Here is a 72,089-nt window from a genome sequence, read left to right on the forward strand (position 1 = left end):
GACGAGAGGAAGACATTGGACACGGTCACGCGCGCGGAGGCAACGAGAGGAGGAGGGGCCCAAGCAAGAATCCATCCTGGGCGCAGCCAACGGCAGTAGAGCGCGCGCATAGGCTTGCCATTAACGCAGTCACCGCGTGCACTGGCATGTAGCGGGGGAAATGAGCTGGAGCGTGTTGGCTAGTGGCAAGTCCTTCCAGGGTAGGTTGCAACTGAGGTGCTAGCTCGGTTAAAGACGCTGTGGTTAAATGGTAAGTGAGCTCTGAAGTTTACTACAGTAAACTTGATCATGAAACAGTGATCAACTGAGGTGAGATTAGAGGCAAACGAGTTGTCTGGGGTGATTAGCTTAGGAAGAACTACCATACCGGGGAGTTTGGCAGGAAATGGACCAAGATTTAATGCACTTGCTTTACAACTGCATAATCTGGTCCAGAAACTTGATCAGGAAGGTGCACTCACATGGATTGTCAAATTGAGCTCAAATTGGGCAAGGCAGAGTCATCTGGTCCTATGAAGATGCTCAAAAAGTCTCATACCAATTGGCCAAGCCAAACTGGTACTTGCTTCACAAACATCTCCTCTGGACAGAAACTTGCAAAAATTCTAGAGGAATAATGGCTTGGTGAACCATGCCCAAAATGGGTGGAGGTAGGTTATATAGATAATAGAAGGCCTAGAAAAATTGTCAGCCATAATGTAGCAAGATAAAATATACTTGCTTCACAAGCTGAAATTTTGGACAGAATCAAAGAATTGAAGATGAGCTCACATGGAGCCATGACATGAGCTCTACTTTGGTGGAGGGCTATGATATGATGATATGAGGGATCATGCAAAATTGCAACTCATTTGGATATGCCTAGCTTGCACCTCCTTCACAAAGCTTCTTTCTGGATAGAAACTTTGGAAAATCATAACTAAATAATTACTAGGCAAATGAGGTTGCATTTTGGCATGTGTCAATGATATGGACAGGAAACGGTGCCCAATGAGTTTGAGGTCAATCGGGAAAATGAAAATAGTACTTGCTTCACAATGTGCCATTTAGGGTAGAATAGGAAATGAATTATTTGAGCATGATGATAAAACACATGACAAATGAAATATTTTGCCATATTTGAGGAAGATATGACCCAAACAATTTATGAGAATTATTTGGGAATTTTAGGAGTGATGGAAGTAAAGGTTGCTTCACAACCTAGGGAAATTTGAGTTATTCCTTTAATAGAAAAGGAATATTCCCAAAAGAATATTGGGATTTGGGCTAGGATGAAAATGACAGGGTCTAGGGAAGGATTTGGGAATGACAAGCCACTCTGGAAACAAAGAAGAGGGCATCTTCTTCAGTTTCCAGACCACAAAGCCACGGAAAAAGAAAACCTAAGGCAAAAACCTCAGAAAAACAAAAGAAATAGTAAGGGCTAAAAATCAGGCTGTCACACTTTCATACCCTCCCTCTCCCCTAAGTACATTATGTCATAATTCAAGAGTTGCAGATCATGCGTATGATGTCAATAACACAGTAGAACATATAAGTCGCGATAGAATGATCGGTGCCATGTGATGGGTGTCGTGAACGAAATATGCCCTAGAGGCAATAATAAAGTTGTTATTTTATATTTCCTTATTCATGATAAAGGTTTATTATTCATGCTAAAATTGTATTGTTCGGAAACCTTAATACATGTGTGAATTCATAAACAAACACCGTATCCCTAGTGAGCCTCTACTAGACTAGCTCGTTGATCAAACATGGTTAAGGTTTCCTAACCATTGACATGAGTTGTCGTTTGATAACAGGATCACATCATTAGGAGAATGTTGTGATGGACAAGACCCATCTGTTAGCTTAGCATTATGATCGTTCAGTTTTATTGCTATTGCTTTCTTCATGTCAAATACATATTCCTTCGACTATGAGATTATGCAACTCCCGGATACCGGAGGAATGCCTTGTGTGCTATCAAACATCACAACGTAACTGGGTGATTATAAAGATGCTCTACAGGTATCTCCTAAGGTGTTTGTTGAGTTGGCATAGATTGAGATTAGGATTTGTCACTCCGAGTATTGGAGAGGTATCTCTGGGCCCTCTCGGTAATACACATCATAAGCTTGCAAGCAAACGACTAACGAGTTAGTCATGAGGTGATGTATTACAGAACGAGTAAAGAAATTTGTCGGTAACGAGATTTAACTAGGTATGTAGATACAGGCGATCGAATCTCGGGCAAGTAACATACCGATGGACAAAGGGAATTATGTTTGTTGTCACAACGGTTCGACCGATAAAGATCTTCGTAGAATATGTAGGAGCCAATATGGGCATGCAGGTTCCGCTATTGGTTATTGACCGGAGAGGTGTCTTGGTCATGTCTACATAGTTCTCGAACCCCTAGGGTCCGTACGCTTAACGTTCGATGACGATATAGTATTATATGAGTTATGTGATTTGGTGACCTAATGTTGTTCGGAGTCCTGGTTGAGATCACGGATATGACGAGGAGTCTCTAAATGGTTGAGAGGTAAAGACTGATATATAGGAAGATAGTATTCGGACACTGGAAGTGTTTCGGGGGGTACCGGGTACTTATCGGGTCACAGGAAGGGGTTCCGGGCACCCCCGACAAAAGATATGGGCCTTGTGGGCCAAGAGGGGAAACACACCAGCCACAAGGGGCTGGTGCGCCCCCATATGGGCCGGCCAAACTGGAGAAGGAAAGGGGAAGGAGGAAAGGAAAGAAAGGAAATAGGATTCTCCCTTCCTTCCCCTTTCCCCCTCTTTCCTTCCCCCTCCGATAGATATGGCAGGGGGCGCGCTGCTCGGGAGGAGCCCAAGTAGGATTCGGTCCTACTTGGGGCGCCTCCTGGCCTCTCCCCTCCTCTCCCACCTATATACATGTGGAGGGGGGCGCCTAGCACATACCAAACAATTTCCTAGCCGTGTGCGGCGCCCCCCTCCACCGTTTACACCCTCGGTCATATTTTCGTAGTGCTTAGGCGAAGCCCTGCGAGATTCACTTCACCATCACCGTCACCACGCCGTCGTGCTGACGGAAATCATCTACTACCTTGACGTCTTACTGGATCAAGAAGGCGAGGGACGTCAGCGAGCTGAACGTGTGTAGAACGCGGAGGTGACGTGTGTTTGGTACTTGATCGGTTGAACCGCGAAGAAGTTCGACTACATCATTCGCGTTGAGAAACGCTTCCGCTTACGGTCTACGAGGGTACGTAGACATCTGCCCCTTGTTGCTATGCATCTCCATGGATAGATCATTGCGTGTGCGTAGATTTTTTTTGTTTTCCATGCAACGTTTCCCAACAGTGGTATCAGAGCCAGGTCTATGCGTAGATGATATGCACAAGTAAAACACAAATAGTTGTGGGAGGTGATAGTCATACTGCTTACCACCAATGTCTTATTTTGATTCGGCAGTATTGTGTGATGAAGCGGCCGGGCCAACCTTACATGTCCACGCACATGAGACCGGTTCCACCGACTGACATGCAACTAATTTTGCATAAAGGTGGCTCGCGGGTGTCTGTTTCTCCTACTTTAGTTGAATTGAACTTGATGAAACACCGTTGTGGTTTTTGCGTAGATGAGAACGGTTCTTGCTAGAAGCCCGTAGCAGCCACGTAAAACTTGCAACAACAAAGTAGAGGACGTCTAACTTGTTTTTGCAGGGTATGTTGTGATGTGATATGGTCAAGACATGATGTGATATACGTTATTGTATGAGATGATCATGTTTTGTAAGTTATCGGCAACCAACAGGAGCCTTATGGTTGTCTCTTTATTGTATGAAATGCAAACGCCATGTAATTGCTTTACTTTATCACTATGCGTTAGCTATACCACGATGCAATGATGGAGATCAAGGTGTCAAGTCGGTGACGATGGAGATCATGACGATGCTTTGGAGATGGAGATCAAAAGCATAAGATGATGATGGCCATATCATGTCACATATTTTGATTGCATGTGATGTTTATCTATTATGCATCTTATTTTGCTTAGTACGGCGGTAGCGTTATAAGATGATCCCTTCACTAAATATCAAGGTAAAAGTGTTCTCCTTGAGTATGCACCGTTGCTACAGGTCGTCGTGTTGAGACACTACGTGATGATCGGGTGTGATAGACTCTACGTTCACATACAACGGGTGCAAGACAGTTTTGCACATGCGGAATACTTGGGTTAAACTTGACGAGCCTAGCATGTACAGACATGGCCTCGGAACACTGGAGATTGAAAGGTCGAACGTGAATCATATAGTAGATATGATCAACATAGAGATGTTCACCATTGATGACTACCCCATCTCACTTGATGATCGGACATGGGTTAGTTGATTTGGATCACGTATCACTCAGATGACTTCAGGGATGTCTATTTAAGTGGGAGTGCTTAAGTAATTTGATTAACTGAACTTAATTTATCATGAACTTAGTCTTAATAGTTTTACATATCTATGTTGTAGATCTAGCAATATAGCTCCCCTATTTTGATATGTTCCTAGAGAAAAATAAGTTGAAAGATGATAGTAGCAATGATGCGGACTGGGTCCGTGATCTGAGGATTATCCTCATTGGTGCACAGAAGAATTATGTCCTTGATGCACCGCTGGGTGACTGACCTGTTGCGGGAGCAGATACAGACGTTATGAATGTATGGAAAGCTCGATATGATGACTACTTAATAGTTTAGTGCGCCATTCTCTACGACTTAGAACCGTGACTTCAAAAACGTTCTGAATGCCACGGAGCATATGAGATGTTCCAAGAGCTAAAAATTGGTATTTCAGACTCATGCCCGTGTCGAGAGGTATGAGACCTCTGACAAGTACTTTGCCTACAAGATGGAGGAGAATATCTCAGTCAGTAAGCATGTACTCAGAATGTCTGAGTACTACAATCGCTTGAATCAAGTGGGAGTTAATCTTCCAGATAAGATAGTGATTGACAGAGTTCTCTAGTCACCATCACCAAGCTAATAGAACTTCTTGATGAACTATAATATGCAAGGGATGATGCAAACGATTCCCGAGCTCTTCGCGATGCTGAAATCGGCGAAGGTAGAAATCAAGAAAGATCACCAAGTGTTGATGGTTGGCAAGACCACTAGTTTCAAGTAAAAGGGCAAGGGAAAGAAAGGGAACTTTAAGAAGAATGGCAAGCAAGTTGCCTCTCCCATGAAGAAGCCCAAAGTTAGACCCAAGCCTGAAACTGAGTGCTACTACTGCAAAGGAAATGGTCACTAGAAGTGGAACTGCCCCAAATACTTGGCGGATAAGAAGGATGGCAAAGTGAACAAAAGGTATATTTGATATACATGTTATTGATGTGTACCTTACTAGTGTTCGTAGTAGCCCCTGGGCATTTGATACCGGTTCAGTTGCTAAGATTAGTAACTCAAAATAGGAGTTGCAGAATGAAAAAAGACTAGTTAAGGGCGAGGTGACAATGTGTCTTGGGAGTGGTTCCATGGTTGATACGATCACCATCGCACAGTCCCTCTACCTTGGTAGTTCCATGGTTGATTCGGATTAGTGTTGAACCTAAATAAATGTTATTTGGTGTTTGCGTTGAGCATAAATATGATTAGATCATTTTCATTGCAATGCGGTTATTCATTTAAGTCAGAGAATAATTGTTGTTCTGTTTACATGAATAAACCCTTCTATGGTCATACACCCAATGTGAATGGTTTATTGAATCTCGATCGTAGTGATACACATATTCATAATATTGATGCCAAAAGATGCAAAGTTGATAATGATAGTGCAACATATTTGTGGCACTGCCATTTAGGTCATATTGGTGTAAAGCGCATGAAGAAATTCCATGCGGATGGACTTTTGGAATCACTTGATTATGAATCATTTGATAGTTGTGAACCATGCCTCATGGGCAAGATGACTAAAACTCCGTTCTCCAGAACAATGGAGTGAGCCAATGACTTAATGGAAATAATACATACCGATGTATGTGGTCCGATGAGTGTTGAGGCATGTGGCGGGTATCATTATTTTCTGACCTTCACAGATGATTTGAGCAGATATGGGTATATCTAGTTAATGAAACACAAGTCTGAAATATTTCAAAAGTTCAAAGAATTTCAGAGTGAAGTGGAGAATCATCGTAACAAGAAAATAAAGTTTGTACGATCTGATCGTGGAGGCGAATATTTGAGTTACGAGTTTGGCCTTCATTTAAAACAATGTGGAATAGTTTCACAACTCACGCCACCTAGAACGCCACAGCGAAATGGTTTGTCTGAACGTCATAACCGTACTTTATTAGATATGGTGCGAACTATGATGTCTCTTACCAATTTACCACTATTTTTTTGGGGTTATGCATTGACGTTAAATAGGGCACCGTCTAAATCCGTTGAGATGACACCGTATGAACTATGGTTTGGCAAGAAATCTAAGCTGTCGTTTCTTAAAGTTTGGGGTTGCGACACTTATGTCAAAAGGCTTCAGCCTGGTAAGCTCGAACCCAAATCGGAGAAGTGCGTCTTCATAGGATACCCTAAGGAAACTATTGGGTACACCTTCTACCACAGATCCGAAGGCAAGATATTTGTTGCCAAGAATGGAACCTTTCTAGAGAAGGAGTTTCTCTCGAAAGAAGTGAGTGGGAGGAAAGTAGAACTTGATTTGGTAATTGTACCTTCTCTAAATTTGAAAAGTAGGACATCAGAGAAATTCTTTCCCATGATGCCTACACCAACTAGAGAGGAAGCTAATGATGATGATCATGAAACTTCGAATCAAGTTACTACTAGACCTCGTAGGTCGAACAGAGCACGTTCCGCACCAGAGTGGTACGGTAATCCTGTCCTGGAAGTCATGTTACTAGACCATAACGAACCTATGAATTATGAAGAAGCAATGATGAGCCCAGATTCTGAAAGATGGCTTAAGGCCATGAAATCTGAGATAGGATCTATGTATGAGAACAAAGTATGGACTTTGGTGGACTTGCCCGATGATCGGCAAGCCATTGAGAATGAATGGATCTTCAAGAAGAAGACTGACGCTCATGGTAATGTTACTGTTGATACGTCTCCAACATATCTATAATTTATGAAGTATTCATGCTATTATTTTATCATTATTGGATGTTTTACAACCATTTTGTAGCAACTTTATATCTTTTTTGGGACTAACCTATTGACCCAGTGCCAGTTGCTATTTTTTGCTTGTTTTTAACATCGGAGGAAATCAATATCAAACGGAGTCCAAACACCACGAAACTTTTTGTGGATTTTTATGGACCAGAAGACCACCAATGGGCCAAAGCAGCACCTAGGGGTGCCCGAGGGGGGCACAACCCACGAGGGCGCGCCTGGGGGCCCAGGCGCACCCAGGTGGGTTGTGCCCACCTCGGTGGCCTCCCGCACCCCCTCTTTACCCTATAAATTCACAAATACTCCAAAAACCCTTGGGGTTAACCTAGATCAGAAGTTCCGTCGCCGCAAGGCTCTGTAGCCAACGAAAACCAATCTAGACCCCGTTCTGGCACCCTGCCGGAGGGGGGAATCATCTCCGGTGGCCATCTTCATCATCCCGGCGGCCACCACGATGAGGAGGGAGTAGTCCACCCTCGGGGATGAGGGTTTGTACCAGTAGCTATGTGTTTAATCTCTCTCTCTCTCTCTCGTGTTCTTGAGATGTCACGATCATGATGTATCGCGGGCTTTGTTAATATAGTTGGATCATATGGTGTTTTCCCCTCTCTATTTTGTTGTGACGAATTGAGTTTTTCCCTTTGAGATTTCGTTGTTATGTGTCTTGCAGTTGAATACTCGTGGTGACAATGGGGTATCATATTGCTTCACGTGATATATGTTTTGGCACTCAACTCGCGGATTCCTGATACGTCTCCAACGTATCTATAATTTTTGATTGTCCCATGCTATTATATTATCTGTTTTGGATGTTTAATGGGCTTTACTAACACTTTTATATTATTTTTGGGACTAACCTACTAACCCAAGGCCCAGTGCAAATTGCTGTTTTTTTGCCTATTTCAGTGTTTCGCAGAAAAGGAATATCAAACGGAGTCCAAACGGAATGAAACCTTTGGGAGAGTTATTTTTGGAACAAACGTGATCCAGGAGACTTGGAGTGGATGTCAAGAAAGAAGTGAGGAGACCACGAGGCAGGGAGGCGCGCCTGCCCCCCTGGGCGCGCCGCCCACCCTCGTGGGCCCCTCGCAGCTCCACCGACCTACTTCTTCCTCCTATATATACCCATATACCCCGAAACTATCCAGGAGCACCACGAAACCCTATTTCCACCGCCGCAACCTTCTGTACCCGTGAGATCCCATCTTGGGGCCTTTTCTGGCGCTTCGTCGGAGGGGGAATCGATCACGGAGGGCTTCTACATCAACACCATAGCCTCTCCGATGATGTGTGAGTAGTTTACCACAGACCTTCAGGTCCATTGTTATTAGCTAGATGGCTTCTTCTCTCTCTTTGGATTTCAATACAAAGTTCTCCTCGATCTTGTTGGAGATCTATTCGATGTAACTCTTTTTGTGGTGTGTTGGTCGAGGTCCGATGAATTGTGGGTTTATGATCAAGATTATCTATGGACAATATTTGATTCTCCTCTGAATTCTTTTATGTATGATTTGTTATCTTTGCAAGTCTCTTTGAATTATCAGTTTGGTTTGGCCTACTATATTGATCTTTCTTGCAATGGGAGAAGTGCTTAGCTTTGGGTTGAATCTTGCGTTGCTCGATCCCAGTGACAGTAGGGGAAACGACACATTGTATTGTTGCCATCGAGGATAAAAAGATGGGGTTTATATCATATTGCTTGAGTTTATCCCTCTACATCATGTCATCTTGCCTAATGCGTTACTCTGTTCATATGAACTTAATACTCTAGATGCATGCTGGATAGCGGTCGATGTGTGGAGTAATAGTAGTAGATGCAGAATCATTTCGGTCTACTTGTCGCGGACGTGATGCCTATATACATGATCTTGCCTAGATATTCTCATAATTATGCACTTTTCTATCAATTCCTCGATAGTAATTTGTTCACCCACCATAATACTTACGCTATCTTGAGAGAAGACACTAGTGAAACCTATGGCCCCCGGGTCTATTTTCCATCATATAAGTTTCCAATCTATTTTGTTTTGCAATATTTACTTTCAGTCTTTATCATAAAATACCAAAAATATTATCTTATCATCTCTATCAGATCTCACTTTTGCAAGTGGCCGTGAAGGGATTTACAAACCCTTTATCGCGTTGGTTGCAAGGTTCTTATTTGTTTGTGTAGGTACGAGGGACTTGCGTGTGGCCTCCTACTGGATTGATACCTTGGTTCTCAAAACTGAGGGAAATACTTATGCTACTTTGCTGCATCACCCTTACCTCTTCAAGGGAAAACCAACGCATGCTCAAGAGGTAGCAAGAAGGATTTTTGGCGTCGTTGTCGGGGAGTCTACGCACAAGTTAAGACATACCAAGTACCCATCACAAACTCTTATCCCTCGCATTACATTATTTGCCATTTGCCTCTCGTTTTCCTCTCCCCCACTTCACCCTTGCCGTTTTATTCCCCTCTCTTTTTTCGCCTCTTTCCCGTTGTTTTCCTTGTGCCATGGCCGAATCGAAAAGGGCTAAGGGTTCTCTCCAGGGTTTTACTTTGGATAGTCCCTTTGTCCTCTCTAAGCTCATAAATAATGATGCTATGGAAAGACCTACCGGGGTTATTAATGAGGGTTTGAATAATTTCGATGAAGATGATCCCAGAATTTTTCGTTATTTACTTGATGAGTCTTTGAAAGATGCTTGGGATAGGCGGGCCTTGGAATTTTTTTGAATAAGTAGGGGGAATTCATAGATCCTCCAAACGTAGAGCACGTAGGGCTTTGAAACCAAATACGGCTTTTAAGGATCCGAGCTAGCTATGTGCCCCAATATCAAATTGAGATATACCTAAAAAGCTTTTATGTTGGGTTGCCCGCTTCGTTCAAGCAAGTTTTAGATTCTATTTTTGAAGAGGGTTTTCTTGAAGGGGATCCCATAGATATCTATGAAAAGATGAAAACTATATTTGGGCACCCCATGAGTGAGAGAGTTGAGTCCACCTCTCTTTTGGGTTTTTACCAAAACGAAATTATCAAAGAGATGAAGGCTAGCTTAGATGCAAATTTCTGTAGCGTGCTTAATCTTTCTTCCACCATTAATGGCCACGTGCTTTCTCAAAATAGAAAGATAAATGCTATAGATAAGAAATTTTCTCTGTTCTTTCCCAACTCCAAAGAGGGCAATACCTAGATCTATTCTTGCCTTACGCCTAGCTAGGGGCGTTAAAAGATAGCGCTTGTTGGGGGGCAACCCAATTTTATTTTTGTTTCTTGATTTTTGGTTCTGTTTAGTAATAAATACATCTAGCTTCTGTTTAGATGTGGTTTTATGTTTTAATTAGTGTTTGTGCCAAGTAGAACCTTTGGGAAGACTTGGGTGAAGTCTTTTTGATCTTGCTGTAAAAAAACAGAAACTTTAGCGCTCATGAGATTAGATACAACTTTTTACTGGAGAGTTCTATTTAGTTGATTCTTTTGGCAGATGATTAATAGATAAATTCCTCACGTCCAGAAATTTATTTTAGAATTTTTGGAGTTGCAGAATTATACGTTTGATACAGATTACTACAGACTGTTCTGTTTTTGACAGATTCTGTTTTTCGTGTGTTGTTTGCTTATTTTGATGAATCTATGGCTAGTATCGGAGGTTATAAACCATAGAGAAGTTGGAATACAGTAGGTTTAACACCAATATAAATAAAGAATGAGTTCATTACAGTACATTATGATGGTGATTTGCTTTCTTATACTAACAGAGCTCATGAGATTTTCTGTTAAGTTTTGTGTTGTGAAGTTTTCAAGTTTTGGGTAAAGATTTGATGGATTATGGAACAAGGAGTGGCAAGAGCCTAAGCTTGGGGATTCCCAAGGCACCCCAAGGTAAAATTCAAGGACAACCAAAAGCCTAAGCTTGGGGATGCCCCGGAAGGCATCCCCTCTTTTGTCTTCGTCCATCGGTAACTTTACTTGATGCTATATTTTTATTCACCACATGATATGTGTTTTGCTTGGAGCATCTTGTATGATTTGAGTCTTTTCTTTTTAGTTTACCACAATCATCCTTGCTGTACACACCTTTTGGGAGAGACACACATGAATCAGAATTTATTAGAATACTCTATGTGCTTCACTTATATCTTTTGAGCTAAATAATTTTGCTCTAGTGCTTCACTTATATCTTTTAGAGCACGGTGGTGGTTTTATTTTATAGAAATTATTGATCTCTCATGCTTCACTTATATTATTTTGAGAGTCTTTTAGAATGGCATGGTAATTTGCTTTGGCTATAAAATTAGTCCTATTATGATAAACATCCAAGATAGGTATAATAAAAACTATCATATAGAGTGCATTGAATACTATGAGAAGTTTGATACTTGATAATTGATTTGAGATATGAAGATGGTGATATTAGAGTCATGCTAGTTGAGTAGTTGTGAATTTGAGAAATACTTGTTCTAAAGTTTGTGATTCCCGTAGCATGCACGTATGGTGAACCGTTATGTGATGGAGTCGGAGCATGATTTATTTATTGATTGTCTTCCTTATGAGTGGCGGTCGGGGACGAGTGATAGTCTTTTCCTACCAATATATCCCCCTAGGAGCATGCACGTAGTACTTCGTTTCGATAACTAATAGATTTTTGCAACTAGTATGTGAGTTCTTTATGACTAATGTTGAGTCCATGGATTATACGCACTCTCACCCTTCCACCATTGCTACCTCTCTAATACCGCGCACCTTTCGCCGGTATCATACACCCACCATATACCTTCCTCAAAACAGCCACCATACCTACCTATTATGGCATTTCCATAGCCATTCCGAGATATATTGCCATACAACTTACCACCGTTCCGTTTATGACACGCTTCATCATTGTCATATTGCTTTGCATGATCATGTAGTGGACATCGTATTTGTGGCAAAGCCACCTTCATAATTCTTTCATACATGTCACTCTTGGTTCATTGCATATCCCGATACACCGCCGGAGGCATTCACATAGAGTCATATTTTGTTCTAAGTATTGAGTTGTAAGAAAATAAAAGTGTGATGATCATCATTATTAGAGCATTGTCCCAAGTGAGGAAAGGATGATGGAGACTATGATTTCCCCACAAGTCGGGATGAGACTCCGGACGAAAAGAAAAAAAATAGAAAAAAGAGGCCATAAAAAAAGAGAAAGGCCCAAAAAATGAGAGAAAAAGAGAGAAGGGACAATGTTACTATCCTTTTTCCACACTTGTGCTTCAAAGTAGCACGATGATCTTCATGATAGAGAGTCTCCTATGTTGTCACTTTCATATACTAGTGGGAATTTTACATTATAGAACTTGGCTTGTATATTCCAATGATGGGCTTTGTCGTGGTTTTGTCACGGCAGATGTCCTAATGAAAGGACTTAGTCGTGGAGCCATCGCGACGGGTTAGCTTAAAGGGGTTAAAGCGGACAAAGGACGCAGGGAGGTTATACTGGTTCGGCCCCTTGCGGTGAAGGTAAAGCCCTAATCCAGTTGTTGTGGAATTGCTAGGGTTTCGATGACCAGGGAGCGAATCCGCTATGCCTGGCTCTCGAGGTGTTGTTTCTTGTCCTTCAACCGCCGCCGGGTCGTCCCTTTATATACATAGGTTGACGCCCGGCGGTTCACAGAATCCCGAGGCCGGCTCATAAACGTGTCCCGCTCGGTTTCTACTTTTCCCTATCTTACAACACAAGTTACACCTCATATGGCGGTTTATGTCTATGGGCCCTAATCCGCCTTTGGGCCCTGGGCCTTCATGTTAAATTTCCCCCGTAAAGCGCCACACTCCTTGTCTTCATGGGCTTCAAATATGAATAATTCATTATGGGGATAACCCGGCCTCTCCTGGCCGGTTTATACTCAGTAGTAATATCCCCAACATTAGGCCCCAGATTGATTTGAACCTGTTCATGTTAATGTTCAACACTTAAGAAAATTCCTCCTTCAGCACCGCTGCATAAATCTTGTAAACCGCCATGACGTCATCTTCCAAGATCATAATAAACCGCCATGATGTCACCTGTTATTAAAAATTGTTTATATCTCACCTTCATTAATGAGCCTCCGACAATCGAGGCGACAGCTCTGTCACATATCCAACTTTTGGGCTCCTCGATTTTCGCGCCTGTCACTTATCCCTTCGCCTTATAAATAAGATTGGGGGGGGGGTCCTTTTCATTTCCCCCCGTGCCTCTCTCACTTCTTCTTCCTCCTTGCGCAGACCTGACCCTCTCACGCGGCCGCCGTCGTCAAGCTCCGCCCTCGACCTCATCTCTGGCCGCTGCATCAACCTGAACACACCAGAGAAACGCGGCGCACCTTCGCTGTTCCATCAGCAATAGTAAGTCTCGCTTTTCCTTGTTCTAGATCCGCCATTAGGGTTTCGGCATTCATCAAAGCTCGAAGTAGTTGTTCTCTGTTCATCTCCCTAGTACAAGCAGTGATCTCAGATCTGACATTTCCTTGCGCGGTCGTAGTTGTAATCCCCTTTTTCATCCTTAGAACATCTTCTTCGCATACAAAAACTCATCTGGACCTGATGAACTACTTGAACATCTGTATTTTAAGTCTGGATATATTTTGTTTTACTGATATGCTGCAGATCTGAAATTACCATACCAATCTGTGAAACTTGTTTTTCCCTTACTTAGACTTTTTAGATCTGTACCTTTCATACCAGTGTAGGCGGTTTAACTTTTTAGAAAATGATAATCCTGCAGGTACCATTAGTCCCCTCTTAAACCGCCAATTCATTTATCTTTGTAACCCCTCCAATGTCAGACTCCGGTTTAACAATGTCAGACTCTGGTTTAACAATGTGTATACGCCTCTGTTTCTGCTTCTGATCTTGTGTCGCTTTATGCTTGTCCGTCATAAATCTTAAACGGACATTGATCTTTTTCCAGCTTTCATTGAAATGGCCAAACAATTTTATGCTTGTAACTGGGTCCCTACCCGGGTTATGGAAGAACAACTAGAGGGCTGTGTTGCAACCGGTGCTTTAGCAAAGAAAGAAGTTATCCACTTGAGGGTCCCTGGTCCAGAAAATCCTCCTGGGCCCAAGGATGGAGAAGTAGTCGTGTTTGCTGACCACCTGGGCCAAGGGTTTAGCCCTCCCGGATCAAAATTCTTCCGAGATGTACTTGCTAGCTTCCAACTCCATCCTTAGGACATTGGACCAAACTCTGTGTCCAATGTTTGCAATTTCCAAGTATTTTGCGAGGCTTATCTTCAAGAGGAGCCCATAGTTGAACTGTTTAGGCATTTCTTCTATTTGAACCGTCGCACAGAGTTTACAGACGGACCCAACACTGAACTTGGAGGAATGGCTATTCAAAAGAGGAAAGATGTTAGCTTCCCTCATGCCAAGCTTCATAGTCACCCCAAGGACTGGAATCAGACTTGGTTTTATTACCGAGATACATCTCCAACTGATGAAAATCCTCTGCCGGGTTATCGTCCTCACTGGCTCAGCAACACACATCCATTTCCTCAGAGGCTGACTGCAAAGGAACGGTCCAACTACGCACCACAACTCTCAAAGCTCAGAGCCTTTATGGCGAACGGTTTAACAGGTGTCGACTTTGTTCACTGCTGGATATCCTGGAGCATTCTGCCTTTAAGCCGGCGCCCCGGTTTAATGTGTGAATACACAGGGAGTTTGAAAGATCCTCAACGACATATTGACATTTAGTTAACAGAGGCTGAAGTTACTGAGTCTGTCAAGAAAATACTGAATGAACCGGAGGTTGTCTGTAGCAAGACCGGGTTAAGTCCTTTCTGCACTTCCAATAAGCCGCTAGCTATAAGAATCATATAAATTTTTGTTTTAGCTTGATCCTTTTAAATACTCTTTGAAAATTTTGTCCAACTTTGACAGGGTGATGATCCGTTCTGGAAGAAGAACCACAGGATAAACCGGCCAAGACATCTCACCCCTAGACCAAAGTTACTAAAAAACCTGCCAAGAAGAAAACCACTGAGTCCTCTGAACCAAATGCTGACGATGATCTGGATAATCCGGATTCAGAGGTAGAACTTGACTCTCTTAGTTCGTTTTTCATACACCTCATTGACAATGACTATTATCAGGATGACGCTGAAGGCAGCCATGCCGACGATGTAGAGGTAATTATTCTTTCCTCAGGTTCAGATCCTCTGCCAACATAGAAAATTCATCAAGCAAACCGGAAAGTAAGATTTTCTCACCCCCTAGCTCACTTGGACCCAAACTTTCTTTTGAAGAAGCAGCAACACGAAGCTCGCCGCACAACCCGGCACAACGGCCAGGTAGTTACCTCCGTCGGTTTACCGAACATTCCAGTCCGGAAATGTCGATCAGAGGTCTCTTATATTCCTGATACTTCTTGCCCCAAGGTGGGTTGTTTTCGACAGCCTCTTAATCCGCCTGATTCAAATTATCAGGGCACACCTCATTCATCTTCTGGCGAGTCAATGGCCACACAACTTCCACCCCTCAAGATGGTTCCTGGGCGAGTTACGCTTTAAATTTACCCTTAATACCTTATGCTCACCCGATGTATTGACCTTTATGTTTGTTCTTCTCAGTGCCAAGCCTAGACCCAGCAAGAAGGCTCGGTTAAATAAACCGTCTGATGATAATGTGGTTATTGAACCGGAGAGAGCTCCAGAACTGGAAGAAACAAATGTTGACGCCATGCTCAATGATCCGCCAGCGCCAGATCACGACTTTTTTGTTGAACAAGTAGAAGTTGATACAACGGGCCATGTTGATAAACCGACAAGCCCGGTCCGAACTGATGATAAACCATCAAGTCCAGCTAAGGCTGCTGATAAACCATCAACTCCAATGAAGGCTGCTGATGACAAGGAGGATGACATTATGATTACTGGCTTCGGCCACACCGCCCCTGGCAATCCTGTTGCCTTATCAAAGCATAGTGCCAAGGACGAGCTTTCTGCTATGGGCAAAGGCAAGTGGAATGCCGATTTGTCTAGCTATGCCCACCTTAATGCCCAAGACATTCATTCTGGTTTTTTAAACCGTCTGTACACAAGCCGCGACTTCGAAGTCGGTTTAGTGAATCGGATGAAAGAGCGATATGAGGTAAGCGCATAACTGTTTCTCTCTTATATCCAATTTCAAATATCAACTCCAGTAGCCCCCAAGGGCCGGTTTATGATGTCAATCTAAACCGGGACTTTATAATATCTCAACTTTGCATGCTTAGCTTCCAAGGGCCGATTTATCTTTTGAAGATGAACCGGTACTTTAGAATTGTAATATTGTAACTTTCGCCTGTGTAGTCTCCAAGGGCCGGTTTGTCTTTCCAAGCTGAACCGGGACTTTAGAAGAAATACCCATAATTTTACTTTGAGCAAATATACATTAGCCCCCAAGTGCCAAAAATAATACTTGTATTGTATTTGGGACTTGTAAAAATTTCTGATAACAAGCAAATAGGCATTAGCCCCCAAGTATCAAGTGTATAACTTGTTATATGCTTGGTACTTCAAATATGTGCTGTCAACTCATATTATGTCTTTCTCCTATAGGCTGAGCTGAGCTAAAAGGAAGCCCAAACCGCTGATCTTAAAGAGAATATGAAGTCCCAGCAAGCGGAAACCTCCAAAGCCCAGGATGAGCTGACCAGTGCCTTAGCAGCCATGGAGAAGCTGAAAGAAAATTTCAAGAAGGAGCGGGCGGATTGGGACATAGAAAAACCACATTGCAGAAAAGGGCTGAAGATGTAGAAGCAGCCCTTAAACCGGTGGCAGAAGAGCTGACTGGTTTAAAGCGGCAGATCAATGTTATGACCACTTCTGTGTTTGGTAAGTTTCCTTGCTTTAAGTTTTCCACATATCATCCCATACATTGCCGGTTTACTGATGTTTGTAATGATGCAGGAACTCGCAGTACTCATCTGGGCTCTGACATGCAGAAGAAGCTGAAGGCTGCCTATACTCTGATAGAACAATTATATACCGGCGCGCAACGGATCATCTGCACTGCTTCTCACAACAAGCCACCCCCAACCTTAATCAAGGAACCCTTAGAACGGTTGTCAATGCTGCCTGTCCGGGTTTAAGAGTTAAAAAGATCGGCTGCAAGGGCAGGTGCTCTGACCGCGCTAACCCGGGCTAAAGCATGGGTGCCTGATCTTGATCCGGTGGATGTGGGTAAAGGTATCCAAGCTTAAAGGAAGACGGATCAGATTTTGAAGCTAAGCATACCTATGCCCTTGACATTGAACCATCCACATTTATAAGCGATGAAGCTGTATTCCAAGCCCTAACTAGGATCGATTGGGCAACCATTGACTTCCAGCCACTGGGTATAGAGGAGGAGGATGAACCGGCACAAGATGATCCGCAGCCGTCAAGTCAGCCTGGTGATGAGTCATGATCCGGAGGCCGGTTTAGCCTTCTGCGTACTGCAACACTTGCTGAAAACAATTTATCCTTTTGGGCATTAAAGCACCTTGTAATAGGCTAGTTCAAACACTTGGTCTGCTATGCCATCGTGCATATTTATTTTGCCTGACACTGTTAATCCTCCATGCTTAGGATATATTATGTTCATAATCCATAGCGGTTTATTCAAGCTGTTCCTGCATACAAGAAGTTGAAAGTGTCCTGGCGGTTTACCGCCGGACGGGTCATGATGCCCAAATATACAGCCAGGGTGATAACCCCAATCTTGAGTACTGATAACTCCTTCCATATTGTGCCGGTTTATGATAAAACCGTACCGGGTTGTGATAAACAACGGATTAACCATATATAATACTGGCGACTTATAGTCAAAACCAGACCGGGTTGATAAACACCGGATTATAATTGATCATGTACTGACAACTTCTAGTTCAAAACCAAGCCGGGTCAATAAACGCCGGTCTATCATAAAATATTATAAACCTCATCAAAGGGGAAAAACTTGGCAAATAAAAGCATAGAAGGAACATGCGAGGCTTTTCACGGGCTGCCAGGCCCCAAATCGAGGCTTTTCATGGGCTGCCAGGCCACTGAGTTAAACCATTTTACAAAGCCTTTTAAGATGGACCTCACATTAACCAATCGTCATTTTAACTTTGACAAGTTCAGGGTCTATGAGATTGACTTGTCAAACGTTCGGCGGGTCATACCAGGATTACCTGGACGGAGTGGCTTACTTAAAGAGGCATGATAACTCGGGGTTTTAGGTGAATACACCTGGCTTCCAAGCCTGCCTTGATAGCCCATTACAAGGGTGTAGACTCTTTGTTCTTTGAGAAGCAAAGAGCCCCCAAGCAATGTTCTGAGCTGTGCTCAGTGGGTGCCTATGTTTGAGTTGTGATTTTGCAACACTCTCTTCGGCCCCGAATTTATTTGTTTTTTGGCCTTGAGCCAATCAAGAGGTGTAGCTATGGTTCGAATACGACCAAGCCCCCAAGTGATTTCCCTGGTGGCCTTACGCCAATCAAGAGGTGTAGCTATGAGTCGAATACAACCAAGCCCCCAAGTGATTTTTTATATATATATGGCTTTGTAAGCCGGATCAATGGGTAAACAGAACTCCGCTTTGTAAACAGAAGCCCCCATGTAACCGCACATGATGTAAGAAAAACAACAGATACCCCGCTTTAGCTGAGGCTCCGGCTTATTATATTGATCATAATATATACATTGTCATAACTATGTACATAAGAAGAGCCTGTGGCTTAGGTATAGTAAGGCCGAAGATGAGCGATGTTCCACGGCCGGTGGGTCTCCTCCTCCGATTTACGTGAGTCTTTGTGCTCTCAAACATCGATAAGGTAGTATGACCCGTTATGCAGATTCTTGCTGACCACAAAGGGCCCTTCCCAAGGAGGGGATAACTTGTGCATATCAGTCTGATCCTGGATGAGTCGGAGCACCAAATCGCCTTCTTGAAAAGTTCTGGTTCTAACCCGGCGGCTGTGATAACGACGCAGATCTTGCTGGTAAATCGTCAAACGAGCTGCTGCAATGTCACGCTCCTCATCTAACAGGTCAAGTGCTTCATGTCGTGCCTTCTCATTGTCAGCTTCGACATAGGCCGCCACACGAGGCGAGTAATGACGGATGTCACTAGGGAGAACCGCCTCTGCTCCGTAAACCATGAAAAAAGGCGTGTAACCCATAGATCTGTTGGGGGTGGTATTAATGCTCCATAACACGGAAGGTAACTCTTCCACCCAACAACCTGGCATCCTCTGCAGGGGAACCATAAGCCGGGGCTTGATGCCTCTCAAAATCTCTTGATTGGCTCTCTCCGCTTGACCATTAGATTGGGGGTGGGCCACTGATGACACGTCAAGCCGGATGTGCTCTCGTTGACAAAATTCTTTCATAGCACCCTTGGACAGATTAGTGCCATTATTAGTTATAATGCTTTGTGGAAAGCCAAACCGGAAAATCACCTTCTTGATGAATTGAACCGCCGTAGCTGCATCATACTTATTGACTGGCTCTTCCTCCACCCACTTAGTAAACTTATCAACTGCCACCAGAAGGTGGGTCTTTTTATCCTTAGATCTCCTAAAGGGCCCAACCATATCCAGCCCCCAAGTCGCAAACGGCCAAGTGATTGGAATCATCCTCAGCTCTTGAGCTGGTACATGAGTGCGTCGTGAGAATTTTTGACAGCCATCACACCTTTTGACCAAGTCCTCAGCACCGGCATGAGCCGCCAGCCAATAGAAACCGTGACGAAAAGCCTTGGCTACCAGAGACTTTGAACCGGCGTGGTGACCACAATCTCCTTCATGGATCTCACGCAAAATCTCACGGCCTTCTTCAGGAGATACGCAACGCTGAAACGCCCCTGTCACACTGCAATGATGTAACTCTCCATTGACAATAGTCATGGACTTGGACCGCCAGATTATCTGCCTGGCCAAAGTTTCATCATCCGGTAACTTGCCTCGATTCATATACACCAAATATGGGACCGTCCAATCTGGGATGACATGAAGAGCCGCCACCAACTGAGCCTCCGGATCAGGAACAGCCATATCCTCCTGTGTGGGGAGCTTGACCGACGGATTATGTAGCACATCCAGAAAGACGTTGGGTGGAACCGGTTTACGTTGGGAACCCAAACGACTTAAAGCGTCCGCCACTTCATTCTTTTGCCGGTCCACATGGTCAACCTGATAACCCTTGGAATGACCTGCAACAATAACCACCTCTCGATGATATGCTGCCATGAGCGGGTCCTTGGAATCCCAAGTACCAGACACTTGTTGAGCCACCAGGTCCGAGTCACCGAAGCACTTAACCCAGCTTAAATTCATCTGTTTAGCCATTTGAAGACCATGGTGTAAAGCCTCATATTCAGCTGCATTGTTAGTGCAAGGGAACATTAAACGGAGAACATAACAAAACTTATCACCTCGTGGGGAAGTTAATACGACTCCAGCCCCCGAGCCCTCCAATTGCCTGGACCCATCAAAATGAATAGTCCAATAAGTATGATCCGACTTCTCTTCTGGCGCCTGTAACTCTGTCCAGTCATTGATGAAATCCTCCAATGCTTGGGACTTGATTGCCGTCCGAGGCATATATTTTAACCCATGAGGTCCAATGTAACACCCACGATGCGGCTATATCTCCCACGTGTCGAGGCACGACTTAGAGGCATAAACGCATTGTGGTTTTGTCGCAAGAAGGGCCATCTTCACACAATCCCATGTAATGAACAAGAATGGGATAACGAGAGTTGGCTTACAATCGCCACTTCACACAATAAATAAATTAATTCATACATCAATCAGAGTACACACATAGGTCCGACTACGGAACCAAAATAAAAGAAGACAACCCAACTGCTAGATCCCCCGATCGTCCCAACTGGGCTCCACTACTGATCAACATGAAAAGAAACAACACAACGAACAAGATCTTCATCGAGCTCCCACTTGAGCTCAGTAGCATGGCCCGCACTGGGATCGTCGGCACCTGCAACTGTTTTGGAAGTATCTGTGAGTCACGAGGACTCAGCAATCTCACACCCACGAGATCAAGACTATTTAAGCTTATAGGAGGGAAAGGGTAGTGAGGTGGAGCTGCAGCAAGCACTAGCATGTATGGTGGCTAACATGCGCAAATAAGAGCGAGAAGAGGAGCAACGGAATGGTCGTGAACTAGCAATGATCAAGAAGTGATCCTGAACTCCTACTTACGTCAAACATAACCCAGAAACCGTGTTCACTTCCCGGACTCCGCCGAGAAAAGACCATCATGGCTACACACGCGGTTGATGTATTTTAATTTAAGTCAAGTGTCAAGTTCTCTACAACCAGATATTAACAAATTCCCATCTGCCACATAACCGCGGGCACGGCTCTCGAAAGTTTATACCCTGCAGGGGTGTCCCAACTTAACCCATTATAAGCTCTCACGGTCAACGAAGGATATTCCTTCTCCCGGGAAGACCCGATCAGTCTCGGAATCCCGGTTACAAGACATTTCGACAATGGTAAAACAAGACCAGCAAAGCCGCCCGAATGTGCCGACAAATCCTGATAGGAGCTGCACATATCTCGTTCTCAGGGCACACCGGATTGTCCAAGCTTCCGATAGGCGAGCCCAGAGTTGCCCCTGGTGGCCACCGGCGACTGACGGGTTTGGACCAACACTCAGAGGAGCACTGGCCCGGGGGGTTTAAAATATAGATGACCCTTGAGTCTGCAGAACCCAAGGGAAAAAGGCTTAGGTAGGCAAATGGTAAAACCAAGGTTGGGCCTTGCTGGAGGAGTTTTATTCAAAGCGAACTGTCAAGGGGGTCCCATAAATCACCCGACCGCGTAAGGAATGCAAAATCAAGGAACATAACACCGGTATGACGGAAACTAGGGTGACAAGAGTGGAACAAAACACCAGGCATAAGGCTGAGCCTTCCACCCTTTACCAAGTATATAGATGCATTAATTAAATAAGAGATATTGTGATATCCCAACATAATTATGTTCCACAAGGAGCAATCTTCAACTTCACCTGCAACTAACAACGCTATAAGAGGGGCTGAGCAAAAGCGGTAACATAGCCAAACAACGGTTTGCTAGGAAAGGATGGTTAGGGGCTTAACATGGCAAATATGGAGGCATGATATAGCAAGTGGTAGGTAGCGCAGCATGGCAATAGAACGAACAACTAGCAAAGCAAAGATAGAAGTGATTTTGAGGGTATGGTCATCTTGCCTGCAAGGTACTCAGAGTTGTCGAAAGCTTGATCCTCGTAAAAGTACTCAACAGGTTTCTCGTTCATGAACTCGTCTCCTGGCTCTACCCACAGGAAGAACACAAGCAATGGAACCACAATCAATCACGGGAAATGCACAAGCAACATGATGCAAAACATGTATGATATGCAAGATATGATATGCGTGCTCCGGAAGAAAAATGATGAACAAGGCAGTAACTTGGCAAACCAAGCATGCCACTGGAAAGATGAGATGATTTCGGTCGAAATCGATATAAAGATCACCGGAAACGGATGCACGGTTTGCAAATGGCAAGCAAAACAAGAATGACACGAATCTATGATTAACAGCATGATAGCATTTAGAATACATCAAGTAACTATACTACAGCACTCCAACATAGCAACAAAGCATATGGCAGTAATCTACAGGAGATGCTTGACAAAATATGAACACTGAGCTACGGCTAGATCACCCTACTGCAGGTTCAAACAAGCATGGCAAAAGTGCAAAAGATATCAGGTTCACAGACTTAGTGAAATTACTGAACATGGCTGAAACAGCATCAGGTAGCAATGTTCAGAGCAAGCAAAACACATGCTACAGGAACTTAACATGGCAAAACAAGGCATGGCATGAATATACTAAATGCATAGAACAAAAGTCACTTAGTGACCATAAGACAAAAAAAGGATCAGAAGATATGATGACAACCTTGTAAACATAGCATGTTTCGTTACCAGGTTTCAGACTTGGCAGAAAACAGAGCATGGCAGAAACAATAATATGAAGGCATCTTGGTGAGCTTGATTCACTCACCACAAAGCAATGCATGACAAAACAAGCATACCTACAACAAGATGGCATGTTTATGAAGCTATCCATGGCAAGAGCAGATACATAGCATGTATGAAACAACTACAACAACCTTGGCAAAATTGAATAACACGTAAACAATCTCCTAGGAACATTTATAGGAAAAGTAGAGCAAGATTGAGACATACTATGGCACTCCATAAATGCAAACAGGGGCATGGATGGATAGAGCACAACTATATCTACAAAACATCCTTACTCAACATCACCAAAAGGATCATGGATCTCACTGTAGACACATGGATACATGGCAACAAAATAACAGCAGAAACAGTCTTAGTGAAATTACCAAGTCCCTGAAATCAGAAACATCACGAAGCCTAGTTTGCATGCTTGTGCTAGTCACCACAGAGATCAAAAAAATACATGGCATACACCTCTGTAGAGATGGCATGGCATACATCAAAACACATGTAGAGCTCCTACTCATAAGATGCACACATTAAATGCAACAAAAATAACAAATCACCAAGTTCTGATAAGTAACAGCAGTTAACAGCATATAGCACTCGTGCACCAGAGATGGAGCCGGACACGATTATGAGCCGGCCTCGGAGTCTGTAAACCGACGGGCGTCAACCCATGTATATAAGGGGACGACTCGGCGGCGGTTCAGGACAACAGACAACAACTCGAGACTTAGGCAAAGCGGATTCGCTCCCTGGTCATCGAAACCCCATCAATTCCATCACAACTAGACGTAGGCTTTTACCTTCATCGAAGGGGCCGAACTAGTATAAAACTTTCTTGCGTCCCTTGTCTGCTTTAACCCCTTCAAGCTAACCCGTAGCGATGGCTCCACGACTAAGTCCTTTCTCTAGGAGATCTGCCGTGACAAAACCATGACAGTTGGCGCCCACCGTGGGGCTATCGCACGATGGTTTCAAGTTCTTGGAGGGCAGCTTCGAAGGACTCAAGGGTTATGCTGTGGGCCGGATGACCAAGAGTCGTCGCGGCAAGCTCTACATCGACGATGCAGGCTGGGGCCCCGAGGCCGGCTCAATCGAGTACGGGTACCGGGTCCCCTTTGGTGGCATACACGTTTTCATTGGCAAGATCGGTGAACCGGGCCCTGAGCCGGACATCGGCGCCGACCTCATCGAAACGGCTCAGCGTGCGAGATCTGCCCGGGTCAAGCCTGTCATGAAGCGTGCCTTCGTGGGAGTTATCCATGGAGGTGAATCTGAGGATAGATCGGAATCTGGTGGTGAGACCGTCGTTTATTCCGGCGACGAGTCATCGACTGGAGAGACCGAGTCGTTATATCAGTTACAAGATGGCCGGATAGGGGGCTGTTCCGATGGCGACAGTATTCCGGACCCCTTTGATCTGCCAAACCGAGTGGTGATCTTCATGGCCGGCACGCAACCAGCGCTCCACTCTTCAACCGCAGAGGCGATGATTTCCGGATCAGCAGCGGCGGCAACGGCTGGGGCAGGAGGCCCTGTGCGACCGCCGGCTCAGGTTCTATCCGATTTGTTTGATATGTTGGCAACGCTAATGGCGGAGGTTAACCCGGCGGATCAGGATACACACAATGCGGAAATAGCGAAGGTGAAAGATCAGATCACCCAGGGAAAAGCCGACTTAGCAGCTGAGGATACTAGGATAGCCGCGGAGCGGGCTGCTTTGGATGCACAAGCTTACCGGATTATGCTAGATCAGAGTGCGTCGAACGAAGTCCTGAAGAGGAGGCACCGATCTCGCCTGCCACCGGTTTATGATGCTAGAAATCTCTTTAACACCCTAGGGGCAGGAACCAGTAATCCGCCAGTGGTAAAACGGGCAGAGGCACCCGGAGCAGGGGCGCCGGTTCAGCCACGTTTGGTGGATCCGCCTCGTCAGAACAACGTTGTAGTACCTCATGTCCCCACACCACCGGGTCATTATTCTAACCCAATGGACAACATTGTCGCTGCCGCTTCATGGCTGGCGGCCATCCCGATCGAAGGCGATTCTGCAGCAGCGGTCGAGACGCGTCGGGATAAGGAGCTTCTTCAGACAGCCTTGATTCAACAGGAGGCTTATTCATATAGTCGCGATCGGATTCATTCCACTCCCCGTCCAAGCCGGAGTTACAACAGGCGTATGGATGAACCGGCGGTGTCAAGCAATGCGCGGAACCGTGATCCGCCCCATGGCCATAACCCGGCGGGTGGTGCCGGTGATGCTCAGGATGTGGTGGACCGGGCTCGGGCACGCAGAGAGGCCGAGTTAGCGGCACAGCACGAGGCCCGTCAGCTTACTCCGATTCGTCCAACCACATCGGTGGAACCAGGAGTTACCTCTAGTTCCTTGGGAGTGCCATGTCTTGTCCCGGCGTTGCGCAATGTGCGCCTGCCCAAAGATTTCAAGGGCCCGCGCAAGGTGCCGAATTACACCGCCGATTTATCCCCTGAAACATGGGTTGAAAGCTATGAGATGGCCATGGAGATGCTGGACGTGGATGATGCGGCATGTGCGAAGTACTTCACCATGATGCTAGAAGGAACGACCCGCACTTGGCTAAAGAGTTTACTGGCCAATTCTATCAGGTCATGGGCTGAGTTGAGAGCCCAGTTTGTTCAGAATTTCAAGGATACATGCAAGCAGCCCATGTCAATTGTGGACTTAGCTGCCTGTGTCCAGGAGGAAGGAGAGTCAACAACCCATTGGGTACGCCGGGTTTCGGAGATTTTGCATTCATCAGACCGCATCAACGCTGACACCGCAGTTTTAACATTGGAAGGCAATTGCCGGTTTCAAACATTGAAGTTGAAGTTGGGATGGCTCAAACGTCATTGTAATGACATGGGAACCCTCATGGCTGCACTGGTGAAGTATGCTGACTCTGATAGTACCAAGGATCCCGAGTCTGACGATGATAAGACAGGGAAGGGAAAGAAGAGCGGCAACGCCAAGGGGCAACACCACAACCCGGCGGGTCATGGAAACGGCGGCAAGCGTAAAGTGGACCACAGTTTAGACTTTGTGGCTAACACTAATACGCACAACAAGGGCCAGCGCCGTAAGGGTAAACCGCCCCGGCGGAATGGAATGCCGAATCCTAATCCGGACCGTTTGTTGTATCTGTTGAACCAGCCCTGTCCAGAGCATGGGACGAAGGAGGAACCATCTACACACCTCTGGAAAGATTGTTATATCATGCAAGAGTTCAAAAATTCTGATTCTTTCCGGTATGATCATGGATCAGGAGGCGGTTCGGGCTCTGGCTCTCATGGGCCGGGTTATGGCGGAGGAAATTCCGGTTCGGGATTCCATGGCAATCAGGGTGGACATAACAATCAAAGTAATCAAGGTAACCAAGGTGGCTATAATCATCAGGGTAATCAGCAGCAGCAGCAGTCGGGTTACCAGAGCAACCCGAAGCAGTTGAATAGCGGACAGTATCATGTCTTCACCACTAGCTTGGACAAGCACGATCAGAAGCTTCATAAAAGGATGGTGAATGCCGTTGAACCGGTGGTGCCCCGTTATTTGCGCTAGTCCGAGCAGCCCATTGTGTGGAGTAGAGACGATCATCCACCCCGGGTTGACAATCCGGGTCATCTGGCTCTGGTGGTGGCACCTCAGGTGGGAGGTTATAAGTTCACTAAGGTACTCATGCATGGAGGGAGTAGTATCAATATCCTTTATTATGAAACTTTCCATCGCATGGGGCTAACAGATAAAAATCTTAAACCGTCCAATACGGTGTTCCATGGTGTGGTGCCTGGTAAGTCGGCATATCCTGTTGGTAAGATAGCTCTGGAGGTGGCTTTTGGAGATGAGCATGACTCGAGATCAGAAACCTTGACCTTTGAAGTGGTGAAAATCAGAAGCCCGTATCATGCCCTATTTGGACGGCTAGCTTATGTTAAGTTTATGGCACGCCCTTGTTATGTCTATCTACAGCTCAAGATGCCGGGTCACAAGGGAACTATAACCGTGCATGGAAGCCGCAAGATTGCTCTGGAGTGTGAGGGAGGTGATGCGGCTTATGCTGAGTCGGTTTGTGCAACAAAGGAGTTGAAGTTTTACAAAGACAATGTTGATCCGGCAGATATGACTTCGTTGAAGAAACCAACTACGGAGCATGATCTGGCCCTGAAGTTTAAATCGGCTGATGAGACTAAACTTGTTGACTTCGTGCCTGGCGATTCGTCCAAGCAGTTTAGCATCAACGCTAACTTGGATCCGAAATAGGAAAGCGCGCTCATCGAGTTCATCCGTGAGAATCGGGACATCTTTGCATGGAAGCCTTCTGACATGCCTGGTGTACCGAGAGAACTCGCTGAGCATACTCTCAATGTTGATCCTAAGTATAAACCGGTCAAGCAGTTTCTCTGCCGGTTCAATGAAGAAAGACGCAAAGCTATTGGAGAAGAAGTAGCCAGGCTCTTGGCGGCTGGATTTATCGTTGAAGTATTCCATCCAGAGTGGTTGGCTAATCCGGTGCTGGTCCTCGAGAAGAATGGCACTTGGCGTATGTGTGTGGACTACATAGATCTCAACAAAGCTTGTCCAGCAGATCCTTTTGCCCTCCCCCGTATTGATCAGATTATTGATGCTACGGCGGGTTGTGAGCGGTTAAGTTTTTTGGATGCATATTCTGGTTATCATCGGATCAAAATGGCAGTTAAGGACCAGGAGAAGACGACCTTCATAACTCCCTTTGGAGCCTTCTGCTATGTGTCCATGCCCTTTGGACTCAAGAGTGCACAGGCAACTTATCAACGGTGTGTGCAGAATTGTCTTCATAAACAGATCGGCCGCAATGTTCACGCCTATGTGGATGATATTGTGGTGAAATCAAAGAAAAAGGAGACATTGATTGATGACTTGAAGGAAACCTTTGATAACCTGCGGGTTTATAAAATGATGCTTAATCCGGCCAAGTGCATTTTTGGTGTACCTGCAGGCAAGCTCTTGGGTTTTTTTGTGTCTAACAGGGGCATTGAAGCTAATCCGGAAAAAATCAAAGCCATCACCTCCTTGGCTAAACCGAAGTGTATCAATGATGTTCAACGCCTGGCAGGCCGGATTGCCGCGTTGAGCCGTTTTGTCAGTCGCCTCGGCAAGAAGGCCATCCCTTTGTATCAGATGCTGAAGAAAACGGATAACTTCGTCTGGAGTGACGCCGCTAATGAAGCATTTGAGGACTTAAAGCGACAGCTAGCTAATCCGCCGGTTCTCGCTGCTCCGGTTGACAAAGAACCATTGTTGCTATATGTGGCAGCTAACGCTCGGGCTGTTAGTGTGGCTATTGTAGTGGAGCGCAAGGAGGCAGGAAAGGAATATCCGGTTCAGCGGCCGGTTTACTATATTAGTGAAGTACTCAATGAATCCAAGCAGAGGTACCCGCATTGGCAAAAATTGGTGTATGGGGTTTTCATGGCAAGCCGAAAGCTTAAGCAATATTTCCAAGGTCATCCCATCACGGTGGTCAACTCTGCTCCTTTGGGGGATATAATCTAGAATAGGGAGGCAACTGGTCGGATTGCTAAGTGGGCTATCGAGCTCGGGCCTCACGGTTGAAATACATACCCCGAACGGCGATCAAATCTCAGGCACTTGTGGATTTCATCAATGATTGGACATAATTACAAGCACCAGAAGAGAAGCCGGATCACACTTGTTGGACTATTCATTTTGATGGGTCCAGGCAATTGGAGGGCTCAGGGGCTGGAGTTGTGTTAACTTCCCCGCGAGGTGATAAGTTTTGTTATGTTCTCCGTTTAATGTTCCCTTGCACTAATTATGCAGCTGAATATGAGGCCTTACTCCGTGGTCTTCGGATGGCTAAGGAGATGAATCTCAGCCGAGTTAAATGCTTCGTGACTCGGATCTGGTGGCTCAACAAGTGTTTGGCACTTTGGATTCCAAGGACCCACTAATGGCAGCATATCGTCGTGAGGTCGATATTGTTGCAGGTCACTTCAAAGGTTATCAGGTGGATCATGTGGACCGGCGGAAGAATGAAGCAGCAGACGCTTTAAGACGCCTGGGCTCCCAACGTAAACCGGTTCCACCTAATGTCTTCCTGGATGTTTTGCATAATCCGTCTATCAAGCTCCCTGGTGAAGAGGATTTGGCTATTCCTGATCCGGAGGCTCAGTTGGCGGCGGCTTTACATGTTATCCCGGATTGGACGGTTCCGTATCTGGCGTATATAAACCGGGGCGAGTTACCAGAGGATGAAACTTTGGCCAGGCAGATAACCCGGCGGTCCAAGTCCATGACTATTATCAATGGAGAGTTGCATCATTGCAGTGTGAAAGGGGCGTTTCAACGCTGTCTATCTCCTGATGAAGGCCGTGAAATTTTGTGTGAGATCCACGAAGGAGATTGTGGACACCACGCCAGTTCAAAATCTTTGGTGGCCAAGGTGTTTCGTCACGGTTTCTATTGGTTAACAGCTCATGCTCATGCCAAGGACTTGGTTAAAAGATGTGATGGCTATCAGAAATGCTCACGGCGTGCTCATGTACCAGCTCAAGAATTGAGGACGATTCCAATCACCTGGCCGTTTGCAACTTGGGGGCTGGATATGGTTGGGCCTTTCAAGAGGTCCAAGGATAAGGAGACCCACCTTTTGGTGGCGGTTGATAAGTTCACGAAGTGGGTGGAGGCAGAGCCAGTTAGTAAGTGTGATGCAGCCACGGCAGTTCAATTCATCAAAAAGGTGATCTTCCGGTTTGGCTTTCCACACAGCATTATAACAGACAATGGTACCAATCTATCAAAGGGTGCCATGAAGGAGTTCTGTCAACGTGAGCACATCCGGCTTGACGTGTCATCAGTGGCTCACCCCCAGTCCAATGGTCAAGCGGAGAGGGCCAATCAAGAGATCTTGAGAGGCATCAAACCCCGGCTTATGGTTCCTTTGCAACGGACGCCGGGTTGTTGGGTTGAGGAGTTACCTTCAGTGTTATGGAGCATCAATACCACACCCAACAGATCGACAAGCTACACGCCGTTCTTCATGGTTTATGGAGCGGAAGCGGTTCTTCCTAGTGACATCCGTCATGACTCGCCTCGTGTAGCGGCATATGTTGAAGTGGATAACGAGAAGGCACGGCAGGAAGCTCTTGACCTGTTAGATGAGGAGCGTGACATGGCGGCAGCCCGTTCGGCGATTTATCAGCAAGATCTGCGTCGTTATCATAGCCGCCGGGTTAGAACCAGAACCTTTCAAGAAGGAGATTTGGTGCTTCGACTCATCCAGGATCAGACAGATATGCACAAGCTATCCCCCCCTTGGGAAGGGCCTTTTGGGGTCATTAAGGATTTGCACAATGGGTCGTACTACCTAATCGATGTTCGAGAGCGCAAAGACTCACGTAAATCGGAGGAGGAGACCAACCGGCCGTGGAATATTGCTCATCTTTGGCCCTACTATACTTGAGCTACAGGCTCTGCTTATGTACATATTATGACATTGTATATATTATGATCAATATAATAAACCGGAACCTAAGCTAAAGCGGGGTATCTGTTGTTTTCTTACATCACGTGTGGTTACATGGAGCTTACAAAGCGGCGTCCGGTTTACCCCTTGATTTAGCTTCTTAAAGCTTGATATCAGATCACTTGGGGGCTTGGTCGTATCCGAACCATAGCTACACCTCTTGATCGGCGCAATGCCACAGCATCACTTGGGAGCATGGTCGAACCCGAACCATGGCTACGCCTCTTGATCGGCGTAAAGCCACAGAATCACTTGGGGGCTTGGTTGTATCCCAACCATAGCCACGCCTCTTGATCGGCGTAATGCCACAGCATCACTTGGGAGCATGGTCGAACCCGAACCATGGCTACGCCTCTTGATCGGCGTAAAGCCACAGAATCACTTGGGGGCTTGGTCGAACCCGAACCATAGCAATGCCTTTTGATCGACGTAATGCCACAGCATCACTTGGGGGCTTGGTCGAACCCGAACCATAGCAACACCTCTTGATCAAATTTGGGGCCTGTCAGCCCGTGAAAAGCCTTGACTACAATGGTTTTATTTGCCTTTTGCTAAGTTTCTTTTTCTTTTGCTAAGATTTGTGATGTTTTCAAACTATTGTTTATCAACCCGGTTGGGCTGTCAACTACAAGTTGTCAGTACATGACCAAGTTATAATCCGGAGACTATCATCCCGGTCTGGTTTTGACTCGTAGTCACCAGTATGGAATAAGCCGGTGTTTATCACAACCCGGAACGGTTTTGTTGTAAACCGACATTATATAACAGGAGATACTTTTACTCCGGATTAAGATTATTACCTTCATTGCAAGGTTGGTCAGCCAACACTATGCCTAAAGGTCGCAGGTATCATATATTTCCATACTTGGTTATCTTTTACAACCTTGGTTATAAAACTTGGTCATATATGTAGTTGGGTATCATGACCCGCCCGGTGGTAAACCGCCAGGGCACTTTAAGCTTTTTATCTGCAGGAACAATTGGAATAAATAGCTATGGATTATGAACATCATATCTCAAAGCATGGCAGATTAACATGCATAAGTTGCAGATAAATATGCACGAAGGCATAATAGACCAAGTGTTTTAACTAGCCTATTACAAGGCGTTTCAGTACCCAAAGGAATAATTGTTTCTCAATAAACATTGCAGTATGGAAGGTTAAACCGGCCCCCGGGTTATGATCACTGAGCAGCTTGGCCTGACGGCTGCGGGTCATCTTGCACCGGTTCTTCTTCTTCGTCCCTACCCAGCGGCTTGCAACAATTGTCCAGTCGATCCCAGTTAAAGCTTGGAACACAGCTTCGTCGCTTATAAGGGTGGACGGTTCAATATCAGGGGCATAAGTGTGCTTACGGATTGGAGGGATCAGGCTTTGAGTTTCAGGAGCTGGTGCAGCAACCCGCTTGTTATTGATATCATAACTCGCCTGATAATGTGAAAGATCAGCTTCTTCAGCAAGTTGACAAGCCAGTGGACGTACTTCCCGGTTTATGGCGCGGAGATCTTCAGTGCAAAATTCTGATCCGTCTTCTTTCAAGCTTGGGTAGCCTTTAGCCACGTCCGTCAGATCAAGATCAGGCACCCATGCTTTTGCCCGGGTTAGCGCGGTCAGAGCGCCAGCCCTTGCAGCAGACCTCTTCAGCTCTTCTATCCGGGCAGGCAGCATAGATAGCCTGTCTAAGGTATCCTTGATCAACGTCGGGGGTGGCTTATTGTGCGAAGCGGTGCAGATAATTCGTTGTGCGCCGGTATACAGTTGCTCTATCAGCGTGTAGGTAGATTTCAACTTCTTCTGCACATCAGAGCCCAGATGGCTAATGCGGGTTCCTGTATCATTACAAACATCAGTAAACCGGCAACACATGAGAGGATATGTTGAACGCATAAAGGAAGGATGTTTACCAAACACAGCAGCGGTCATAGCATGCACTTGCCGCTTTACACCAGTCAGCTCGTCAACCACCGGTTTAAGAGCGGCTTCTGCGTTTTCAGCCCTTTTTATCAAAGCGGCTTTTTCAGTCTCCCAATCCGCCCGCTCTTTGTTGAAGCCCTCTTTCAGTTTCTCCATAGCGCCTAGAGCGCGGGTCAACTCTTCCTTCGCTTTGGAGGCTTCAGCTTGCTGGGTTTTGATGTTCTCTTGCAGATCAGCGGTTTGGCATTCCTTCTTGCTCAGCTCCGCCTGTAAAGAGACAGATACATAATGAGTTGACAGTACATATTTGAAGTACCAAGCACATAACAAGTTATGCCCTTAGTACTTGGGGGCTAATGCATATTTGCTTTTACTCAGAAATTTTTACAAGTCCCAAGCACACTACAAGTATTAAGCTTGGCACTTGGGGGCTAATGTGTGTTTGCTCAAAAAGCTGTTGATATGGGAACTCTTCTACAGTCCCGGTTCATCTTTATAAAGTTAAACCGGCCCTTGGGGACTATACCGGCGAAAGAACAGTATGGCAAATTTTAAGGAACCGGTTCATCTTAACAAGGTAATCCGGTCTCTGGAGGCAAAATATGCAAAGATAAGTTGTGACAAAAGTCCCGGTTTAGATCGGTATCATAAACCGTCACTTGGGGGCTACTAGGAATTGATAAACTACAATTGGACAAAAGAGAAAAATGGTAGTTACCTCATATCGCTCCTTCATTAAGTTTACCAAACTAGCTTCATAATCATGGCTGGTATACAGACGGTTCAAGAAGCCAGAGTGAATGTCTTGAGCATTGAGATGGGCGTAGCTTGATAAATCGGCATTCCATTTGCCTTTGCCGATAGCAGAGAGATCATCCTTGGCAGTATGTTTTGACAAAGCTACAGGATTGCCAGGAGTGGTGTGGCCAGTGCCAGTAATCATAATATCATCATCTTCTTCGTCAGCAGCCTTCATCGGAGTTGGCGGTTTATCAGTGTCCTTAACTGGACTGACCGGTTTGTCATCGGTTCGGACAGGGCTGGTTGGCCGGTCTGCATGGCTGGTACTGTCAACTTGCACTTGTTCAGCTTGGAAGTCATGGTCTTGAAGCGGCGGATCGTGAAGCATGGCATCAACATCGGTTTCTTCTGTCTCCGGAGATGTTTCCGGTTCAGCAGCTACATTATCATCAGCCGGTTTGTTTAACCGAGCTTTCTTGCTGGGTCTTGGCTTGGCGCTGCGAAAAGATAGACATAAGGATCAGTACAGTATGTAAAACACATCAAGGATAAAGACATGTGCATAACTCACCCAGGAACTATTTTGAGGGGTGGAAGCTGTGTGGCCGAGGACTCGCCAGAGGATGAGTGAGAAGTACCCTGATAATTTGAATCAGACGGGTTAAGAGGCTGGCAAAAACAACCTGCTTTTGGGCATGAAGTATCAATGGGATAAGAGACCTCTGATCGGTGTTTCCGAACCAGGCTGTTCGATAAACCGGCGGAGGTAACTACCTGGCCGCTGTGCCGGGTTGTACGGCGAGCTTCGTGATGCTGCGTCTTCAAAAGAAAGTTTGGGTCCAAATAAGCAAGAGGGTGAGAAAGTTTTACTTTCCGGTTTGCTTGACGGATTTTTGATGTTGGCAGAGGATCTGAATCGGAGGAAAGAATAGTTACCTCTACGTCCTCAGCGTGACTGCCTTCAGCGTCGTCCTGATAATAATCATTGTCAATGAGATGTACGAAAAATGAACCAAGAAGAGTCATGTTCTACCTCTGATTCCGGATTACGCACATTGTCATCAGCTGGTAGATTGGAGGATGCAGTGGTCCTTCTGTTGGCAGGTTTCTTAACAACCTTGGTCTTTGGACGAACTGGCTTGACCGGTTTATCTTGCGGTTTTGCTGGTTTTATCTTCTGATGGTTTCTTGTTCTAGAACGGATCATGTCGGGTGGTTGGTGCGACATATGCCAACGGATGGCTTATCATTGTGGGTGCCAATAAGACATCGCCGGTGCCTGGAAACGGGATGAGGCGAAGACATGCACGCCGGCGGATCTTACCCAGGTTCGGGGCTCTCCGAGGAGATAACACCCGTAGTCCTGCTCTGCGGGGTCTCCGCATGATCACTAGATCAAGGAAAGGTAGCTACAATCGCTCCTAGAGCTGTTGGGTTCAAGGGAGAAGAAGAACAAGGCTAGCTCTTGCTTCTCTCTATCTCTATGGTGTGTGTGCTGTGTTCAGAAGCTAACCCTTTGCATGGGTGCTCCGGGGGGTTTATATAGGCCTACCCCCGGGGGTACAATGGTAATCCGGCTGGGCACTGGTCCCAGCCGTCAGTGTCTACGCTCGCCGGCTTCTCCGCCGGCTGTTGGGTCCCGCCGACTAGTGGGTCCCGCCGGCTGCCGGCTTATTGGTCGACAGGCCGGCCCCACCGCCTAGGGTCTTGTCGGCGGCTGCTTACTGTAGCCTCGCCTCTGATGACGAGGGCTTGGTCGAGGTAGGCGTGGCTATAGTGGGCCGCCTCAGGGGCTCTCACTGTAGCCTTACCTCGTCTTGTCTCCTTAATGGGGCTCCTGCTTCGAGGAAGGGGGCAGCCGGCTTCTGGGGGCCGGCTACGCCCTCGGCCGACTGGGGGAGGCCGGGCCGCCTCCGCGCTTCTCTCTGGCGGAAGGGGCCCGCCGCCTGCGGGCCGTACAAGAGTCGGTCGTGGATGACGTTGAGGCTGGTATGGCTACAGTGCCGAGCCGAACAGGAGACGGTCATCCCGTACGGCCTCCTGTGGCCATGCCTGCCTCGGGCCTCGGGGGTAGTGGGCCGCACTGTGGCCACACCCCGTCTTGTCACCGTTATGTGGGTGTAGCTTTGGTGGTTGAGGTCTCGGCCGGCTTCTTGGAGTCGGCGCTCTTCTTGGCCGGCTTCTTGGAGTCGGCCACCCCGTAGTCGTCCCGGGGAGGGGTTGTTGAGGCGGGGTCGCCTTCCGGGAGTCGGCTTCAGAGGTAGCCGGCCAGGGAAGGCGGCCCAATGCTTGGAGGCCCGAAGGCCTGATAATTTTTTCATAAGAACCAGGGGCAGTCGGTTAGGCTACCCGTGGCCATTTACTCCGACAGTAGTCCCCGAAGCTGATTGGGCTTCGAGGTGGAGTAGGGGTTGAGAAGCTCGATCAGCTTCCTATCTTGACAAGTCGGCAGCTGGGAGCCGGCTTTAGTTAGGCGTGCCGCCTTGGTCGAAAACTCCGGAGTCGGAGGGCGGGAGCTCGCTAGCGTGTGCTCCGGGCCGCGGGCCGGCCACTTGCCGTCTGCGAACCACGTGGCCTCCCTCGGCCAGAAAGCCTGCCAGCCCACACGCGTGACGGGACGTCGCCGCAGGGCGAGGGCCCGCCACGTCCGCGCTCGGGCCCAGGCGCGGATTCTCTGTATCCCGAAACCGCCCGCACGTCTCGTTGCGGCAGTTTCGGCTCGCCTTTAGGGCGCAATAATCGCAGGGCATGGGGGGAATGGGTGCAGTTAATCCCACGTCCCCCCACGTCCGGCCTCTTCGGCCTCGCCTCGCGAAGCTATAAGTAGGGGGAGGTGGAGGGCGGCAGGCCCTCGCACGCTCCTCCTATTTCCACCATCTTCTTCGCTCGCCGTTTCTTGCAACAGCGCCTCGCCGCTGCGCTCTTCCACCGCACGTTCCCCCGCCGCCGCGCTAGTTTTTGCCATGCCTCCTGCCACGGAGCAGTATGGCGGGGATTGGGACGGCTCCAACATGCACGAAGACCACGTCGAGTTCCTCCGCAATACTCGGCGGCTGCCGGCCGCGGACAAGGTGGAGGTCCGCCTTGTGCCGGCGAAGGAGATTACGCCGGAGCCGCGGGAGGGCGAGCGGGTGGTCTTCCGCTTGCACTTCTTGCGCGGCATCGGCCTGCCAGCGAGCGCCTTCTTCCGCTCCTGGCTCGACTTCTATCAGCTCCAGCCGCACCATCTCACCCCAAACGCGGCGGTGCTGCTGTCCGCCTTCGTCACCCTGTGCGAGGGCTACCTCGGCGTCCTCCCCACCCTTGAGCTCTGGGGGGAGTTCTTCCAGTCGAAGCTGGGCACGCGCATGCGGGGCGTGCCGGCTCAGACTGGCGCCTTCATCGCGTCGCGGAGATCGGTCGCCGACAACCCCTTCCCCGTCATCACGCTGATCCAATCAGTGAAGAAGTGGCAAAAATCGTACTTCTATGTGCGGAACATCGCCCCGCGGGGCGACTACATCAACCTGCCAGCTTACGTAGCCGGCCCACCAGAGGGCAGGCGGCCCCAATGGTCCTTCCGGGCCGTGAATCTGACGCCGGCCGGGTCCGCCGCCGTCGCCCGAGTGCGGGAGCTGACCCAGGCAGAGGGCTTGACGGGGCCCGACCTTCTGGCCGCGTTCGTCACGCGCCGGGTTCGTCCGCTCCAGAGCCGGCCTCATCTGATCTGTCAGATGAGCAGCCAGCTCGATCCGAGCCGAATGTGTACCAAGGAGATGCCGCGTGAGGAGGTGGCCTATATGGTGAACTACCTTGCGAACTGCAAACTCTCCGAAGAGTGGCAGTTCGGCAAGGAACCGTATTGCCGAGCCAATCCGCCGCCTACGGTATGTTCTCCCTGTCTCTTTCTCTCTCTCTTCGCTTTGTTGCCGAGTACCTCTTAGCCGATTCTCACTTAGTCGGTTTGCTTTTCGACAGAGCCCTCTGCTTCGGCCGGCCGACGGGTCAGACTCGGAGCGCCGATTCGTCCCCGACCAGACCGAACACGATCTGGAGGACCCCGACCTGGGGGCGGCCAGCATGGACGACGACGTCGAGCCGGGTGGTGGCCAAGCCGGCGGCGAAGCAGGCGGCTCCGGGCTCGGAGTCACCTTCGACGACTGGCCGGACGACGATGAGGCCGAAGTCGCCCCGCGCCGCCAGCCGGCGTCTGGATGCGGCGCGGGTTCCTCCACTGCACCGCCTGCTCGGGGCGGAGGTCAAAAGCGTCGCGCCGCCCAGGGTTTGTTCGGTAGCCGGACGAAGAAACCCAAGGGCGGGGCGGCAGCCACTAGGCGGGAGGAGGCGGCCGCAAAGGCGGCTCGCTTCCGCAAGACGGTGAAGCAACCGCAGACCGTGTCGGCGTAAGTTCACTTTCTTTCGTATACTCTTTTTCTTTCTTTTCTCTGGTGGTTCCTGAACCCTTGTCTTTTTCTTCAACGATCAAAGCTCCGTTGTCGCTTGAGCGGGCGGCTGCCGCCTCCGTCGTTGAGTCGCCGAGGGGCTCTGGGAGCACCACCCGCCGCGTGGACCCCCGTGCCGACCTTCAGGAGGCGACAGAAAGGAACGCGCGGGAGGCGCGGGCGGAGCGAGAGGCGCGGGAGGCGGAGGCACGGAGGGCGGCCGCCGCCCAGGCGGCACGGGAGGAGGAGGCGGCGAAGGCACTCGCCGATGCTGCAGCCAGGGCCCAAGCAGAGGCTACAGCAGCAGAAGCAGCGGGGGAGGTCTTGATGGTCACCCCTCTGCGCGTTGCGGCGCTGGGGCCCATGGAGCCCTCGCCAGAGGGAGCCAGCGGCGACCAGCCAGGGTTGGGGGGAAGCGACAACGTCATCATCCTGGAGAGGGCGCCGGTGCCGACCCCGCCAACTGGGGCGGCTCAAGGCGGCCGGCCTGATCCGCCGCCTGCACAGTCGGCGGGGGGCGAGCCGGCCGCGAGGGCTGAGATGTCGGTCCGGATTCCGTCGAGCCGGCGCGCGGGGAAGGCCGCGTCGGAGCCGCAGCCGGCCGTGAGCTCCAGCTCGTCGGCCCGGGATGCGGAGGCGGCCAGCGCTACCTCGGGGTGGCCGTGGTGAACGTGGCTGCACAAGACGTCCGGACCCGGCTCCAGGGCCAAGCTGCGGCGCTGAGGCAGTTCACCGACGAGTTCCTCGCGACGCGGGCGGCCATCCGGGTTAGTATTCCCATCTTGCTTCTTCTTGATCTTGATTTCTTCTTGATCTTGATTTCTTCCGTGGGGGCGCGTCAGCGCACCCACTGGGTGTAGTCCCCGAGTTCCGAGTCGGCTGCTGAGCAGGCGGCTTGGAACTTCTTGGTGGATTTCCCTTTGCTATTTTTGTTCTTACTTCGGTCTTCTGTCCATCTTGCAGGACTACCACAACCTTCGAGCGGCCGCCTTCAACTCCCAGGCTCGGGAGCTGACTCAGAAGACCGCCGACCGTACTGAGAGCCGAGGTACGTGCTTTGTTCTTTATCTCATGTGGGGGCGCGTCAGCGCACCCACTGGGTGTAGTCCCCAAGATTCGGGCCGACTGCTGAGCAGTCGGGTCGGATCTTCCTTGACGACTTCTTCTTACTGTTCTTTCTTTTTCTGCCGTCCCTGCAGCGGCCAACGCCAGTCTGAGGGCATAGCTGGGAGAGTCTCAGACTGCCCTTCGTGCCAAGGATGCCGAGCTCGCCGCCTTGGTGCATGAGCGCGACCGCCTGGTCAAGAAGCTGGCCGACCAGGAGGAAAGCCACAAGGCGGCCCTGAAGGTGGTGCAGGACCGCGAAGCCACCCTCCAGGCCGAGTACGAGACGGAGGCGGCTGGCTGGACTGAGGCCAGGCAGACTCTGGTCTCTGGCTATGGCCAGATCGAAGATCTGGTTGACGGTAAGCCGCCTACCTCTTCATCCTTTCTTGCCATCTGCCACTTTGGCTCTTTTTCTGATTTGGTGCTCTTTTCTCCTTTTCTTCTTCTTTCTTGCGCAGAATATTTCCCTGGCTATTCCACTGTCGCCAACCAGACCATCGAGGCCCGTCGCCAAGCGCGAAGGCAGGCTGGCTTTGAGATCTCGCCAACCGTCGGCGGCTCGCTGGAGGAGCAGCTCCTGGCAATCCAAGCCAGCATCCAGCCGGCTCACCGACTGCTCCGCCGTCTTCAACGTGCCGGGGCGCAGGTCTTGGCCGCCCTCTGGCCCGGCCAAGTGGTTCCTCGCACCCCCAGTCGGACTGCCGACTGGCTGGAGGTGGCAGTCGGCCGCTTCGAAGCCTGGAAGGCCTCGGCGGCTCGCTCCGGTGCCAGGCGGGCGCTGGAGTTCGTCAAGGCCTGGTATCCCAGCCTGTGCCTGGATCAGTTGGCTACCTGGCGGCAGCAAGCCGACATAGAGCTGGAGCCGGCGCGGACGGCCATCATCCGGCGGGCTTCGGCGATCGCCGACTACACCGACACCAGCGTCTTCGCCCCCGAGGTGGACGACAATGGTGCCGCCCAGCCGGAGGAGTGGTTTGGTCTGAACCCGGTGGATGGCGAAGACTCGGCGGAGGAGATCGACTCCAGTGACGAGGGTGAAGAAGAGGAGGAGGAGGGTGAAGACGCCGAGCCGGCTGGTGGAGCAGCCGGCCAGCCTCAGCCTGACCGCGCCTCCAGCACTACGTCGCGCGCGAGTGCGTCTCCTGCCGTAGGAGGTGGTCAAGCCGGGACCCGTTAGCCGGCCACTCCTTCAGCCGGCGAGGCCGCCTTCACCGACCAGCTCGGCCTCCGCAGCGTGCCTTAGTCTGCCGTCTTTTGTTTCCCTGTCTAGTTACTTTTGGAACAATGTTTGGTTAAGTCTGCACAATTCCACCCACTGGGTATATTCGAACTTAAGTCTGTTGCCAGCCTGTTGGGGGCTTTATGTGTGTATATAACTTATGCATTCGGCCATTCCTTGTACTTTTGCTTTTTGTCCTTCTGCTGTTTCCTTTGCCGCCCTCCCTTGGTTGCCGCCTCCCCAGTCCAACAGTTGCTCTGCAATCTGTAGCTGGAGGAGTGCTTGGCCAATTGGGAGGGCAAGTACTTTAGCTTTGTTGGACTAGAGCTAAGTGTTTAGGAAGCCGGCCAGCCGGCTGTTCTGGCAGCCGGCAGGCATGTTTGGAGGCCGTCTCTTTGCTATATAGGTTCGTTGTTCCTTAGCTATTTTTCGTGTGGGCGTCCTTTCTGCCTTGCCTCTTGCTAGTCGGACAGTCGGTTCTTCGAGCTGCGACTTTCAACAAGAGAGGACTCGGGAGCCGGCGCACTACTTTTCTGACTTTAGGGAAAACTTTCAATATAGCTCAAGGCGGCCAGTCCCCGGGCCGACTAGTCGAACCCGGTGCCAGACAAGAATTCAAAATGTAATAATACATTCATGGATATGACACTAGTCATTCGCAGATAAGTAAAGGCAGTCCCCGAGTGCTCCTCGGGGGGCCTGATAGTTCATACTTAATACAAAAGGGTAGCATGATACATACTGCTTTCAACTGTAAAATCTTCTCAGGAGATTCGCGTTCCATGGTCGCTCCGACTCCTTGCCGGAGTCGTCTCTCTTGCGTGCTCTTGGTTTTTGCGCGTCGATCAGGTAGTAGGAGTCGTTGCCTAGTGCCTTGCTGATGACGAAGGGGCCTTCCCAAGGGGCCGAGAGCTTGTGCTGGCCGGCTGTTCGTTGGATCAGCCGAAGCATAAGGTCGCCCTCTTGGAATAATCTTGGCTTGACCTTGTGGTTGTGGTAGCGGCGCAACCCTTGCTGGTAGATGGCAGACCGACTGAGTGCCAACAGTCGGCCTTCTTCCAGTAGGTCGACGCCGTCTTCTCTTGCTTCTTTGGCCTCCTCCTCCGTGTACATGGTGATCCGAGGCGAGTCGAACTCGATGTCTGTTGGGATGACAGCCTCGGCACCGTACACGAGGAAAAATGGAGTGAAGCCGGTTGACTTGTTGGGTGTAGTGCGCAGACTCCAGAGGACAGCCGGCAGCTCTTCGAGCCAGCAGCCGGCCGATCGCTCCAGTGGTACAACCAGTCGGGGCTTGATGCCGGAGAGGATGAGTCCATTTGCTTGCTCGACCTGGCCGTTTGACTGCGGGTGGGCAACGGACGCTAAGTCCAGTCGGATGCCCTGCGTCGCGCAGAAACGTGCCAGTGCTCCTTTGGCGAAGTTTGTGCCGTTGTCAGTGATGATGCTGTGCGGCACGCCGTACCGAGTAGTGATGTCGGTGATGAATGTTACGGCAGTCGGCCCATTGAGCTTCTTGATTGGCTTTGCTTCAATCCACTTTGTGAACTTGTCCACAGCAACAAGTAGATGTGTCAGGCCGCCGCGGGCTGTCTTGAAGGGGCCCACCATGTCCAGTCCCCAGACGGCAAAAGGCCAGGTGAGGGGAATGGTCTTGAGTGCAGAAGCCGGCAGATGTTGCTTGGAACTAAAAACTTGGCATCCTCTGCAGCTCTTGACTATTTCTTTAGCATCCTCCAAGGCAGTCGGCCAGAAGAAACCATGGCGGAAAGCCTTGGCCACAAGGGATCTTGAGGCTGCGTGGTGGCCGCATTCGCCTTGGTGGATGTCTTTGAGGATTGCCACTCCTTTTTCTGGCTCGACGCAACGCTGGAAGACTCCAGTGACGCTGCGCTTCACAAGCTCTCTATTGATTATTGTATATGCTGCGGCTCGTCGTTGCACTAGTCTTGCTGAGATCTCATCAGCCGGCAGCTCCCTGCTGACTAGGAACTTGAGGATGGGCTGGGCCCATGAGGGAGCTGTGACTTCTTCTTCTGTTAATGTAGCCACCATGACTCGGGTGGGTGGGTTGGGTGAGTCGGCCACTGCTTCTTGTGTCGTTGTAGTCCCCGGGCCGACTGTTGCAGTCCCCGAGCCGGGTTCTGAAGTCCCCGGGCCGGGTGCGACTACGGCAGTCCCCGGGCCGGTTGTCGAAGTCCCCGTGCCGCCTCCGGGGTTTCTCCAGTCGGATCCGGCTGTATCTGGCGCAGGCGGTACGAAAATGGAATCCGACTCTGGAGACGGCTTGATGGACGGCTTGAGGAGGCGCTGGAGGGAGACGCCAGTCGGTATGGCTTGTCGGGTGGAGCCGATCCGTGCTAGGGCATCTGCTTGGTCGTTGTCGGCCCTTGGCACGTGGAGGAACTCGCACCCCTCGAAGTATCCGCTGATCTGCTGGACGAGGAATCGATAACTCGCCATGTTCGCGTCCTTGGCGTCCTAGTCGCCAGACGATTGCTGGACCACCAAGTCTGAGTCGCCGTAGCACAGGATCCGGCGTATGCCAAGCTCTTTGGCTAGCCGGAGCCCGTGTACGAGCGCCTCGTACTCGGCCACGTTGTTGGAGGCGGCGAAGTGGATCTACAGCGTGTACTTGAGCTTGTCGCCTTTGGGAGAGGTGAGGACGATGCCGGCTCCCAAGCCGGTGCGCATCTTGGACCCGTCAAAGTGCATCCGCCAATGGGTAGAGTCGGGAGCCGACGGTAGGTACTGGGTCTCGGCCCAGTCGACGAGGAAGTCGGCCAATGCTTGCGACTTGATGGCGGTGCGGGGTTGATAGAAGATCGTGTAGGGCGCCAATGCAATGGCCCATTTGGCCACCCCGCCGGATGCATCCTGGCTGCCTATGATCTCGGCGAGCGGGGCAGTGCATACGACCGTGATGGGGTGCTCTTAGAAGTAGGGCTTCAGTTTCTTGGCAGCGAAGTACACCCCATAGCACATCTTCTGGTAGTGCGGGTAGTTTTGCTTTGAGCTGGATAGCACTTCGCTGAGATAGTACACCGGCCTCTGGACTAGCTGGGCTCGGCCTTCCTCCGGGCGATGGACCACAACAACAGTGCTGACGACTCGGCTAGTCGCGGCGATGTAGAGGAGCATGGGCTCCTTCTCAGTCGGCGCCGCCAGGACAGGCGGAGTGGTCAGCATTTTCTTCAACTCATGGAAGGCTTGGTCGGCTTGGTCGTTCCACTCGAAGTGAGTGGACTTCTTCATGAGTCGGTACAGGGGGAGAGCCTTCTCTCCTAGTCGGCTGATAAAACGATTCAGGGAGGCTAAGCAGCCAGTGAATTTCTGCACATCTCGCAGTTTGGTGGGAATCTCCATCCTCTCGATGGCCTTGATCTTAACAGGGTTGCATTCGATGCCGCGTTCAGAGACCAGGAAGCCCAGCAGCTGGCCGGCTGGCACTCCGAACACGCACTTCTCGGGGTTGTGCTTGATTTGGAATCGGCGCAAGTTGGAGAATGTTTCTTTCAGGTCTTCCAGCAAGGTACCGCGCTTCTCTGTCTTCACCACAATGTCGTCTACATAGACGTGGGCATTTCTGCCGAGTTGTTTCAAGAGGCATTTCTGCATGCAACGCTGAAAAGTGGCACCGGCGTTCCTCAAGCCGAATGTCATAGTCAGGTAGCAGAAAGCTCCAAAGGGTGTGATGAAGGCAGTCTTCAGGCGGTCAGCTGGGTCCAACTTGATCTGATGGTACCCTGAGTACGCATCCAAAAAACTTAACAGCTCGCATCCGGCTGTGGAGTCTATCACTTGGTCAATCCGTGGCAGAGCAAACGGATCCTTTGGGCAGGCCTTGTTCAGACTGGTGTAGTCTATGCACATACGCCACTTGTTATTCTTCTTCAGAACCAGAACTGGGTTGGCAAGCCACTCTGGAAAGAACACTTCCATGATAAAGCCAGCGGCAAGGAGCCGGGCTATCTCTTCTCCCATAATTCTTCGCTTCTCTTCTGACAGTCGGCGGAGGGGCTGCTTGACCGGCTTCGCATCAGCTCGGACATGTAATTTGTGCTCGGCGAAATCCTTCGGGACACCCGGCATGTCCTTTGGGGACCATGCAAAGATGTCTCGATTCTCACGGAGGAAGTCGACGAGCTCGCCTTCCTATTTACTGTCCAAGTTTGCCCCAATGACAGCGAACCTCTCCAGGTTCTCCGGGTCCAGAGGTATCTTCTTCGTCTCTTTGGCAGGCTGGAAGGAGCCCTGCGCATCACAATCCTTGGGGTTGGGGGACAAGGCCGGCTGCTTGCCAGCCATGGCCACAACCCGTTCCAACATCTTCTTCTCTTCTGCCACCACGAGGGACTCGGCCAGCCGGCTACTGGCCATGGCGCACTCGATGGACTTCTTGTAGTCGCCGGCTACCGTGATGATCCCCTTCGAGCTCGGCATCTTCATCTTCAGGTAGGCGTAGTGGGGCACAACCATGAACTTGGCCAGGGCAGGTCGGCCAAGCAGTGCATGATAGGGGCTCTCCAAATCCACTACCTCGAACCATATTGCTTCTCGGCGAAAATGATCTTTGTCTCCGAAGAGAACATCCATTTTGATCTTGCCGATCGGGGAGCAAGACAGGCCAGGGACGATACCATGGAAGACAGTGCGGCTCGGCATGAGCTGCTTCGCTTTGACGTTCAGCTTCTCCATGCTATCGCGGTACAGTATGTTGATACTGCTTCCGCCGTCTATCAGGACGCGGGAAAATCTGGCAGCTCGCCTCTCCGTCGCGAGGGTGACATCCAAGACCATTGCATAGGAGCCAGGCGAAGGCATTACCTCTGGGTGGTCGGCCTGGCTCCAGCTGATTGGTTTTTCTGACCAGTGCATGAACTCGGGAGTGCTAGTGGCGACTGCATTCACTTCTTGATGCTGTCGGCGTCGGCTGAGCTTGTCGTCGGCTTGACTGGTGAAGACGACGTAGGCGGCGTGTTCTTCGGGAAATTCGTCTTGGATGGCGCCGACTGCCGGCCGAGCCGCCGGCTGCTGGGTGGCTGGAGGCGGTGGGCCGGGAGGCGGAGGCGGCAACATCCCCTCGCCCTTGGTGATGCGGGTGAGCCAGTGGCATTTCCGGGTTGTGTGGTTGGACGGCTTCGCGCCGCTGTGGAACTTGCAGGGGGCGTCGAGAGCTTGTTCGTAGGAGAAAGACGGCTGCCAAGCCGGCCTTCCACCCTTCATCTTGGGAGCGGGCCGTTCTTCGGGCTGTTCGTCTTCAACTGTGGCCACCTGCCGTCTGGAGGAAGTCGGCATGGGGGCCTTGCGCTTGTGGTCGCTCTGGTAGGGGCGCCGATTAGGGTCGCTAGCCGGCGTCTTAGGAGCCGGAGCAATCACTTTTCCCGAGGCGTCCACTCGGAGCTCCGTCTTCATTGAGGAGTCAGCTGTGGCGTACTTGTCCGCGATGACCAGCAACTCATCGAGGGTAGCCGGCTCATCACAGAGGAGTCGGTGCTTGAGGAGGGTGCCCTCTCGGCACCCGGCGGTGAAGTACTCGATGGCCTGGACCTCGTGCACCCCCTCGCAGGAGTTGCGGAGCTCGGCCCATCGCGTGAGGTAGTTGCGGGTCGACTCGTTGGGCCCTTGGACGCAGAGGGAGAGCTGGCGAGGCTTGGGAGGCCGCTTGTAGGTGCTGGTGAAGTTGCGGACGAAGACTTCGGTGAAGTCCAGCCAACTGTTGATGCTGTAGGGCTTGAGGCTGTTGAGCCATGTGCTCGCCGTGCCTTGCAGCATGAGGGGTACGTACTTCACGGCGACGCGCCGATTGCCGTTGGCTATGCTGACGGCCGTGGAGTAGTCGATGAGCCAATCTTCCGGCTTCACCGAGCCGTTGTACTTGGGCGTGTCTCTGGGAGCGAGAACCCTTTGGGGAAGGGCTCGTCGCGGATGCGGGGGCCAAAGCATGGCGGGCCGACATCGTCTTCTTCTTCTAACGCCAAGGATCGAGCAAGGCGGTCGATCCTGTGGCGGGCGTCGTTCTCGCCGACTCCTTCTCGGCGGCCGAGTCGGTCGCCAAGAGTCGGGTGTGTGATAGGCGGCGGAGTGAGGCGTCTTTCTGTTCGAGGCGGGGGAGGAGGCAGATTTCCTTGGTGTTCAACCGCTCGAGGGCGGCCTTCCGCGTCACGCTCGATGGTAATGCGAGTCCGGCTGCGGCTGGCAGCCAGCTCCTTGTCTTTCTTCTGGCGCGCGCCGCTCGCAGTCGGCGAGCGGGACGTCGCGGCGTGCTCCCGGCGCGGGGGATGACTATCAGCGCGGGCGCCGGCTTCGTGCCGTTCTGCAGCCGCGTCGATCAGCTGCTGGATCCGTCTTGCCATGTAGGGGAGCTCATCGGCTCCCAGCCCATCGAGCTCTTCTGCAGCCGCCTTAGCGGCTCGCAGATTCTCGAGCAGGGTGGCGTAGACGGGTCGATCTGCCCCCAGCATGCTGGCAACGGCCGCGCCGCGCTTCTGGACGAAGCCGGCTCGGCTCGGGCCGCTAGGCATCGGCGTACCGAAGGCGGCGTGGTCGACTTCGCACTAGTGGGCCTCGGTGAGGCGTCTCATGGAGGCTATCTTCTGGCCCTCCGTGATGAGGGCAAGGCGGCGTGCCTCCAGGGTCTCGGCGTTGGCGTCGGCCGGGATGGGGACGGAGAGGTCATGCATTGCCGCTTGCAGGGCGTCGTGGGCATTCTTGCCTGAGTTGGCGACGTGGCTGATGACCAGTACTTCGGTGACAGCGCTGCTGCCGCTGTCAGCTCGAGGGAGGGGGTCGTCGAAGACCACCACGTCGGAGGGGTAGGCGTCAAGCGATGCTGTGTCGGAGTCGATGAGCATCGGGTCGGTGGAGCCGACCGACTCCATGTCTGCAGCAGGCTCGCTGGAGACGTGAAGCTGGTCGAGGAGGCTGACGAGGCGGTTCTCGGGGTAGTCGGTGCCTGCGTCGGATGCAGGCTCGTCGGAGATGCGAGCCTCGCCGAGCAGATCGGCGAGGCGGCTCGCTGCGCAGGCGTCGTCGACGCCTTGCAGCGCGTCGAGGCAAACGCCATCGGGCGCAGCAGGCTGGCTGCGCTCGCGGGGGAGGAAGAGGGTTCCCGTCCAGAACAGGTCTCCGGACGACGGTGCACCTGGCCCCAAGGTGGGCGCCAAATGTCGGGTGGTTGGTGCGACATTTGCCAACGGATGGCTTATCATTGTGGGTGCCAATAAGACATCGCCGGTGCCTGGAAACGGGATGAGGCGAAGACATGCACGCCGGCGGATCTTACCCAGGTTCGGGGCTCTCCGAGGAGATAACACCCCTAGTCCTGCTCTGCGGGGTCTCCGCATGATCACTAGATCAAGGAAAGGTAGCTACAATCGCTCCTAGAGCTGTTGGGTTCAAGGGAGAAGAAGAACAAGGCTAGCTCTTGCTTCTCTCTATCTCTATGGTGTGTGTGCTGTGTTCAGAAGCTAACCCTTTGCATGGGTGCTTCGGGGGGTTTATATAGGCCTACCCCTCGGGGGTACAATGGTAATCCGGCTGGGCACTGGTCCCAGCCGTCAGTGTCTACGCTCGCCGGCTTCTCCGCCGGCTGTTGGGTCCCGCCGACTGGTGGGTCCCGCCGGCTGCCGGCTTATTGGTCGACAGGCCGGCCCCACCGCCTAGGGTCTTGTCGGCGGCTGCTTACTGTAGCCTCGCCTCTGATGACGAGGGCTTGGTCGAGGTAGGCGTGGCTACAGTGGGCCGCCTCGGGGGCTCTCACTGTAGCCTTACCTCGTCTTGTCTCCTTAATGGGGCTCCTGCTTCGAGGAAGGGGGCAGCCGGCTTCTGGGGGCCGGCTACGCCCTCGGCCGACTAGGGGAGGCCGGGCCGCCTCCGCGCTTCTCTCTGGCAGAAGGGGCCCGCCGCCTGCGGGCCGTACAGGAGTCGGTCGTGGATGACGTTGAGGCTGGCATGGCTACAGTGCCGAGCCGAACAGGAGACGGTCATCCCGTACGGCCTCCTGTGGCCATGCCTGCCTCGGGCCTCGGGGGTAGTGGGCCGCACTGTGGCCACACCCCGTCTTGTCACCGTTATGTGGGTGTAGCTTTGGTGGTTGAGGTCTCGGTCGGCTTCTTGGAGTCGGCGCTCTTCTTGGCCGGCTTCTTGGAGTCGGCCACCCCGTAGTCGTCCCGGGGAGGGGTTGTTGAGGCGGGGTCGCCTTCCGGGAGTCGGCTTCAGAGGTAGCCGGCCAGGGAAGGCGGCCCAATGCTTGGAGTGCTTGGAGGCCCGAAGGCCTGATAATTTTTTCAGAAGAACCAGGGGCAGTCGGTTAGGCTACCCGTGGCCATTTACTCCGACAGATCATCACCCTGTCAGAAAATAATCACACTCTCAGAGAATATTTGGACAGAAGCAAATTCAGATACAAAGGATTGTACGATTCTTACAGCTGGTGGTTTGTTGAAGGTGCACAACTCCTATCAAACCATTCGCCGTGAAGGCTCTAAGCTTTGATAGTTGGGGAGCATAGTTGGCCCGTTCTCTTGCTGTCAACCTCTGAGGAAACGGGTGTGTGTTGCTCAGGCGTTCAGGGCGGTAATCCGGCAGGGGGTTTTCGTCAGATGGAGAGGTATCCATGCAGTAAAACCAAGTTTGGTGTCACTCTTTGGGGTGACTGTGGAGTTTGGGATGGGGGAAGGTGACTTCTTTCCTCTTCTGAACCGCCATTCCGCCCAGTTCCGTATTGGGTCCATCTGAGAACTCGGTGCGACGGTTTAAATGAAAGAAATCCCTAAATAGTTCGACTATAGGTTCCTCTTGCAGATAAGCTTCACATAATACTTGGAAGTGGCAGATATTGGTAACAGAGGTGGGACCGATGTCTTAAGGGCGCAGCTGAAAATTGGCTAGCAAATCTCGGAATTTTTTTGAACCGGGAGGGCTAAAACCTCGTCCGAGATGATCAGCAAACATGACTACTTCTCCATCCTTGGGTGTAGGAGGATTCTCCGGGCCAGGGACCCTCCAATGGATGACATCTTTCTTGGCTAAAGCGCCTGTTTTAACAAGGTTGTTTAATTGCTCCTTGGTTACTCGAGAGGGAGCCCAATTGCACTCATAGACTTGTTTAGCCATGATAAGGAAAATCTGAAACATAAGTATTACCGGTTTAAGATTTACAATGGACAACTATATAGCGGTATGAGGATACTAGCATATTGATAAACCGGATTTGGTTATTCGTAAACCGGAGTCTGGCAATGGAACGGTGTAATGCATTGGTGGTTCAACAGGGGACTAATGGTATCTACCGGGTCATTATTTTTTCTGTGAGGTTAAACCGGCCAATCTAGTATTCAGAGGGTGTAAGAGAAGGAAGAAACAAGTTTCACATCTTGCCATAGTAATTTCAGATCTACCGCGCGTAGGAAAAACAAAATATATTCTGACCTAAATTCCAGTGTACTGAAGGTTCACCAAGATGAGATGAGTTGGATATCAAACAGGTGCTGAAACTGCTAAAGCGCGAGATCTATGTGGTTTAAACTACTACCGCATGAGACCTATGTGATTTTTGAATCTAACCCATGGATATAAATAAGGGAAAATAAGGGTGGCGACGAACACCGATGAACGACAGAAACCCTAAGTGCAAATCTATGGTAAGAGAAAGGGGAGACTTACGGATGTTGTTGAGCAGCGGCGGCGCGCGGAGGAGCTCTGGTACGTTCAGGTCGATGTAGCGGCCAAGGTTGGTGCAGCAGTCGAAGGTTGATGGCGGCGACCGAGGTCGAAGGTTCGGGCGTCGCGAGGAGGAAGATGAAGCGAAGAGGCACGAGGGGGAAACTGGAAAGACCCCCTGGCCCTATTTATAAGGGGATAAACGACAGATGCGAAAATTGAGGAGTCGGATTTTTGGATATAAGGTGATGTTTTTGCCTCGATTGTCGGAGGCTAGTTAATGACAGGTGACGTCACGTCTGTTTACCAAGATTCTAGAAGATGATGTTATGGCGGTTTAACAAGATTGTGTGAAGATGTTGAAGAAGAAATTTTCTCAAGTATTGAGGATTGACATGAACCAGTTCAAATCAATCTGGGGCCTAATGTTGGGGATATTACCACTGGGCGTAAACCGGCCAGGAGAGGCCGGGTTAACTTCATAAGTAGTTCATCTATATCTGAAGCCCATAAAGACAGATGGTGACGCTTCATGAAGGCCCAGGGTCCAAAGCCGGTTTAAGGCATGTAGACACAAACCGGCATTGAGATGTAAACTTGTGTTGTAAGATATGCGTAGCAGAGACCGAGCCGGACACGATTATGAGCCGGCCTCGGAGTCTGTAAGCCGACGGGCGTCAACCCATGTATATAAGGGTACGACCTGGCGGTGGTTCAGGACAACAGACAACAACTCGAGACTCAGGCAAAGCGGATTCGCTCCCTGGTCATCGAAACCCCATCAATTCCATCACAAGTAGATGTAGGCTTTTACCTTCATCGAAGGGGCCGAACTAGTATAAAACTCTCTTGCGTCCCTTGTCCGCTTTAACCCCTTCAAGCTAACCCGTAGCGATGGCTCCACGACTAAGTCCTTTCTCTAGGACATCTGCCGTGACAAAACCACGACAGTTTCCATGCAAAGATGTCCCGGTTCTCATGGATTAACTTGATGAGCGCGCTTTCCTATTTCGGATCCAAGTTAGTGCTGATAATAAACTGCTTGGATGAATCGCCAGGAACAAAATCAACTAGCTTAGTCTCATCAGCCGATTTAAACTTCAAGGCCGGATCATGCTCTGTAGTTGGCTTTTTCAAAGAAGTCATATTTGCCAGATCAACATTGTCCTTGTAGAATTTCAATTCCTCTGTTGCACAAACCGACTCAGCATAAGCCGCATCAACTTCTTCACATTCCAAAGCGATCTTACGGCTTCCATGTACTATGATGGTCCCCTTATGACCCGGCATCTTGAGCTGCAGATAAACATAACAGGGCCTTGCCATGAACTTGGCATAAGCCGACCGACCAAACAGGGCATGATATGGGCTCTTGATCTTTACCACTTGAAAGGTCAATATTTCTAACCATGAGTCATGCTCATCTCCAAAAGCAACCTCCAGCGCTATCTTACCAACTGGATAAGCCGATTTACCTCGCACCACACCATGGAAGACAGTGTTCGACGGTTTAAGATTTTTATCTGTTAACCCCATGCGACGGAAGGTTTCATAATAAAGGATGTTGATACTACTCCCTCCATCCATGAGTACCTTGGTGAACTTATATCCTCCAACCTGAGGCGCCACCACCAATGCTAGATGACCCGGATTATCAACCCGGGGTGGATGATCCTCTCGACTCCACACAATGGGATGTTCAGACCAGCGCAAGTAACGGGGCACTGCCGGTTCAATGGAGTTCACTGCCCTTTTATGAAGCTTCTAATCACGCTTGCACAGGCTAGTGGTGAAGACATGGTACTGCCCACTATTCAACTGCTTCGGGTTGCTCTGATAACCCGACTGCTGCTGTTGCTGCTGATTCCCTGATGATTGTAACCACCCTGGTTGCCCTGATTGCCTTGATTGCCATGTCTGCTTTGATTACCGTGAAATCCTGAACCGGAACTGCCTCCACCATAACCCGACCCATGAGATCCGGGGCCTGAACCGCCGGCTGGTCCATGATCATACCGGAAAAAAAAATCTGAATTTTTGAACTCCCGCATAATATAACAATCCTTCCAGAGGTGCGTTGCTGGCTTTTCCTGTGACCCATGCTTTGGACAAGGCTGGTTTAACAGGTGGTACAGGCGCTCAAGATTGGGACCTAATCCTCCACCACGCGGGGGCGGTTTACCCTTACGACGCTGACCATTATCCTGCGTGTTGGTATTAGCCACAAAATCTAAATTGTTATCCGCTTTACGCTTACCGCTGTTTCCATGACCCGCCGGATTATGTTGTTGCCCTTTGGTGCTGTCGCTCTTCTTTCCCTTTCCTGTCTTGTCATCATCAGATTCAGGGTCCTTGGTACTATCAGAGTTGGCATACTTAACCAGAGCTGCCATGAGCGTCCCCATGTCATTGCAGTGACGTTTGAGCCGTCCCAATTTTAACTTCAGAGGCGCAAACCGGCAGTTGCCTTCCAACGTTAAAACTGTTGTATCAGCGTTAATGCGGTCCGATGAATGCAAAATATCTGAGACCCGGCGCACCCAATGGGTTATTGACTCCCCTTCCTCTTGGACACAAGCAGCTAAGTCGACAATTGACATGGGCTGTTTGCACGTGTCTTTGAAATTCTGAATGAACCGGGCCCTTAACTCGGCCCATGACCCAATGGAGTTAGCTGGTAAGTTTTTCAACCAAGTGCGAGCTGTTCCCTCCAACATCATGGTGAAATATTTAGCACATGCCGCATCATCCACATCCAGCATCTCCATTGCCATCTCATAGCTTTCGACCCATGACTCGGGGGATAAATCGGCAGTGTAATTCGGCACTTTACGTGGGCCCTTGAAATCCTTGGGCAGCCGTACATTGCGTAGCGCCGGGACGAGACACGACACCCCCAAAGAACTGGAGGTAACCCCTGGTTCCACCAAAGTTGTTGGACGAACCAGAGTAAGTTGACAGGCGTCGTGCTGCGCCGCTAACTCGGCCTCTCGACGTGCCCTAGCACAATCCACCACGTCCTGAGCATCAACACCGCCACCCGCCGGGTTATGGCCACGAGGCGGATTACGATTCCGCGCACTGCTCGACACGGCCGATTCATCCATATGCCTGCTATAACTCCGGCTTGGGCGGGGACTGCAATGAATCCTCTCGCGGCTATATGAATAAGCCTACTACTGAGTCAAGGCTGTCTGAAGGAGCTCTCTAGCCCGTCGTGTCTCGACCGCTACCGGGGACTCGCCTTCGATCGGGAGAGCTGCCAATCGTGAAGCAGCGGCAACAACGTTATCCAACGGGTTAGAGTAATGACCCGGTGGTGTTGGGACGTGCTGGGGCAGGACATTGTTCTGACGAGGCGGATCCATCGGGCGCGGCTGAACTGGTGCCCCCGTTCCAGGTGCCTCCACCCGGTTTACCACTGGCTGATTACTGGTTCCGGCTCCTGGTGTGTTAAAGAGATTCCTTGCCTCATAAACCAGAGGCAGGTGAGATCAGTACCTTCTCCTCATGACATCATTACGTGCTTTGATCTAACATAAGCCGGTAAGCCTGTGCATCCAACTCGGCCCGTTCTGCAGCCATCCTGGTATCCTCAGCTGCCAGGTCTGCCTTGGCTTGAGTTATCTGATCCTTCACCTTCGCAATTTCCGCGTTATACTCATCTTGATTCGTCGGGTTAACTTTCGCTAGCAGTGCTGCCAAAGCGTCAAATAAGTCAGATAAAACCTGAGCCGGCGGTCGCGCAGGGCCTCCTGCCCCGGCTGCTGTCGCAGCTGCTGATCCGGAAACCATTGCCGCTGCAGTCAAGGAGTGTTGCGCAGGTTGTGTACCGGCCATGAAGATCGCAACCCGGCTCGGTGGATCGGAGGGGTCCGGAATACTGTCGCCATCGGAACAGCCCCCAAACCGGCCATCTTGCAACTGGTACAATGACTCGGTCTCTCCAGTAGATGACTCGTCATCAGAGTAAACGACGGTTTCACCACCAGATGCTGATCTATCCTCAGATTCCGCTCCGTGGATGACTCCCACAAAGGCACGCTTCATGGTGGGCTGAGCCTGGGCAGGTCTCGCACACTGAGCCGTTTTGACGATGTCGGTGCACATGTGCGGCTCAGGGCCCGGCTCGCCAATCTTGCCAATGAAGACGTGAATACCGCCGAAGGGGACCCGGTACCCGTACTCGATTGAACCGGCCTCGGGGCCCCAGCGTGTGTTGTCGATGTAGAGCTTGCCGCGATAAATCTTGGTCATCCGGCCCACAGCGTATCCCTTGAGCCCTTCGAAATGGCCCTCTAAGAACTCAAAACCATCGTGCGAGTGCCCCACGGTGGGCGCCAACTGTCGTGGTTTTCTCGCGGAAGATGTCCTAGTGAAAGGACTTAGTCGTGGAGCCATCGCGACGGGTTAGCTTAAAGGGGTTAAAGCGGACAAAGGACGTAGGGAGTTTATGCTGGTTAGGCCCCTTGCGGTGAAGGTAAAGGCCTAATCCAGTTGTTGTGGAATTGCTAGGGTTTCGATGACCAGGGAGCGAATCCGCTATGCCTGGCTCTCGAGTTGTTGTTTCTTGTCCTTCAACCGCCACCGGGTCGTCCCTTTATATACATAGGTTGACGCCCGGCATTTCACAGAATCCCGAGGCCGGCTCATAAACGTGTCCGGCTCGGTTTCTACTTTTCCCTATCTTACAACACAAGTTACACAACGTATGGCCGTTTATGTCTATGGGCCCTAATCCGCCTTTGGGCGCTGGGCCTTTCATGTTAAATCTCCCCCGTAAAGCGCCACACTCCTTGTCTTCATGGGCTTCAAATATGAATAACTCATTATGGGGATAACCCGGCCTCTCCTGGCCGGTTTATACTCAGTAGGAATATCCCCAACAGGCTTCCTCAAAATGCCCTAGGTCTTCGTGAGCAAGCGAGTTGGATGCACACCCACTTAGTTTCTTTTGTTGAGCTTTCATACACTTATAGCTCTAGTGCATCCATTGCATGGCAATCCCTACTCACTCACATTGATATCTATTATTGGGCATCTCCATAGCCCGTTGATACGCCTTGTTGATGTGAGACTATGTTCTCCTTTTTGTCTTCTCCACAACCACCATTCTATTCCACCTATAGTGTTATGTCCATGGCTCACGCTCATGTATTGCGTGAAGATTGAAAAAGTTCGAGAACATCAAAATTATGAAACAATTGCTTGGCTTGTCATCGGGGTTGTGCATGATTAAATACTTTGTGTGATGAAGATAGAGCATAGCCAGACTATATGGTTTTGTAGGGATAACTTTGTTTGGCCATGTTATCTTGAGAAGACATGATTGCTTTGTTAGTATGTTTGAAGTATTATTATTTTTATGTCAATATTAAACTTTTATCTTGAATCTTTTGGATCTAAACATTCATGCCACAATAAAGAAAATTACATTGAGGAATATGCTAGGTAGCATTCCACATCAAAAATTCTGTTTTTATCATTTACCTACTTGAGGACGAGCAGGAATTAAGCTTGGGGATGCTTGATACGTCTCCAACGTATCTATAATTTTTGATTGTTCCATGCTATTATATTATCTGTTTTGGATGTATAATGGGCTTTACTAAGCACTTTTATATTATTTTTGGGACTAACCTACTAACCCAAGGCCCAATGCAAATTGCTGTTTTTTTTGCCTATTTCAGTGTTCCGCAGAAAAGGAATATCAAACGGAGTCCAAACGGAAGAAACCTTCAGGAGAGTTATTTTTGGAACAAACATGATCCAGGAGACTTGGAGTGGACGTCAAGAAAGAAGCGAGGAGGCCACAAGGCAGGGAGGCGCGCCTTCCCCCCTGGGCACGCCCCCACCCTCGTGGGCCCCTCGCAGCTCCACTGACCTACTTCTTCCTCCTATATATCCCCATATACCCCGAAACCATCCAGGAGCACCACGAAACCCTATTTCCACCACCGCAACCTTCTGTACCCGTGAGATCCCATCTTGGGGCCTTTTCCGGCGCCCCGCCAGAGGGGAAATCGATCACGGAGGGCTTCTACATCAACACCATAGCCTCTCCGATGATGTGTGAGTAGTTTAGCATAGACCTTTGGGTCCATAGTTATTAGCTAGATGGCTTCTTCTCTCTCTTTGGATCTCAATACAAAGTTCTCCTTGATCTTCTTGGAGATCTATTCGATGTAACTCTTTTTGTGGTGTGTTTGTCGAGGTCGGATGAATTGTGGGTTTATGATCAAGATTATCTATGAACAATATTTGAATCTCCTCTGAATTCTTTTATGTATGATTTGTTATCTTTGCAAGTCTCTTTGAATTATCAGTTTGGTTTGGCCTACTAGATTGATCTTTCTTGCAATGCGAGAAGTGCTTAGCTTTGGGTTCAATCTTGCGTTGCTCGATCCCAGTGACAGTAGGGGAAACGACACGTATTGTATTGTTGCCGTCGAGGATAAAAATATGGGGTTTATATCATATTGCTTGAGTTTATCCCTCTACATCATGTCATCTTGCCTAATGCGTTACTCTGTTCTTAAGAACTTAATACTCTAGATGCATGCTGGATAGCGGTCGATGTGTGGAGTAATAGTAGTAGATGTAGAATCGTTTCGGTCTACTTGTCGCGGACGTGATGCCTATATACATGATCATGCCTAGATATTCTCATAATTATGCACTTTTCTATCAATTGCTCGATAGTAATTTGTTCACCCACTGTAATACTTATGCTAACTTGAGAGAAGCCACTAGTGAAACCTATGACCCCTGGATCTATTTTCCATCATATAAGTTTCCAATCTATTTTATTTTGCAATCTTTACTTTCAATCTTTATCATAAAATACCAAAAATACTATCTTATCATCTCTATCAGATCTCACTTTTGCAAGTAGCCGTGAAGGGATTGACAACCCCTTTATCATGTTGGTTGCAAGGTTCTTATTTGTTTGTGTAGGTACGAGGGACTTGCGTGTGGCTTCCTACTGGATTGATACCTTGGTTCTCAAAACCGAGGGAGATACTTACGCTACTTTGCTGCATCACCCTTTCCTCTTCAAGGGAAAACCAACGCATGCTCAAGAGGTAGCAATTCCCGAGGTGACATTGGTGTAATCTATCCATAGGGGTTGATGCACGTTCTTCTCTTTGTTTCTCCGGTAGAAATCTTGGGGCACTCTTTGAATTTGTTTGTGTTGGGTTGAGTATTATGAATATGAATTTGCTTTGGTGTTATTTTAGTACGAACTCTGGGGTAGATCAAACGGAAAGAATAGCTTTGTGTTATTTTAGTACGAACTCTTGAATAGATCAAACTGATAGAGTAGCTTTGAGGTGGTTTCGTACCCTACAAACAATTTATTCTTATGTTCTCCGCTAGATAGGAACTTTGGAGTGATTCTTCATCGCACTTTGAGGGATTGTTATATGATCCAATTATATTAGCATTGTTGAGAGACTGCACTCGCGAAAGTACGGACCCTAGGCCTCATTTTCAAGCACCGCAATACCGTTTTTGTGCCTGTTTACTATTTGCTACCTTGCTGTTTTTTATTTATTCAGATTATAAAAATATATTTCTACCATCCATATTACACTTTTATCACCATCTCTTCGCCGAACTAGTGACCTATACAATCTGGCATTATATTGGGTGTGTTGGGGACACAAGAGATTTCTTGTATTTGGTTGCAGGGCCGTTTGAGGGAGACCATCTTCATCCTACACCTCTCACGGATTGATAAACCTTAGACATCAAGCTCGACTTGAGGGAAAATTGCTACTGTCCTACAAAACTCTGCGCTTGGAGGCCCAACACGTGTCTACAAGAATAAAGTTGCGTAGTAGACATCAAGCTCTTTTTTGCCGCTGTTGCCGGGGAGGTGAGTGCATGAAGGTATATCTTTAGATCTTGCAATTGAATATTTTAGTTTCTTGTTTATCACTAACTTGGTCTACAAAAGAAAACTACATAAAAATGGAATTGAGGTTGCATCATATTATTGATCATCTTTATAATACTTTCTTGAAAATGACGGATCGGAAAATTGTGCTCAATTGTTAGAAGAAGAAATCAATAAAATGTTTGGCACAAAATATTTGAACGATGAGCATGATTGCAATGTTGCTAGTATGAATTCTTTGAATATACATGATGCCAATGATATGCAAAGCTATAAGCTTGGGGATGCTATGTTTGATGAAGATGATATTTTTAGTCCCCCAAGTTTTAATGAGAAAATTTATTATGATGATTGCATGCCTCCTATTTATGATGATTATATTGATGAAAGTGGATTTGGAGAGGTAGTGACTTTATTTAATGATGAATCCACTATTTTGGAGGAGGTTGCAATTGATTATGATAACAAAGTTCCTATATATGATGATTATGGTGATGACATGTATGCTATAAAAAATAATGATATCCATGAAACTTGTTATGATGATTTTAATTTTCAGTCACATGATAGTTATTTTGTTAAGTTTGCTCCCACCACTATTGATGAGAATAAATTTGCTTATGAGGAGAGTAATAAGTTTTCTATACTTGTGAATCATGAAAAGAATGCTTTATGTGATACCAATATTGTTGAATTCATTCATGATGCTACTGAAAATTATTATGGGAGAGGAACATATGCTTGCAGTGAAGGAAATATGCCCTAGAGGCAATAATAAAGTTGTTATTTATATTTCCTTATATCATAATAAATGTTTATTATTCATGCTAGAATTGTATTAAACGGAAACTTAGTTCATGTGTGAATACATAGACAAACAGAGTGTCCCTAGTATGCCTCTACTTGACTAGATCCTTAATCAAAGATGGTTAAGTTTCCTGACCATGGACATGTGTTGTCATTTGATGAATGGGATCACATCATTAGAGAATGATGTGATGGACAAGATCCATCCGTTAGCTTAGCATAATGATCGTTTATTTTTAGGGTTTTTTTACATCTGTGACCCTGGTTCCTTAGCTCTACTAACTCATCCCCGCGCTCTTAACTTTTGCTCAATTTTCCCCACTCCCTTGCCAGAAACCCTCATAACTGGGCACAACGGACATTGCCATCGGGTCAAAGGCTTGACCGTTAACTTTGACTAGTGGGGCCACGCTGGACTGTGCCACGTTGGGTGGTGTCGCTGTTCGACCATTGGGTCGTGGTTTCGTAGTGCCGTCCCTTGCATTAAACATCCGCGCGCGCCGCCAGGACAGAAGCCTGCTATGCATGCACCAAGCAAACCCTGCCTGCATGCGTCGATCGAGCCTGTATGCGCCGATGCCACGATCCCATGATGCACCGACCGAGCCTGCATGCGCCGATGTGTCCGCCACGATGCACTGACCGAGCAGCTTTCTTGCACGCCAGCCGCCACGGATGCAGCGACGGTCACTGCCGTTGGTTTCTCTCTTCTTGCTAGGTGGCTACATATTTGTGGCTTGTGTAAAAAAAGAGTTGGTCCCTTTCTTAGTTGTACTAATTCATCCGTACTAACAAAGCTTGCTTGCATGCACTAGCTAGGTGGTTACTAACAAGGGAACCCCTACTAACAAGCCGAGCTCTCTAAGAAAATAATCAACAAATATGCAGTACCAATATGTAGATAGGGCCAACAAGCCCATAGCACGATCACATAGCTCAAACTAGGTAGAACTTAATAATAGCATAGATATAAAACTTAATAATATAATTTAAGAAAAGGGCCAACAAGCCCATAGAAACTCTAACATAGTTCAATTACAACTTAACATAACATAGACTAAAAAAAGATAGAGGGTTTAGAACCCTAGCCGCTGCCTTCTCCACCTCGCTCCTCCTCTGGGCGCCCTTTTCACTGCTCCTCCGGGGCGTTGTCGATGGGGTAAGGAAGAGTGTGCATGCGCGTCGCGGTGGGAAAGATGTTGTTGTACTCCGTGAACCTGTTGTGGGTGGTGAAAGTGATGAACTCGGAGCCACACCAAAACACCCGCCCGGGGAGGTAGAGGGCGTCGAATGTGTTGGTGAAGTGGGCAAGGAGAGCAACCACCACCCGGTTTTAGATGACCTCCTCGACGCGGAACATCATTGGAGATCCCCTCAAGAGGTCGTGGTAGCCGGACGCGAGGAAGAACTCGGTGAAGTTCCTGGCGGTCCTCAGCCTTGATATCGCCCACACACGTAGTGTGCGATCAACGTACACGCTGGTTGGGTAGAGCCTCTCCGACACGGTGGGTGGGAAGCGGTAGGTTGGTCCGGTGTACTGCATGACTGAGGGATGTGCAGAAGACGGGGAAGGGGTCGAAGAGCAAGAAGGGCAGATGGATGAGGGATGGCAGAGGCAGAGGGTGGCTTAAATAGCCTTAGTGCTATGTGTTATTTGGCCGTGGCAATAACGGGGTCAAATGTGAAGTTAGTAGACCGTTTTCAAACCCACCGCAGTATCGGGAGTGTACACACGTGGGAAACGGTGGTTTGAAAGGAAGAAGAAAAAGAAGCTAATTGCACGCGTGGGAATCCGTGGTCAAACCCTATATTATATGAACAAAAAGAGACAATTTTTGAAGAGCTTGTGGCCATTTTGAATGAAAAAAATAAATTTGGCCCTTAAAAATTTGGTCATTTTGCATGATAAAAAGAGATAGAGGGCTTGTGGCCATTATACAAATGCAAAATGACCCATTTTTTGATAGTTTGTGGTCATTTTGCATGATAAAAATAAATTTAGCCCTTATAAATTTGGTCATTTTACATTTGTATAGAACAAAAAGAATGATGCAAAAAATAGAGCAAACGATGCAAAAATATAGATCCAGCACGTTCACAAAAAACAGAGCAAACAATGCAAAAAAAACGACGCAATTCGATGGCCCAACCAGAGCTTGGTTTCCTTTTGGGCCCAATAACAACATTTTTTTTCACGGAGTCAGTGGTGGGCGAGCAGCCGAGCACAACCAATAGGATCGCCTCTCGCGGATCGCCCCACGATCCAACGATGCGGAGCCGTCCTTGTGATCCAACGTCGCGGAGCCTGCACACAGCCAGCCCACCTAGTTCCTTCTAGAATGCCAGATCTGAGGGCTGTTGCTTGGCACGAGGGTATGATCGGACGGCTGACGTTGGGAGCTAGGGTTAGGCGAAACACCGCGGAGTTTAGAGGGGTTTTGAGCTGGTCAACGGGGTTTCGAAGGCTTTGACTGAGCATAACTAATTTAAAAAAAATCAAAAAAATATGAAACCTTCGCCGTTCGTCGTTTTATAAGACAAACTAATGAGGAAAAATACTAAACTTGGTCTATGGTCATTTTCATGAAAAAACCCTAGCTGGCACGATCGAGGTCAAATGAGCACCATTAATTTAAAAAAATTCAAAAAATATAATACCTGCTCAAAATGTTGTCTTATGTGACATGTTACCAACCAAAAATCATAAACTTGCTCTATGGTCATTTTCATGAGAAAACCTTCACACATATGAGCTATAATCTTCATGATTTCATAGAGTTCAAGGAGAGGAGGTGGTGTTACCTTCTGTTTTTGAAAAATTTAAAAAAATAAAAAAAATCACTAAAGCTTTATTTTAAAGTGAATAAGAAGGATATGAAGTTAGTTTTCCATTTTCATATTTCAAAATCTGTTTTTAATAGTTTTTATATTAAAGCATATGATTTCAAAAGAAAATGTAAAAATATGAAGATTAATTCAAAAATAATAAACTTGGCCTATAGTTTTATATTAATGTTGTCTTATGTGACTTCGAATCTACACTATATAGATTGAATAGCTGTTAACTTGGCTCATTTAGAGTAGGTCCAAAAAAACTTGATTACAAATGGGTTGTTTACCCTAGCCTGGGAGCTTATTTGGAGCACATTTCTCAAGTTCAAATTTCTTTGACCTCCTCTAAATCAACTCAAATTTTGCACACATGATCTCCTACACAAACAGAGATAGTTGATAATAGATCTTCATTAAAATGTTGTTTTTTGCTCTGTTATTGGAATATTTGATAAAAGGGAACCCTTGATAAAATGATGGATTGCAGCATATTTGCACCATACGTGTGATCATTGCAGCACCTGAACTTTCAAAACACTGAAACAAATCATAGCAGATAAATTTAAAAACACAAAAATACCCAACATAGATAGCCACATGCATATAAAATTCATCCAACCACCAAAAGGTAACCCACATCCTGTTCACAAACATAGTTCACCCACATAGTTCAGCAAACAACCTAAAATACTTAAAACACATCATAACATCATAACATCAGGGAAGGGGAGACAGGACTTTGGATAGGGCAGCATGCTGCCCCATGATCTTGTAGTCCTCGCTGTGGATGGCCACATCTTCTACATGAGCTAGAAGGTGAACGAAGCGGCCGGACTTTGGCTTTGGCTTGGTGGTGTAGTAGGCGCAGCGCCAAGTTTTGGTCCTGCTCTTGTAGTAGTAATCCACGCCCTTGATCTTCTCCTCTTCCTTCTCTTTGAAGGAGGCGAAGTTGCCGCGGTCCACATCCACATCTTCCTCCTCTTCCCCCAACCATCATCCTCCTGAATATCCAATTACATCCATCACTAGTAAATACATAAGCCAATTGAAAATTTAGATATGCACAGATGACACATTGATCATAGGGCTAATATACTATGATCCTATTTGCATTTTCCATTGTCATGCACACACATTGAAAAAAAGAGCTAATATAATTACATATTGAAATTTAGATATGCACACTTGATCATATGGCTAATATACTATGATCCTATTTGCATTTTCCATTGTCATGCACACACATTGAACAACAGAGCTGATATAACTACATATTGTGGACATATTGTGAACAACAGAGCTAATATAACTTGAAGCAAATAACTTGAGTAGCATTAAAAACCCCAATCTGTGAGCACTAAAAACAAATCTAATAAGCATCATAGTATTAAAAACCCCAATATGTTCACAACATCTAGCATTTTTGCAACGAATTTATCCAAATCTAAAAACAAATCTGAAAACCCTAATCATTGCAGCACCTAAAGTCATAGTTCACAACATCTAGCTAGCATTTTTGCAGCCAATTTATCCAACAAACCCTAGTCCAAAAACTCCCATCCCCCAACCCATACAAAAAACCCCGGCCCATCCGTCAAACCAACTACTCTAACCATCTGAACAACTGTACGGATCAGAATCGAACTAACTCTACAAGCTAAGCAAGTGCAAATGGGTGCCCAGTGCAAATACCCGCTCCTCCACTACAGGAGGCGCAACGGGGGCATCGGGATGGACTCCGCCGCTCGACGCCGTCGCCTTCTGCAGTGATGAGGCGGAGCCCGCCACATCCGCAGTGGTTGTGAGTTTCCCCGCACTGCCGTGGACGCCGTCGACATCCGCGGTCACCGCGCCCTGACCCTGCAGCACCACCACATCTACGGCCGCTGCACCGACGTCGCCACGAGCGTCGGCCATCTGATAGATGGAGGCGATGAAGGTGAGGAAGAGGATGTAGTGGGGGAGAGCGAGACGGTGCGGTGGAGGCAGTGGAGGAGACCGAGACGACGACGGCGTGCAGAGGAAGACGATGCGGCAGCGAGTGGATTTGGGGGAAAATGGTAGGGGCGATGGAGGTGGTTGCCCTCTTTATATGATGGGATGTTTCAGGCATGTCCATGGACACATGCTACCCCACGACCGCGGTCTTGCATGCGTCCACGTATACGCGGCCCCACTCGTCAGCTAACGGTCAAAGGCATTAACCCAACGGCAACATCCGTTATAACCAGTTATGAGGGTTTCTGGCAATGGAGTGGGCAAAAGTTAACAGAGTGGGGATGAATGAGTAGAGCTAAGGAACCAGGGGCACAGAAATAAAAATCCCTTATTTTTATTGCTATTGTTTTCTTCATGACCTATACATAATCCTCTGACTATGAGATTAGGCAACTCCCGAATACCGGAGGAACACTTTGTGTGCTATCAAACGTCACAACATAACTGGGTGATTATAAAGATGCTCTACAGGTGTCTCCGATGGTGTTTGTTGAGTTGGCATAGATCGAGATTAGGATTTGTCAGTCCGAGTATCGGAGAAGTATCTCTGGGCCCTCTCGGTAATGCACATCACTATAAGCCTTGCAAGCAATGTGACTAATGAGTTAGGTACAGGATGATGCATTACGGAACGTGTAAAGAGACTTGCCAGTAACGAGATTGAACTAGGTATGATGATACCGACGATCGAATCTCGGGCAAGTAACATACCGATGAGAAAGGGAATGACGTATGTTGTTATGCGGTTTGACCGATAAAGATCTTCATAGAATATGAAGCAGCCACTATGAGCATCCAGGTTCCGCTATTGGTTATTGACCGGAGATGTGTCTCGGTCATGTCTACATAGTTCTCGAACCCGTAGGGTCCGCACGTTAACGTTCGATGATGATTTGTATTATGAGTTATGTGTTTTGGTGACCGAAGTTTGTTCGCAGAACCGGATGAGATCACGGACATGACGGGGAGTCTCGAAATGGTCGAGAGGTAAAGATTCATATATTGGAAGGTAGTATTCGGACATCGGAATGGTTTCGAGTGGTTCGGATATTTTACTGGAGTACCGAGGGTTTACCGGAACACCCCGGGGGAAATATTGGGCCTTAGTGGGCCTTAGTGGAGAGAGAGGAGGGCCGCAAGGGATGGCCGCACCCCCCATGGCAGTCCGAATTGGACTAGGGGGACGGGGCGGCGCCCCCCTCTTTCCCTCTCCCTCTCCTCCTCCTTCCCTCTCTCCCCCTCTTGGAAAAGGAAGGGGAGTCCAACTAGGATTGGGAATCCTAGTTGGACTCCCCCTATGGCGTGCCCCTCCTTGGCCGGCCTCCTCCTCCCCCCTCCTTTATATACGTGGGCTGGGGGCACCCCAAAGCACAACATACAATCTCTTAGCCGTGTGTGGTGCCCCCTTCCACAGTTTAACACCTCAGTCATATCGTCGTAGTTCTTAGGCGAAGCCCTGCGCCGGTAACTTCATCATCACCGTCGCCACAACATCGTCCTCAACTAGATCAAGAGCTCGAGGGACTTCGTCATGCTAAACGTGTGCTGAACACGGAGGTGCCATACGTTCGGTACTTGGATCGGTTGGATCATGAAGACGTTCGAGTACATCGACCGTGTTACTAAACGCTTCTGCTTTGGGTCTACGACGGTACGTGGACACACTCTCTTGTCTAGTTGCTATGCATCTCCTAGATAGATCTTGCGTGATCGTAGGAAATTTTTGAAATATTGCGTTCCCCAACAGTGGTATCAGAGCCAGGTTCATGCGTAGATGTTATATGCACGAGTAGAACACAAAGAGTTGTGGGCGATAATAGTCATACTGCTTACCACCAACGTCTTACTTTGATTCGGTGGTATTGTTGGATGAAGCGGCCCAGACCAACATTACATGACCACGTTCATGAGACTGGTTCTACCGACGTGCTTCACACACAGGTGGCTGGGGGTGTCTGTTTCTCCAACTTTAGTTGAATCGAGTTTCACTACGGCCGGTCCTTGTTGAAGGTTAAAACAGTACACTTGACGAAAAATCGTTGTGGTTTTGATGCGTAGGTAAGAGCGGTTCTGTCACGACTGGTTTTTCAATAAAATAATTATTGAGAGACCAATCCCTTTTACGGACCAGCGAGGAAGAATTCTTTCTCACTGGTAGACAATATCTTGGTCACAGAAGAAAAATACCAGGAGTACTAAATATAATACAAGGTTGAGCAGAGACTGCCCAACAATTTATTACATGCACGCCGCTAAAACAAGACGGCGGATAGGGTGGCAAACTACTAACTCACGATAATAACAGTGGTGGAAATATCATCGCGAAGCGAGTGATATGATTTCCAGAAGACTACAACTCATCGAGCGTCAGAGTGAGGCTCGAGAAGACTTATTGCGGGTGGCGGAAGCGTATACAATACAAGTGACCAATATCCGGGATCGCGCAGGACTGACTGGGACTCCTCTAGGCATCGGACGCGCTATCAAACTCTTCATCCAAGAGATCGCCTTCGTCAACATCTGGCCAAATCAACAAGCCAGGTGAGTACTATGAAAGTACTCGCAAGACAGTTCGGACATAAGGTATAACGAATGCAAACATGAAACATATGAACAAGTTAACCAGTGCGATCAGACATAGAGATAATAAATACTGGGTGCCAAGCGAGGGTCTGAATGACGCCTCGAGCGGAAACTGCAGAATAGTAATACTGGTGCCAAACGAGTGTCTGAAAGACTCCTCGAGCGGAAAATGCGGAATAATAATGCGGGTGCCAAACGAGTGTCTGAAAGACTCCTCGAGAGGAAAATGCAGAATAATAATGCGGGTGCCAAACGAGTGTCTGAAAGACTCCTCGAGCGGAAAATGCGGAATAATAATACAGGTGCCAAACGAGTGTCTGAAAGACTCCTCGAGAGGAAAATGCAGAATAATAATGCGGGTGCCAAACGAGTGTCTGAAAGACTCCTCGAGAGGAAAATGCAGAATAATAATGCCACAGTCGGGCGTCGGGGCGACACCACATAAAGGGCTTATAACAGAAAATAAAGACAGTGCATGCCGCAGTCGGACGTCTGAGCGACATCACATAAAGGGCTTATATTTAAAGTGAGAAACGAGTACACGCCACAGTCGGACGTCTGCGCGACGTCTCATAAAGGGCTTATATTGTAGCTCAATAATACAATAGTTCGGGAACATAAATTATCACAAGCATGAGACAAATATAAAGTTAGTCCATCCACAGGAATAACAATAAATCTGAATTTACCACTTGAGCTTGTTCACCGGGGACAAGTTTTTCACACAGATAGATATGGATATAATGTTTACACTACTTGATCATGGATGCGATGATTTGGAAAGAATTGACTCTGCAGAGTTTGTACTTAATCACAGCCAACGGATTTTAGTAGTCACGGGGACTAGTTCCATCTACGGTGTTTTGGAAGAAACACGTCTAACCAGTACACACCCAATTCAACCATCCGAAGCCAGGGATCACCCTCGGCGACGTTCAAGAAAAACCTTGAGACGGGGAGGCTACAACCTCGCGTAGCATGGGATCAAATTTCTATACACGCGCTCTAAGGGGGTGCCCCCCCTCTCGGTCCCAACCGGAAACACCCATGCCCCCTGACCGGATGACTGGCTTTAATCCTGGGCCAAGGTACCATCATCCCGGCCTCTCTGTTTGGTGTGTACACGGAAAGAGGTTACCAACTTACTAAACCGCATCCTGGCAATGAGACATGTGGTAGCACGGAAAGGGGAAAGAACGGTAACGTGGCTCCAACCACGTTAACGTCGGAGGAAGTCGGATGACGCAAGGCTGGTATGCTACAACAGTACCACCTTGCTGCCCCTCATGTCACCACATGATTAGGCCATCTCTCATCAGAGATCATCGCAACTTTGGAACATGCGAGAAAAGAACGATAACGTGGCTCCAACCACGTTAACGTCGGGGAAAGTCGGATGACGCAAGGATGGTATGCTACAACAGTACCACCTTGCTGCCCTTCATGTCACCACATGATTAGGCCATCTCTCATCAGAGATCATCGCGACTTTGGAACAACCGGGTCGTTGCCTTACAAGCAACGAGGTATTTACCGACACTCATATGCCACGCACAAACTCTCACGTGAACATGTAAAACACCTATCATATCAAATGTTCAAAACATGCTTGCCTGGTTCGGAGAAGTCGGAGTCTAGCTCAGCGAAGTTCGCGGCTCCGTCACCTCTTCCGGAACCTACGGCAATCACGAAACGGATACTAACGTGAAAACCAACACTTGCACAGAAACTTTTCCAAATATTTTTCAAATAAATCCCATAAAAAACTAGACAAAATTTGAAGATTGTCAGAAAAAGAATCACTCAAAAATACCTTTTTATTAAAAAGTTATAAAGGTTTCTGTCCAGGGGCTTATCTGTAATGAAACAGAAAAGTTCCAGGGTTTTAACTGAGAAAACAGAAAACGCTTCGGTTGGGAATGCGCAAGCGCAAAGGAGAAAACGTATTTTGCCCGAAGGCGCCAACAGAAAACGGTTCGCGAATAAAAGAACAGAGGCTGACACGCGGGGTCCACATGTCAGGTTTGAAAAGCTCGCCGGCGCCCGAAGACTGCGGTGGACGCCGGCGTTGAACCACGGCGAGTTAGGAGAAACGGAGGGTACCAAGAGCTCCAGCGTCTTCTTCCGCGTCGGTGGGTGGTGGACTCGTCCAACGGGGAGCACCACGTCGACGGCGACACTATCTCCGGCGGACGGCGGCTCGGGTGAGGATGGGGAACTCCGGTGGAGGGCTGCAAACTACGAATTGAGGCGCGGGTCAGAATGAGGGATGCAAGGTGAAGCTACTGGCAAGAGAATGGAGGCGGAGGAGCGCACATGGGGGCGAATCGGGCTGGATCCCGTGGCGGGTCGCGGCGGCCGGAGCCAAGGAAGGAGATCTCCTCGGGGCTCTACCAGTGGCTAGGCTTGCTCTAGGGGGAGTACAGGGATGGTGGGTGCTCGAGTTGAAGCTCGGGGCCTCTATTTATAGGCAGATCGACGGGGTGGCCGTGAACGGAGAATCTCCGGCGAGCGATTACGGCGGAGCAGTGGATTGGCAGGTGGTTTGAGCGGCCAGGCAGCATCAGAGGAGGTTACTGGAGTCGTTTCACAGCTAAACGGAGACGGTCTTGGCGTAATGGCGTCGGTCCACGGTGAGGTGACCGCACGGGCTCAACGGCGGCAGAGAGCGCGCTCCGCGCCCTGCGGTTCACGACGAGAGCGGCAGCGCATTCGGGGGAGTGGAAGGCCACGCGGCGGGCTCCGGTGGTTTGGGCGGCGCTGGGTGGCGTCGTCGGCACCGTGTCTCCCGCTGGCGCCCGCAAAGCCGCCGCCGGCGTCGTTCACGGGGCGGCGCACCTTCTGCTGCTCGTCGCCGACGCCCGAAAGGCGCCAGGCGTTCGTGCGGTGCAGGAACAAGAGGGCGGGGACGAGGAGCAAGGCGACGCGGTGGCACTGGCGAGATCGACGTCCTTCTCTGAAGAAAACGACAGCAGCCACTGCAGTGTTCTCTGAACTTTCTGAACTTGACATAGACAGAGCACTGCAGGTGTTCGACAGAAGGTTTTGGCTATGAGATAAATTTTTCTGGAGCTGTAACTTGGTGAGATGACCACTCAAAGCACCCAGGGGCTTCCTGATTTTACTTGGAATTTTTGGAGAAGGTTTTGAATGAATTTCACCAAATTTGTCAAATCTGGTCCAAACTTGCAGCAGGTGTAGTTTGAAAATTTTGAACTGAAGACCAGTGGATCTTCATGGTTCTAGGTTGAGGGTTCAAAGGACTAGGAGGGGAAAAAGGTTTGGTGGCAAAAATCAAGACAGAAAGTGGAGTTCCCTTGTAAATCTCCAAGTGCTAGAAAAGAAGGCAGGAATTTATTTGAATAGAATTTGAATGGAAATAATCACATGGGGAGGTTCAACTTGCTGGATTTGATGCAAATCATGATCTAAAGGTGAGGAAGTGGTTAGGAGAGAGGATTTGCACTAATGCCATGGCAAGAAGGAATTGTTGAAAGTGGCAGGACTTTCCAAAAGCCATAGTGCAAATTCAAAAAGATTTTCAAAAGTTATTTTCCCAAATGAAAAACATTTTGTCTTGAGTCCAAATGAAAAGCAAGAACTTCCAAGACCAAAGGCAGATCTTGGGTGAATCCAAACAAAACTTTTGCCATAAAGAAAAATATATGAGAGGGAGAGTTCTCTTGAAGAAAAATTTAAATCACTCCCCTCAAGTCAAATAAAATCTTTTGAAAAATCCAAATAAAAACTTGGGTGTCACAGGTTCTTGCTAGAAAGAGCCACGTAAAACTTGCAACAACAAAGTAGAGGGCATCTAACTTGTTTTTGCAGGGCATGTTTTGATGTGATATGGTCAAGACGTGATGAGATATAAATTGTTGTATGAGTTGATCATGTTTTGTAAAAGTTATCGGCAACTAGCAGGAGCCTTATGGTTGTCGCTTTATTGTATGAAATGCAATCGCCATGTAATTGCTTTAACTTATCACTAAGCCGTAGCGATAGTCATGGAAGCAATAGTTAGCGAGATTAGAACGATGCTACGATGGAGATCAAGGTGTCAAGCCGGTGACGATGGAGATCTTGATGGTGCTTTGGAGATGGAGATCAAAGCCACAAGATGATGATGGTCATATCATGTCACATATTTTGATTGCATGTGATGTTTATCCTTTATGCATCTTGTTTTGCTTAGTACGATGGTAGCATTATAAGATGATCCCTCACTAAATTTCAAGGTATAAGTGTTCTCCCTTTGTATACACCGTTGCTACAGTTCGTTGTGCCGAGACACCACGTGGATGATCGGGTGTGATAAGCTCTACGTTCACATACAACGGGTGCAAGCCAGTTTTGCACGTGCAGAATACTCTGGTTAAACTTGACGAGCCTAGCATATGCAGATATGGCCTCGGAACACTAAGACCGAAAGGTCGAACATGAATCATATAGTAGATATGGTCAACATAGTGATGTTCACCATTGAAAACTACTCCATCTCACGTGATGATTAGACATGGTTTAGTTGATTTGGATCACTTGATCATTTAGATGACTAGAGGGATGTCTATCTAAGTGGGAGTTCTTAAGTAATATGATTAACTGAACTTTAATTTATCATGAACTTAGTACCTGATAGTTTTTGCATGTCTATGTTGTTGTAGATCAATGGCCCGTGCTATCGTTCCCTTGAATTTTAATGCGTTCCTAAAGAAAGCTAAGTTGAAAGATGATGGTAGCAACTACATGGACTGGGTCCGTAACTTGAGGATTATCCTCATTGCTGCATAGAAGAATTACGTCATGGAAGCACCGCTAGGTGCAAGACCCGCTGCAGGAGCAACTCCGGACGTTATGAACGTCTGGCAGAGCAAAGCTCATGACTACTCGATAGTTCAGCGTGCCATGCTTTACGGCTTAGAATCAGGACTTCAAAGATGTTTTGAACGTCATGGAGCATATGAGATGTTCTAGGAGTTAAAGTTAATATTTCAAGCAAATTCTTGAGTTGAGAGATATGAACTCTCCAACAAGTTCTATAGCTGCAAAATGGAGGAGAATAGTTCTGTCAGGGAACATATACTTAGAGTGTCTGGGTACCACAACCACTTGACTCGGCTGGGAGTTAATCTTCCTGATTATAGTGTCATTGACAGAGTTCTTCAATCACTGCCACCAAGATATAAAGGCTTCGTGATGAACTATAATATGCAAGGGATGGAAAAGACTATTCCCGAGCTCTTCGCGATGCTAAAGGCTGCGGAGGTAGAAATAAAGAAGGAGCATCAAGTGTTGATGGTCAACAAGACCACTAGTTTCAAGAAAAAGGGCAAAGGGAAGAAGGGGAACTTCAAGAAGAACGGCAAGCAAGTTGCTGCTCAAGTGAAGAAACCCAAGTCTGGACGTAAGCCTGAGACTGAGTGCTTCTACTGCAAAGGGACTGGTCACTAGAAGCGGAACTGCCCCAAGTATTTGGCGGATAAGAAGGATAGAAAAGTGAAAGGTATATTTGATATACATGTTATTGATGTGTACCTTACTAATGCTCGTAGTAGCGCCTGGATTTTTGATACTGGTTCTCTTGCTCATATTTGCAACTCGAAACAGGGGCTACAGATTAAACGAAGATTGGCTAAGGACGAGGTGACGATGCGCGTCGGAAATGGTTCCAAGGTTGATGTGATCGCCGTCAGCACGCTACCTCTACATCTACCGTCGGGATTAGTTTTAGACCTGAATAATTGTTATTTGGTGCCAGCGTTAAGCATGAACATTATATCTGGATCTTGTTTGATGCGAGACAGTTATTCATTTCAATCAGAGAATAATGGTTGTTCTATTTATATGAGTAATATCTTTTATGGTCATGCACCCTTGATGAGTGGTCTATTTTTGTTGAATCTTGATTGTAGTGATACACATATTCATAATATTGAAGCCAAAAGATGCAAAGTTAATAATGATAGTGCAACTTATTTGTGGCACTGCCGTTTAGGTCATATTGGTGTAAAGCGCATGAAGAAACTCCATGCTGTTGGAATTTTGGAATCACTTGATGCTTGCGAACCATGCCTCATGGGCAAGATGACTAAGACTCCGTTCTCCAGAACAATGGAGCGAGCTACTAACTTATTGGAAATAATACATACTGATGTATGCAGACCAATGAGTGTTGAGGCTCGCGGCGGGTATCGTTATTTTTTGACCTTCCCAGATGATTTGAGCAGA

Source organism: Aegilops tauschii, chromosome 7 (assembly GCF_002575655.3).
Source record: "Aegilops tauschii subsp. strangulata cultivar AL8/78 chromosome 7, Aet v6.0, whole genome shotgun sequence".
Classification (NCBI taxonomy): Eukaryota; Viridiplantae; Streptophyta; class Magnoliopsida; order Poales; family Poaceae; genus Aegilops; species Aegilops tauschii.